The 72089-nt window shown below is 45.6% G+C and overlaps 1 protein-coding gene across 2 annotated transcripts; it reads left to right on the plus strand.

The window, feature by feature from the left end:
- The first annotated feature begins 26718 nt into the window (after nt 1–26718).
- On the plus strand, nt 26719–33245 carry IRX2 (iroquois homeobox 2). Of its 2 annotated transcripts, none has more exons than XM_063129728.1 (5): nt 26719–26991; nt 28718–29135; nt 29969–30763; nt 31951–32021; nt 32911–33245. In XM_063129728.1, the coding sequence occupies exons 1-4, from the start codon at nt 26749–26751 to the stop codon at nt 31992–31994; spliced, it is 1500 nt and encodes a 499-aa protein (XP_062985798.1). In that variant the 5' UTR covers nt 26719–26748; the 3' UTR covers nt 31995–32021; nt 32911–33245. The 2 variants fall into 2 exon arrangements, with proteins under 2 accessions (XP_062985798.1, XP_062985799.1); XM_063129729.1 differs by lacking the exon at nt 26719–26991 and adding an exon at nt 27919–28040.
- Nucleotides 33246–72089: the final 38844 nt, after the last annotated feature.

The raw sequence follows: 72089 nt of genomic DNA on the forward strand, positions 1-72089 counted from the left end.
GTGAAGTTAATTTCAGATACATCAAGTGTCACTTGTTCTTTATTCCAGTGAGTTTAACATTAAGATGTAGAACAGGTTTGTCTTAATTATGTACTGTGAAATCAGACCTGTGACCAAGGCCATGTTTGGGTGGGCATGCCCCTTTGGGGGCTGGACATGTTGGTGAGTACGCCCCTTTGGGAGCTGGACATGTTGGTGGGCATGCCACCTTGGGGCAGCCATGTTGTCCTCCTTTTTTGGTTTCCAAAATATGGTCACCCTAAGTGGGATGGCAGATGACGTTATGGTCCCTGCTAATCAAAAAATGCCAGTGCTGTGTCCCTGTGAGTGCAGGTTCCATTACACCCCTGAAGGAGACTGAAGTGGGGGAAGGTAACTACTCGATAACTTGGTGAGCTTCTTTATCCCCACACATGACAGGGAATGAAGTGAAGTAGGGGGCTGGGACATGCACAGCCTGATGACATCAGAACATTTGTTTTGTATTACTGTTTTTAATCAGAAAAGATAGAGTGAAGAAAACACTCTGAGGTTGCATAGGCTGAAGGGTATGAAGTCTCCAACTCTAGCTTGACGTTCAGCAACATGAAGAAGGCACTACTGTCTTGAAGGCAATGGTTGAAGGCCAGATGTCCAGTCAAATTCAGAGTCTTCATGCTGTCTGCCCATCCCATGGGCTGCTGTGGCACACAACCCTCTTCCCTTCTGTGAGGAATCTCAGGGATAAGCACAGTCCATGTGTAGATTACTGTGTAGGTCTCCACTGCCAACCACAAGGTTCCTGGTTCACAAACAGTGGAGTCCCCAATGTGCCCTTATAAGATTTGCACTGTTGGCTGTGCCTATTGTACATAAAAGTGCAGCTCATAGTTTCAGTCATTAAACTTTCTGAGGCATGTTGTGATTTCTGTTCTAAAGAATAAAATATGACAGATGGATTGGGGGGGAGGGAACCCATCTGAGAAAAAAGGCATTGGAGTTATGTAAATGTAACACAATTAGATGAATTGCTTCTCAAAGACCATGGGAAATCATTCTATATACTGCACTTCTTGTTCCCTTACAAGTTCTTCTGAAGAAAACTCAAAATGGATTTAGAAAGCACTATGATTTCCCAGAGGATATAATCACTGTTAATCCCATGAGTACTATTTCAACAAAATAACTCACCCCCAAGCATCCAGTGGTTTCTTGGGCTAATCTCAAGAGCAGGATAGTTATCGTATTTTATTAGTGATCAAACAGCATTCTACTTAAGCTACAGTTGGAAAGTAACTAATCTGATGCATTAATTTAATATAAAAGACAAGAATACTATATATTTGGAAACTTTCTTATTTGAACTAGCATAATTTGATTAGTATGCGCGTTAGTCAAAATAGAAAGCCTCATTTGTACTGAGTGCAAAAATGGTATGTAACATTAATGAGTCACTACTAGTGAGATACCACCACCCACCACCCCCAAATGCTGGGAATCTGTACTGAAAACTGGGCCAAGTGGTGGCTGCATGTTTCTATACTGTGGGTGGTGAGGGTGCTGTCCCTGGCTGCCTCTGCCCCCAAAGGGGTGAACAGCAGCTGAAATGAAAATTCACAAATTTGGCATTTTGGGGTGAAAAACTCACACACACATACCAACTTTGAGATTCGAACTTCAGAACTGAAAGTTGACATCAGTGTTCAACATTTGTCATGAGTGGTTGAAGTTACTAGGACATTAACAAATAAATTATAAAGGCTCATACAACCTGGAGATATTTGGGCTCCAACATTTTTTGATCTCTCCTTGGCCCATCCCAATTTAATTAATATTCAGACTAAAGAATCATTCTGGAGAATTTAAAAGCTTGCTCACTATTTTGAGATATTTTATTTGGTCCTAGTAAAAGTATTACCCTACTGTGATTTGGGGATATATATATTTTTCGTATGGACCAACATGGCCAGGACTGTTGCTAGGCAATTCAAAGATATGGGGCCCAGGCTCATAGGACACAAATCTGCATAAATTCTGCATGTGCTTATATTTATATATGCTAATTTGGAGGGGAATGGATTTATTTAAATTCTACAGGAGGCAAGGCCAGCCAATTAATTTCTCATCCATATCATCTCAAATAAAATAAATTCCTCAGTTAATTTGCACCCTGCCCTAGATCATCCGAAACCAATGGAAAAGGGATCCACACACACACTAAGCTTAATTCCCATATGGGAGAAGTTTCTGGTGACTAGAGCATGTGGGGAGGATGGGGTTAATTTGCAACACACACACCCTGGAAATTGCCTGCCCTGCATGGCAATTCAGCTGAGAAACCAAACCTTCTCTTGGCACTAAAGGACACCTAGGGCTTTGGGAACTAGATCCAGGGCCCTGTGAAACATATTTGAACCTCAGGCCTAGCAACGGCCCTGAACATGGCTATGATGGGACCAGCTTACCTGAAGGGCAGCCTTCTCCTATACAAACCTGCCCAAGTTTTGAGATTTTTGGGAGTCACCCTCTTTAGATCTTGCCAACATCTAAAGCATATTTGAAAGGGCAATGGCTATGCCTATCATTCAGAACTTCGTTCCCAGGTCTCTGTTGACCTTCCTTTGCCAAGTGAAGGTCTTCTTGCTTAGACAGGCCTGAAGCTTGCCAAAGTGATTTTATGCTGGTGTTTTCTCATTGGCTGCTGTTTTTAATCTGCTCTTGATTTGATTTATTATTATTTTGAATTTTAGTTTTATTTATTCAACTTTTATAATGCATTTGCATGTTATTCTTGTTAGCCACCTTGTGCACCCAGTGCAGAAAGGCAGGGCATAAATTTAAATAAATAAATAATCTGCCAGATACTGTCAAATATTGATTGCTGTTGCATCAGCTGTCAGATACTATCAAATGTTGACTATGTCAGTCGCTGTCAGATATTGCTGCCTACTTCATGCCAGTTTTCAGATGCTGTCAAATAATAACCATAACTGCAAAATGTTCAGATGTCAAATGCTAATGCTGAATATACTAGCAAATATTTGCCAGTGTTTGGACATATAGTGAATTTTAGCTGAACTTCACCTTCAACTTTTGCAGAGAAGACTATTTGGGGCTACACGCCCATTTCCACTCAGTTGTCTGTCCAGGCAAACACTGCGTGAATTTAGATTGCCCTGAGCAATTCGCCTTTTTACATGCTAAACTTTATAAAGCTGCATTTTGCATCTATTATGATCATACAGCTATTTAGGGTTATAGACATTACTGTTACAAAATAAGGAACAAACTTGCATCTTTCTTCTGAGATTGCTGAACATAAAGAAATTGGGTTATCTGGAAACTCTTTGTGAGCTTGAAATGTGTTCTAAATACGTGAATTAAAATACTTTTTTTGTGCAAATTGGATGATTCAGAAAACCCTTTCATCAAAGTGTATAATTAATTGGGTGACCATTAAAGAAGGCAGACTTTATCATATGAACAGTGCTTGGATTATGGGGGAAGGGGGAGTAAAGAATTTCACAGTCCCTGTCTTCCCCACCCTTCAATTTAAACCATGTCCCTGTAGCCTTCTGAAGACAATAGCTATGGGGGGTTATTAGAAAACATATGGGGGCACATGCTCCCCTGTCATTTAAACACTGTACATTAAACAACACACAATTAAGGTAATACGAGGATGGATAATATGAGAAAACATGTCACTGTTTTAAATGAATCCATATGCAAAACACATATGCTAGTATTCCCTCTATTAACAGTGCATTTCTATGCATGTCTATAGGTCCCACAGAGTTCAATAGGATATGTGTAAGATTGCAACTTAGTAAGAGCATATGGCTTGGATTAGGGGTGGGCACAGACCCCCCGATCCGCTTCTCTTCCAGATCCGCAATTTGCAGATCGGGCTGCTTTGCTCCGCCCCGCTCCGCCTATAGTCCACTCCGCTCCGCTGCGGAGCTCCGGATCCGGATCGGAACTCCGCTTTTTCCCCCCATAGCCTTGCATTGAAATCCAAAAAAGTCTACAACTTTTTTTTCTGTTACAGTTAGAAACCTCAAATTCGGCACCGTGACACCTCATGCATGTATATACATGCATGCCAAGACTCAAGCAAATCCAAGCCTCCCCTGATTTGGGGGGAATTTTTGAAAATCGGACACCCCATTTTCAGACATGGACTGTTCTCTGACATTTTGACAGATAAAAACTTGGAAGAAGGCACCCTCACAGATGCCATCTAGATCCACATTTATGCCAATTTTCAAGCACATCCCATCATCCCCTGATTTTTGGCGGGGCTTTAACCTCTAACGCATCACCCGTCACCCCAATTCACACCCCTTTTGATATCTTCGTCAATTTTCATGTTAGAAACCTCAAACTTGGCACCATGATAGCTTATCCATGTATACATATGCATGCCAAGACGAAAGCCAATCCAAGCCTCCCCTGATTTTTGGGGAATTTTTGAAAATCGGACACCCCATTTTCAAACATGGGATTTGCTCTTACATTTTGACAGATAAAAACTTTGAAGTGGGCACCCTCACAGATGCCATCTAGATCCACATTCATGGCAAGTTTCAAGCAAATCCCATTATCCTCTGATTTTTGGCGGGGCTTTAACCTTTTAACTCACCCCAAATCAAGTCCCATGCTAGAACTATGTCAATTTTCACGTTAGAAACCTCAAGTTTGGCACCATGACACCTCATGGACGTATACACAAGCATGCCAAGACTCAAGCCAATCCAAGCCTCCCCTGATTTTTGGGGAATTTTTGGAAATCGGACACCTCAGTATCTCAGGGATTTAAAGCTGCAGACAGCTCAATGGGGCCATTTCAAAGGAAATCCCAACATGCCATGAATTGGGGAGTAGATAAACCTATGAATCTTCTTTCACACTTGTAAAATTGATGTGGAACTTCAAAAAGTCTAAGTGAGCGCAGGAAGGACTTGTCCCCTGAGACAAAGCAAGACACACAAAAACCATCCCTGTGAGGCGGGCACAGAGGAGGAGGACAGGTGGGCATAGAGGCAGGTAAAGATATGCCATAGATCTATGGGGGAGTCAGTCCCGGCGTATACCCCAAAACAACAGCACACAGGCGGAGGCTGGAAGGCAGGCATGGAGCAGACATTTCTGGGGGCACAAGGAAGTGAGCCAAGGATGCCAGTAATGCAAACCATCCCTTTGAGGCGGGAGCAGCACAGAGAGATGCCTTTTCTTTTGCATCCCATAACTAGGAGGCTAGGAGGATAAGAGTAAAGCTTTGTGATCCTTGCTTCAGAGTTTATTGACTGCATTGTGATCACAGCCATTATTAAACAACAACAAAATAATAATGTTAATAATAGCAGTACTAATTAATATTAATAGCAATAATAACAACAACAACAACAACAACAACAACAACAACAACAAGGAGTTGAACCACAATGAAAGCCTGCCTGACTTCACTAAAGAGGAAACCTACATTGGCACCTACATTATATGCTTTTAGATGCCAGGTGAAGACCTTTTTATTCTCCCAACATTTTAACAATCTATAAATTTTAAATAACATGGTTTTAAATTTGTAATTTTGCATTGCTGCTGTTTTTATCTGGTTGAGCTTTTATATTGTATTTTATATTATGGTTTTATACTGTTGTTTTATACTTTGAATGGTTTTAATTTTTGTGAACCGCCCAGAGAGCTCCGGCTATTGGGCGGTATAGAAATGTAATAAATAAATAAATAAATAAATAAAAGCCAGGAGAGCTTGGGCTATGAGGTGTAAAATGGAATAAATAAATAAATAAACAAAGGAGGGGTGGAATTAAAAGCAGCAGTTCTGCTGAATAAACAACAAGAATTTTTTTTAAAAGGCTATGTCTGTCTTTTACCAGTAATAGGGAAGTGGACGTGCCCAGGGGGAGGGGGTAATTAAGAAGCTACCTGTTACTTCAACTCATAACAGGCATTAGCTTCTCCAGTCTCTCCACTGGTTACTTTTGGGAGGGCTCTGATGACCCTCCAAGGAGTGCACTGGGCACGTCCACATGCCCTAGGGGACCTCATCCCCTTGCACCACATCTATTCAGTTGTTCACCAAGGTTAGGGTGGGTAGCAGTGCTATGTTTCCTATCTGTTATTTATTTGCTTAGTATATGATTTCAGGTTGTGTTTGTGCATTTGGTGGGGATACAGTTTTAAAAAACACTGGGAAAAGTCCGTTCAGACTAAGAAAGAGAAGTTTCCCAGTGTCCCAAGTTACTAAGACGGTCCCTACCCGCAGGCTTAAAATCTTAAAAAGACACGACACACAAGGAAAAAAGAACGGGGACGGCAGAGGAAAATAGCACACGGTCTTTCAGGATGTACACCTTGCTTTCTATGTTGGGTTCTCGCTTTGAGCATTCATAATTGTTCATTCCTCTCCAGACCAGTTTACATGCAATCACTTAAATAAGACAGTCCCTACCTGCAGGCTTAAAAGACACGACACGCAAGGAAAAAAGGACCGGGATGGCAGAGGAAAATAGCACACGGTCTTTCAGGATGTACACCTCGCTCCTTATGTTGGGTTCTCGCTTTGAGCATTCATATTTGTTCATTCCTCTCCAGACCAGTTTACATGCAATTACTTAAACAGTACCCCGTTTTGCCTATCCCCTCCTCTAACTTTGGGATCATGTGATCATGAATCTGCCTCTCAGCACTTCAAAAAGGTACCTCTCCCGCTTTTTTTACCCGATTTTAAAAAAAATTCTAGCAAGCGAACCGCACCACGCAGAGTGCTGAGAGTAGGCTCAAAATGACCCCCAGCCACAACTCTCTAAGCACAAGAAATTTCAGAAAGATAGCTTTAAAAACAACACAGTTATGCCTTAATCTTTTCCGCAATGCAATCCTATGGGCGAAATGATCCAAAATGGTGGGCGGAGCGCTCCACGAAAAGAGAAGCGCTTCTCCTATGGCCGCTTCTCTTCGCCATGCTTCTAAGGGTCCGTGGTCCGCTTCTACTCCGCCTCTGGGCAAGGCGGAGCAGGCCAATTCGCTTCTGATTCTCCGATTCTAAATGGAGCGGAGCACATCCCTAGCTTGGATCCCTCAGGCTCCTTTATTTCTGGCCAGCTCACTGATTTCAGATTGCAGTTTGTGGGTTCTTCTGGAGTCATCTTTGTCACTTGAGCCTCAGGTGACCTCCATGGCACAGAGCGCATTCTACCAGCTTCAGCTGATGGCCAAGCTATGCCCCAATCTGAACAGGATAACCTCGCTTCAACCATCTATGCTCTGGTAGCCTCCAAGTTAGATTACTACAATGCACTCTACACTCTACGTAAGCTGCCTTTGAAGATGGTTCAGAAGCTCCTGCTTGTGCAAAATGCAGTGGTCAGATTGATAACAGGTACACAAGGAGGTCTGAACATATACACTGGTTCTGGCCTGCTTTTTCTGGCTCCCAGTATATTTCTGAGCCTATTTCAAAGTGCTGGTTTTGACCTATAAAAAATTACGTGCCTCAGGACCTCAATACCTGACAGAGAGCCTCTCCCAGCATGAGCCTACCCATATGCTACACTCATCATCTAAGACTGTCCTCCAGGCGCTTCCTCAGAGGGAGGCTCAGAAGGTGGCAATAAGGGAGAGGGCCTTCTCAGTGGTGGCTCCCTAATACAGAACCTACATTGTTATCTTTTTAGCATGTGTTTTTCAGTTATTTTAATGAAATTTTAGACATTTTTGTTCCGTTAATTTTTATTTTAGTTATTGCTCGAGCTACCCAGTTTTGTAACTGAAAGACAGCGTATAAATATTTTCATAATAAATAAGCAAGTAAGTTGGCTAGACAAATCTCTCTCAGAAGGGAAGGGGCCACAACAGAGAAGGTCCTGGCTCTGCTTACAAACTGCCTAGCCTTAAATGGCTTCTACATAAGACCCCAAGGGACAAGAAGGCATATATGCTATGAGGCACATAACAATGGGAGGGGTAAGAAAATATGCTTGGGTGCAAATGGGCTATGTTGAGCTACCAGACTGATGTAACAGAGAGGAACCAAGGCCATAGCTAGACCTAAGGTTTATCCCTGGATTGTCCAGGGGTCAAACCTGTTCATCTAGGTGACACACAGGGGATCCAGTGCTCAGGTAGGGGCGAACCCTGGATGATCCCAGGATAAACCTTAGGTCTAGCTGTGGCCCAAGTCTCCAGAAACCTCTCCTCCCCACCCTACGCTTGCCTCTTCACATTATTGGTCTTAATGGGTCATTTTTATTTATTCATTTTTGCACTGTCAATCCTTATTGTCTTGATTTACTTTACTAATGATCCACACTCCATTTGAGTAATTGGAGCAATGGGATAAAAATAAATGTTGCCCTACTACCACCAATGGAATTAAGCAGGGTAAACGTGGTAGCAGCAGCAGTATAGAAGTAGTAGTAATTTGTTATTGTTTATATTTATTTATTTATTAGATTGATTGATAAGTTAATTAATTAATTGGTTATTGAGGAAGGATTTAAAGGGGAAAAGAGAGGGAAGCATCATAAAAGTGTCCTGGGGTGGAGCTCCAGACTTATGGGGGTGGAAGGGCGAATAGGTTAAGTATTTTAACTTCACGGATGTAATTGAATTATAGATCCTGTGCCTGTGAAACACTTCTGATAAATGACAGAGGGAAAATGTGATGATATGATTCTCATGTTTTCCTTCCTTTGCATCCTATGGGAACACAGTAGTAGAACTCAACAGCTTTCAAGCCAAGATTATCTGCTTATTTTTGTTGGCCACCAACCCTGTGAAGGTAGTGCAAGACGTTTTAGAAGGCAGAGCTCCAGAGGAGTATAATTGTAGAAATATACAACAGGATTCAATGTGAAGATAAAATCAAGTTGACAAATCAGTAGAAGGGTATTGCAATGTGGCATAACATCAGGATGTAATGGCAGAAAGTGTGAGACATGAGGGTTGAATGGCGAAGAAATGAAGAAATGATGGCAACCATGAATGCTCTATGAAGGTGACAGCTGAGATACCATTGGCCAGGGATGGCAAGTAGCTGCCCAGGGCCTCAAGCAAATTTCCCAAAGGCCCCTGGCATAGCACCCTATCCTATCATTATTATGCATTTCAGTCTCTTTCTCTCATATGAGTTAAGGCATGGGGGAAAGGGCTCCATAACCCTGAAGTGTGGATAAAATTAGAGTCTCTCGCCTTAGCTAGACCTAAGGTTCGTCCCGGGGTCATCCCTGTTCATGTAAATGACACACAGGGGATCCCAGGAACAGGCAGGGACAACACTGGGACGATCCCAGGATAAACCTTAGGTCTAGCTAAGGCCTGAGTTACGGTTCTCCCTTTATGCACCTCAGCACCATGCTGACTTCTATGGGGAAGTCAAGACACAAGCTAATGAGAGCGAGGTGCATTTCTATAGCAGAGGCATTTTTTTCCCTTTTCTTTTTTAGAAATTGGTTTACTTCTTTGGGAGGGAGCACATTCCTGTGCTTGTTTTGATCTAATAGGGGCTCACAGCTGGGGTGCTCTCGCCCAGTCCTGGCCTTCCTCCATAAAACAGGCCTGAAATCTGGCAGTAGCGATGGCAAATCCTCCTCCCCTCCCTGCCCCCCTCACTTGCTCTCCAGTTGGATAACTGAACTACACCCCACAAATGGGAAAATAGCTTGGTTAATTCCAAGGCCAATTCTGTGCCTGATTTAGGCCCTGTCATATTCCTATGACACCACTGGAAGCATGATGGGGGATCCCCAGTCCAACTTCCAGGTTCTAGGGCAGAGGTGTTGAACTGCTTTCAGCCTATTTTGGAGACGTTCTAAGAAGCCACGTTCCAGTGGTGGAAGAGGCCTAAGTCCAAAAGTACTATTTTAGCTTAAGACTCAAGTCTCAGGAGAGGTATTTCAACTTTTCTTTTCTTTTTCTTTTTTTAGAAGAAAACTGCACTATCGAATGACTGGTGATCGGAGGAAAGGGGTGTGGCCAGGGGGAAGGGACATGGCTATCTTGAGGACCCCAGGTGGCTGGATTGGGGGTCCTGAGGTTGTGCAAGCCCCTTGCCAGGGAGAAGGATGAAAAGAGACCTTCCTCCCTTTTATTACCACTGCTATTGCTGTAGCCACAGCTGAGTGAGTGGGTGGGAATGGAAGGGGAATTCTTCTCTGGCTTAGAATAAATCCAAACCAAAGAACAACTATTTTGGGGATAGCCTGTTTCAGAATCCTGGAGCACTTGACATACACACCAAACTCACATTCCAAATATGAGCCATTAGGAAGTTTGATGTCATCAATAGATTGCTGGATGGAAACAAGTAGATACCCACTGGGAACATGGTCAATCTGGGAAGTAGGAAGACAGTGGAACTGGTGGTGGTAAAGAGGACACACCATCAGATGGGTCAGTCTGAGGACAAGTTGCTCAGACTGAGGAGCTGGGCCAGAGTCAGAAACTCATTATGACTTCATAATGGAACCCCAGTGGCCTCCTGTGTCATGTGACCTTTCCTGAGCAGGTCACTGTAATAACGCCTTCTGGCCATTGCCAATGGTGGTGCTGAAGAGCTGCAGGATGACACCAGCACTTCCCTCTTCTGGAGAGCTGTCAGAGTGGTGCAACTTCCATGGTCCCTCAGCCACCAGCCAGTAACACTGACTGAATTTGCATGATCACCACAGCCCACCCCGGCTTATTTAAGCCACAGTGAGTTGTGGCAAGTCCCAATGGCCATTTTAAATATTCACACACACATCATGGTGGTTTGCCATTGTTTGTCATGTTGTCTGAGCCCAGGCGGCAGGGAATGTTGGAGTGGGAAACAACCCTCAAATAACCCATGGCTTGTTTTAGGACTCAATAAGCCACGGTGGGCTTGCTCCCTCCCTTTGCAACTGCAAGCAAGAGAAAATAAGAAGATGCAGAGCTAGGGCAGTAGCTTTCTTGTTCTCCCTTGCAATAAACAGCTAGGTGCTGCTGCAGTGGTTGCAACAAAAGGACTCCCTTCTGCTTGGAAGGGTAGAACAATGCACTGGATGCCAGGAGCCTCTGTGGCTGCGACTGCCTGTATTGGCAATCAGTCTCAGAGGCCAACACAAGTGCAATGAGGCTTCCATATAGGTATTTCCTCATTACAAGATAATGTCAGACGTGAGCTAGAGCTGAATGATAATAATGGTGGTGATGGCGATGATCTACTATTTCTCCTTCTGAGGGATGATAGTGGGAATTGCATTCATATATATATATTCTTTGCCCCTCTTTTCCCATTACTTTGTATTCTTCAAAAAAGGGGCATGGACTTCCACAATCATTCATGTTTGTGACTTCGAACAGTAGATTATTCTGGCAAGAGTAATCAATGTCAGTTTTACTACTCCATAAGGGATAGACAGGATTCCCTGTATGACAGTACCTATATTAAAAAAAAAGAATATTTATTCATCTAAATATATTTATATACTTCCCATTTTGAAATTCCTAGAGCACTTTACAACAAATGATAAAACAGTACTTCACTACCGAAGCACACCACCATTTAACGCTTGGGAAAAGCCAGGGTGAACGAGTACGTTTTTAATAGCTGTTGAAAGCGTGTGACTATTGGCGCTTGGCATATCACTGAGGAGAAGTCAGGCCACACTGAGGGGGCTACCACAGAGAAGGCTGGTTACCATCTTGCTGCCAGATGGGACTCTGTAGGGTCTGCACACACAGTAAAGCCTCCCCTGGAGATTGAAGTGGTCTAACGGGTCTATATAGCACAGCCTTCCTCAACCTGGGGCGCTCCAGATGTGTTGGACTGCATCTCCCAGAATGCCCCAGCCAGCAGAGCGCCCCAGGTTGAGGAAGGCTGATATAGCAGGAGACAATCTTTCAGGAAACCTGCTCCTAAATTGTTTAGGTTTTCATATGTTAATAATAACTTAACCCTGGCTCTGTAGCAAACTGGCAGCCAGTGCAGGTCTTTCAGCACAGGGGTTACGTGTGCATGGCAATGCAGTCCACTCAGCTGCTATAGCGTGATACTCCTCCAGATGACCTCTTCTTGATGTATATGCAAAAATACGCAGCAAAAATCATGTTCCGGATCTTATACGGGACTACCGCAATGTGGCTTCTTTGGAAGACGCAGCTAGTGCAGAATGCAGCAGCACATTTTTCTTCAACTCATGTGCGCTAATTTCCACAACCATTCTCACCCATCCACTTCCAGTCCCCTTTCAGCAAAACTGTTAGAAAAAAGAGAGCTATTTTAGCCAAAGTGAAGCCATTTTAGAAAAGAAGTAGAATTGCAGCTATTTCACAGCAAGCGAGAAGTCACGTCTATCCATAGGTGTCAACTTGTTTCCCCCTTTATCTAACAAAAACAATTACTTCTAGCTCCAGCCTGGAAGGTCATTGTTGATGTGGAACAAAGGAACAGTGTTAGTTGTTGTAAGACGAAAGGAGTACAGAGCAAGATAACTGTTATGCTAAACTTTATGTTCTGATTGGCTAACACTGTCACTGGGCAAAGCCCAGACACTAACTATATAAGGGTACTTAACTTTCGTTTTCTTTGTCTGACCACTCGCCTTTTTTAGAGCTCAGATTTTGATTTAAATCAATAAAGTGCTTTTTGAACCCTCTGTCATTGTGAAAGTAGAGTCGTGCTTTGGGGCTAATTAGATCTCGCCCCTGGGCAAAGAACCTTTGTCTAACAATACAATTTTCACTAATAATATAGTCACTGACTATTTGGACCACAAATGCTCTTTAAGACTGAAATTTTTACCTGGGGATATGATGGCATTCACTGTGAAAGAGCCAAGCAAACTAGCTAACATAATACACATACTCACACTGTGGTCCTCACTGCTGCCACTAAGTGAACATCTTTATTTCCTGGCTGTGTCTTCTAGAACAGCCAAATCCCATGGTCAGTGATGGGAGCTGCAGTCCCACACATATTGATGGCACTGACAGAAGGCTATAAACTTTATACTGCAGAGGCCACCAGTGAGAGAGGAAACAGCAGCCAGGAACCTCTCCATCGTGCCTGGGTCCAGCTCCAGCTGAGAGCCCCCTCCCTCCTGCTACCAACTGTCTCTGCAGAGGCCACCAGTGAGGGAGGAAGCAGCAGCCAGGCACCTCTCCATCGTGCCTGGGTCCAGCTCCAGCTCAGAGCCCCCTCCCTCCTGCTACCAACTGTCTCTGCAGAGGCCACCAGTGGGGGAGGAAGCAGCAGCCAGGCACCTCTCCATCTTGCCTGGGTCCAGCTCCAGCTGAGAGCCCCCTCCCTCCTGCTACCAACTGTCTCTGCAGAGGCCACCAGTGAGGGAGGAAGCAGCAGCCAGGCACCTCTCCATCGTGCCTGGGTCCAGCTCCAGCTGAGAGCCCCCTCCCTCCTGCTGCCAACTTTCAACTGTCACTGCTCAACTTTGAAACTAAGAATGTGGTGCCTGAATTTGCTTTTCTTCCCCCCCCCCCACTCCTCCTCCCTCCCAATCCCCTTTCCTTTTGTGTCATGTCTTTTAGATTGTAAGTCTGTGGGCAGGGACTGTCAAGAAATATTTTTGTAAGCCGCCATGAGAGCCTTTTTTGGCTGAATGGTGGCATAAAAATGCTTAAATAAATAAATAAATAAATAAATAAATATACTATAGATGTGATGGGATGATTTTCCTGAGAAGTGATGTATGACCCTCCTCCCACCCTGCCTTCCAAGTTGACCCCTTCATCATCAAGCATGGATTTTTACATTGCATTGGTTAGGACAAACAGTTGAGTTGTGTACCAAGATGAGTTGCACCACAGGCAGAACCATCATTTTTATTATCTTCTAAGTGGTGGGCAGAGATCAGGTGAGGTTGTTGTCCTTTAAGGGAAGAGAATGAGAGAGGGTGGGTGGGGAAGAGAGACACACAGAAAAAACGTTGAGACAAACACAGGTATGTAACGTAAGGTAAGAAAACACACACAAGAATAAAATATATTCCAGATTGTAGATGGTGGCTCAAGATACATCCTGGGTAGATCTGAAAGAGCTGAAGAACATAACTGCCATCAAGTGTATCAAATAGAACTGCGACTATGACCATTCCTAGAATCATGGTAGAAACAGGGTGGAGTGGAGAGAAAGGGAAATAATTATCTAAACTTCATGCATTTGCCTTGTGCAGTTTACACAAGAGCCTCACCATTATTGAACTAGTGTTTTAATTGGGTTTCGCATCTTGAATGCTTTTGATAATATGATTATTTACATTGTAACTTACTTTGGACTTTAGATATATGTAATAGTTGCTCTGATTACGATGAGCAGGATGTTGTTATTGTTGTTGTTGTTGTTGTTATGCCAGAGCATGTTAGTGTGCTCTGCTAATGTGCTGCAATAAATTAATTAAAATGTTACATCTCCTGTGAGCCCAAAGTACCCACCCTCCCAAGAGGCTCCCTGATGCATTTCTGCATAATTCATAGCTTTGCCCTTCCTTCCTTCTAACCAATCTCTCCTGAGGACATGTAGTTCTGCCCTGTCTCTGCATCAAATGATGATTGGGACATTTAATGGAGATGAAGAGACATAGAAGGATGGCATGCCCTGGGAGGAGGCATGCCCAGAACAGTGACTCATGCAGGAACACAGAGGGAGGTGCTGTCCTCCTTGCTGCTCACATTTAAAAAGCCTAAATGGAAGAATGAAGGCTGTTTCTAATTGTAGTTGGGGGGGGGGGGGTTGCCTCAGCTATCAGATGTTTGGGAGACTCCCCACTGCAGGTGTTACTTAAGTATTTGTTACATTTATTAAACACCTCATAAAACAAATTCTGTAGGCATTGTATAGTACAATTAAAAACAACAATAATACAATAAAAACACAATCTATCCATTAAATTCAACACAGCATTAAAATTTGCAACATGCCGCACATACACCCCCATGTGTATGGGTCAACCCAGGAGAACTCTACATGAGTCTGATGAAGTGGACCACAGTCTACAAAAGTTTACAGCATCCTTCCCCAACGTGGTGCCTTCCAGGCGTGTTTGTCTACAATTGCCATCATCCGCCACACGGCCAAACACCAGGCTGATTTGGAGAGCGCCAGGTTGGGGAAGGCTGACTTACGGCACAATTGAACCGTTAGTCTTTCTTGTGGGCTGGTGGCCCACAAGACTCTTCGTTGTTTTCGCTGCAACAGTTACCCTCTGGAAATTGGACTAGTGTGGTTTCCATTGGGGATGAAAATACAGTCACCGTCGGAACCTTGGTGGCAGATCTATTAAAAGAACTTTCTTTAGTACGCTCCCCAAGAAGTAGAACCATCCCAAGGCTGGCTGGGCTGGGCGTGCGGTCAGGGCGATTGGCCTGCTGCTGAGGCCTCTCCTGTGGCCCTTCTTTTTAACACAACGGTGAGATGAGGGTCCCAGTGTGCTCAGGGCTTCTTCCTCTGCTTGCCTGCCAGCGAACGCCCAAAGCAGGTGATCCGGTGCGCTCTAGCGTTTATCAAAGGCACCGAGGGGAAGGCAACTGACGCACTGAGGGCCATGGCTCTGGCCTGGCCACAGTAATCTCCGGAGAGAAGCAGCCGGAGCTGACCCTGCGCCAGTGGAGGCTGGTGGCTCCGACATCAGTGGGCCTGTGAATCCACTCTGGGTTTCGAGCCAGAACCAGAGCCAGAATTAAAGGAGCTATCCAAGGTGCTGGAGCAATTTTCGGGGTTGGGTTCTGCACCGTGGATAGCTCCTTTAGAGTTCTGACTGAAACCTAGAATGGATTCACTGCCCCACTGACATGGAGCCCCCAGCCCCCACTGCCCTGCAGAAATTCCCAAGGGCCTGGAAGTACCACGGGCACCCACGGAGTTCCACCGCCAGGGGCTGAGTGTAGTCCAGGGTTGGGGGCAGGGACTGGGACAATTGGCCTCGCCCCTCCCTAAACAAACGCCCTCCCCCCTGAGCTCCTACGCCTTCCATTGGCTCCGCCCAGGCTCTATCACGTAGCTCACCTGTGTCCAACAGACACACTCTTTAAGGCTGCTTCAAACGTGACGCTCCGACGCTCTGCATTGTTCCTCCTAGAGTGCCTATGAGGTGGTTGCTGCTGGTTAAAAACGCCCCCTCTTTCTAACGCCGGATGGGGCCAAACAGGTCTCAGCCCACCCCCGGGTGTGAACCGGGGTCACATGGGAAGACCGGGGCCCACCGGAAACGTCTTTTTCGGATATTCAGGGCGAAAAGCGGTGGAAGTCAATCTACCATTACGAAAAGGTGTAAAGAAGGAGTAGCAACAGACCTAGATTTGTCTCTGCTGCGCCATTGAACATCTGGGTCCTGGGCCTTGCAGAGACAGCGGCGGGGCCCCACGATCGCATCTGCCCCCCAGAAACCCCTCTGGGCGGCCCTGGTGCCGGCCTCCTCGGTGACTACCGCTCATCGATCTGGTTAAACTTCCCCGTTCCCTTCGATTCTCTCCGGCCATTCAGTTCAGCTCCATCTCAGCCTCCCGCTGAAGGGGAGAGCTCTCATATCAAACCGGGAAGGATCCGTCTTCTCCATTCGTGGGGGGCTGAATGGCGGTGCCCAGGCCGGAGATTGCACTGGAGTGTCCATTGGATTTGGCGCAGGGCAGAAAAGAGCAGCCCGGGAAAGCGGGGGAAGGAGGAACCCCTTTGATGCTTGTATGTAAATTTAAAACGCACACACACACACACACACACACACACACACACACACACACACACAAGAAAGCAAACTTTCACACACACACACACACACACACACACACCCCAACGAACTCGAGAAGGCCCCCTCCTTATTCCTCCGCCTCTTGGATCCTGCTGGTTTTGGGTATAAGTTTCAGGCTGCAATTCTGGATACGCTTGCCAGGGAGTACTTCCCGTGGACGTCAGTGGGGCTGACTTCAGAGTAGACATGTACAGGGCAGCACTTTAAGACAGCTTACCGTTCTGTTCTTTCAGACAGCGACAAGTAAATAAAAGCAACAGTTGAGTGTTATGAGAGAGAGACAGAGAGAGAGAGATCCCTTGCTTCCTCTTCTCAACCAGGCTGTGAATCTGACGGAAGAGTGTTTCGCAGTCGGTATGCATTATTTGGGCGGTGCTATTCTGCTTGTAGAGTCGCTTCTCTCTGGCACACATCCCATTCCGCTGAAAAAAGAAGGGATCGGAGCGATTCGGCCAACAGGAAGCACTTTTTGGACCTATTGGTTTTCTGACAGCGTTAAGGAGGTGCTTAATTCTGCAACCCTCCCCATGCTGGCTAAGAAGAAGGCCCATTAAAACCAGCGGCTCCTATTTCTACGTAAGCCTGTTAGGATCGCGCTGCACATTTCTCCCAGTGAAATAAGTGGGTCTGAAACCGTTCTACCCCTCTCCCGGTGTCCCTTGCATTACTTCCAACATCGCTTCAGTCGGGTAGTAATTCGCTTTCCAGCGTGTCTGCCTTTTCACACTTAAGTCAGGGACCAGATTTGATTACCTTTTCGCCGGAAATGGTTTTGATTTTTCGCCTGGTAATCTGGAATGACTCCCTATCCGCTTTCGAAATCTTGGACCCGTCGGTTTCCCCCCACGATGGAAAGAAGGAAAGAAGAAAGGAAGATAAAGTATTTTTGACACGATTCAGCCTAGTTATGCGCGTTTCACACTACCATTGATTTCAACCAGCCTGTCCTCGAATTTTTCGCACTGAAATCAATGGGGACTAACATCTTGACGTTGGATTGGCCGACGGTTTTTATTTTAAAAACCCACCTTTTGTTAGTATTTTCTTAGTTCACTTTTCTGGTTCTACCGTTTTAGTCGGACCTTTCTAGCTTGAAACATACTTTGAGGCTGGAATTTATGTGGAGAGAGAAAAGGTTTCTGACACACGACCAAACAACGTGAAAAATAGTGTTCCCAGCCGTAACTATGGGCCACCCACAACATGTGTGTGTGTGTGAATGAAATGGGGAGAAGTGAAACTTAGCCAAGGAAAGTTTGGGGCGACTTTGTAGAATAAGGTAGATAATATGGGTGGTGGTTGAATGTGCAACAGCGTTCTTCGCTTAACAGGGAAAAGCACCTGTAGCCCCGATCCGATCTATACTCAGAAGTAAGACCCACTGAATTAGCTGGGACATTTCTCCCATGACTCGGGGGCCACCCAATGAAATTCCTGGATCATCCGTAGTCTTATGTCCACTTAGTGGAGGCTGGTGGCTCTGTTTTCGGTGGGGCTGTTGAATTCATTCTGGGTTTCAGTCAGAACTGACTAGAACTCTAAAGGAGCTGTCCAAGGTCCTGAACCACCCTCGCCTAGATTCAGCACCATGGATAGTTTCTTTAGCGTTCTTGTTGGTTCTGACTGAAACCCAGAATGAATTCACAGCCCCACCAAAATCGGAGCGTCCATTAGACAGACAAAAGGAAGTAGACTTTCCCGCAAAGCATAATCAATCTGTGTCTTTCTCTTCCACTAAATGTTGTGGCCCCTGGAAGCCTTTAAGCAAGGCATTAGGGAAATGAATGGAAGCTACTCGCCGTGCTAGCTAGATGGAACCTCCATGTTCAGCGGCAATATCTCTCTGCTGGGGACAGAGAACAGAGGCTTCCTGCCCTGCTTCTGCACTTCCGGAGAAGTTATGTTAAACTATGCCACGTTCTCTTCCCCGTGTGGAATAAAGAAGCCTGCGGTGATGTTGGCGTTTTCTTTTTCTTTTCTTGGTGATGTGGGATGAAAAGGGGGAAACCTGCTTTCTCAGAGGCTTAATAAGAGCAGCATGCCAAGTGCGGCTTGGCCCCGCGTCTGCGGCCCAAAGGCAGCCAAGCACATGCAGCCCCTGAGCCCTGCTGGCGAGTTGGAGGAAGAGAAAATCCAGAAGTGGAGGGGTTTTTGTTGTTTGTTTATTTTGCACCGCCACTTAACGTTGTTCAGGAGCAGCCAATCTGAGCTCCGGAAAGTTGGGATTCAACAACCTTCACAACAGCTCCTAATTAGCTGTATATAGAACTAGGGGTCCGCCCTGAATTTCGAAAGGATGACACCTTGCGGCACTGGGAAGCTTTCGGTTTCGAGAATTCCAAAGCCAGGATCAGGGCGCCGCTTTCCCTCCCAAGTGACCGCACTCCGGACTTCTCCCTCTGACGCTTCTCCTTTCGTCCTAACAGCCCCAGAGTGCCCCCCCCCGCGTTCCACGGGTCAGATTATCGCCCGACCAAAACTCCCACCGAGATTTCTCCAGCCGGATTCTAAACCGCTTTGAGTGGCCAGATCTACACCAAGCAGGATGTGACACTTTGAAAACGTTTTGAAAACTGCTTATGGAGTGCGTCCTGGACCTCAACAGTTGCCACTGCTGTTATAAACCGTTTTAAAGCGGTAGTGTAGATCCTGCGGTTTCAAACCGAACATTCTCTCGTAGTATCACCAAGTAAGGAGAAGAAGGGCCGGTTGGAGGGGCTTGCCGAATTTCCCTGCTGATCTGTTCCACCCAGCGTTGGACTTTTTTCCCTGCCATGAGAGCCCTGCGATTCAGCCAGATCCGCAACCCCTTCTCGGCGGAACACGAGAGTTTAATCGTGTATTTCCCCATAGAATTCCTTGGACATATGCCTAATTCGTTGCAATGGAATTTCCTTGCAAGAGAACCTCTTCAGGGCTTAGGATCACAGCCTGCAGCCACGATCCTGAGTCTACTAATACCAGTGGAGGCTGGTGGCTCCGATTTTGGTGGGGCTGTGAATCCATTCCAGGTTTTAGTCAGAACCACCCAGAACTAAAAAAAAAAGAAAAGAAAAGCTATCCAAGGTGCTGAACCTATTTTTAAGGCTAGGGTTCAGCACCTTGGGCAGCTCCTTTAGAGTTCTGGAGTTCTGACTGAAATTCAGAATGAGCCCCACCGAAATAGAAGCCATCAGCCTCCACTTCATTATATGCTTATACTAACTCTAAAATCCTGGATCCAAACGGACTTGCTGCCACTGAAGGAAAGGGATCGGCTGGTCCACACGTGCATCTTAACCACTTGATCTCTCTACACTTAATGACTGGCAAGTGACTCCCCTGAAAAGAGTTGTGTCTGATGTTATCTGGAAGTTCTCTCTTCTGGTGTAAGATCTATGGCGGCCCACCCACACGTGCAAATCGTCAAGTGATGAACACTAACATGTGTGAATGAGCAGTCAGAATTAACAGTCATAGACTGAACTTTTATATCATCAGCAGATGTCATGTCAGTTGCTCAGCACATTTGGTTGACTGCCAGCCATCAATTCTGCTGTTTTCGAGTGATGTTTGCAGCGTGCATGTGTGTGAACTGATCCTAAGATGATAATAACTCAGCCTCAATCCCAAATAAAGGTGTATAGTCCAAACACGAGATCATGTTGGCCTTAGACTTCTGCAGACTGCAATCCATCAACAATGCAGTTGAGCAGAAGAGCTCGAATCTAAACCATTTGGGCGATATTTTGGTTTCCCTTCAGTAGACCAGCAACCCTAAGGTAGAACTGACTGCATATTTCATAATATACTGACATATCTTGCAGGGTTGTTGCAAGGTTTAGTGGGCTCCTGTTTATCATGTGAAAAAAGCACTTCAAGTTGTATCCATATAGGTAGGGCAGAGAAGCAGTTGACCTCTTCCCCCTCTGTGTCAGGCCATATTCCTCAGAAGCACCTAGGAGGAGCCCTAGTTTTATTATTGAAAGGTGTTTGAAAGAAAGAAAGAAAGAAAGAAAGAAAGAAAGAAGATCAAATTATATTAAACCACACTTTATTTATTTATTATTTTTGGCAATGTAACCTTGAATATCTTCATGACAATGACTTTCAACTTTGGTAAGAGGATTGCTGAATCTCCTGACTGGAATATCTTTACAAACAGCCACCCCCTCCCCTCTGCTGAACCTGCAATTGAGTCCATAGTAATATTATTTTAAGTTACAAGAAGATCCTAAATATATTAACTCAGAAGTAAGTGTGACTGCATTTAAAGCAAAGAACTTCGAGGTAGGGCTGAAACCTTACCTAGGAGGAGTATCCCCACTGAACACAGCACGCTTACTTCTGAATAAACATGCATAGGATTGCACAGCTGGACTCTGAGCATAGTTATTCAGAAGTAAGGAGCTCTCATTTCAGTGAGCACCTAAATGTGTACAGGATTTCATTCAAGCTGATCTTATGCAGCTTATGCAGAAGTAAGCCTTACTGCAGCCTTCCCCAACCTGGTGCCCTCCAGAAGTTCTGGACTTCAATTCCCATCAGCCCCAGCCAGCATGACCTATTGCCAGGAATGCTGGAAATTGTAGTCCAAAACATCTGGAGGGTACCAGGTTGGGGAAAGCTGGCTGCCCTTCTGTATTGAGTGAACTTTTACTCCCAGGTAAGTGCAGGTAGGATTGCAGCCACAGAGACCTGACTCTGTTAACTCAGAAGTAAGTTCCACTGAGTTGGATGGGACTTACTCCCCATTAAGTGTGTTTCACACAGGATCGCGCTACTGTGATGCTAAATAATACTTTATTGTTAAGCAAGTTACTTGGGTCTGGTCTGTGTCTTGGGCGTATCCTCGATTCAGCGGGCCACTGGTTCAAAACACGGTAGAAAGGCCGAAGGATTCCCCTGCAACCAGGAGCAGAAAATCGCGCTTGGTTGCAGCGACCCGTCCTGGCTCTTCCAGAGCACCTCCCAGTTCCACTGAGGATGAGAGGCACCTTTGCAATCAAGAAGACCAGTTCCTGACCTTCCCATGACTCTTATTTTAGAATCTCACAAAGAATGAACAGTGCGATCCTATCCATGTCTACTCAGAACTAACCCCCTAACACCCACTGAGTTCAGTAGGAGTTGCTTCTAGCCAAGTGTATGCGTATATACTGTAGAATCGCAGCCTAGGAAAAAGTCACAAGAGTCATTCCAGGAAGGGCAGGATCTAGGCACCGCGGTAACCCGAACGCAACCATCTGCACTCAGAAATAAGCCACATTGATTTCTATGAGCCTGTCTTCCTAGTATGTGTGCTTGAGGTTGCATTGTTAAATCCCATTGATTCCAGTGGCAGAGAGTTCAGCCAGCTTTGCCCTGAAATCAATGGGATTGAAGGAGTTCTTAAGTTCGGCCGGATCCTACCCTCGGTTATAGACACACTCACAAACACACGCCTCGGCGGGCTATAGAAAGCCATCCATGAGAATGAATGAATTATGGTGGGGAGACGGCAGGCGACACCCCTCCACCTACCCCCAAACTTCCCCCTCCAGACCTTATCGAGAAATAATGGATTGCTCCTTCTTCGCTGCTGGTAAACCGCAGGTTGGGAAAAGTTGATATTCAGCTAAATCAGATGCGAATTCCACTTAGGGCCAAGGGGCAAAACGCTCCTCTAATAATAAGTATTTAAATAACAACAAAGATCCGCCTGGAAAGGGGAAAGCGTTCACAGAGGCGTTTTCCACCTCCCTCATTTATTATCGGTAATAAGCGCACGCAAGACAGCCCCGCTGTGTCACAAGGCGGGTTGCACGGTTTTCGAAAGGCAGGAGAACGGAGGGAGAGAGCGATAGGGCAGTGCCGAGCTGCACCAGAGGGGAAAGAGCCCGCAGCTCAGGGGAAAGATGTCCCAAAAGCACGGGGGGGGGGGGGGAGAGAGAGAGAGAGAGAGAGAGAGAGAGAGAGATGCGAGCGTGTATCGTCTCATCGCAGACATGCAGACAGACAGAAAGGAACCCAGCGGCAGCCCTGCGAAATAGACAAAATGTCCCATTTAAACAGCTAAATGCTCCAGATAGGTCTTCCGCGGAGTCAAATTAGGAGGGATCCCTTTGCCACACAGACTGTATTATGTTCGGTCTTGGAAATGCATGACAGCAATGTGGTGTTGCCTCTTTCACACACACACACACACACACACACACACCTTTCTCTTTTTTATTTTTATTTTTTGAAGCCATACAAAAATTATGCAAATCGACCCAAAAGCAAAAGGCTGGCCTTTTGAAATGGTAATGCTCTATTCATTAAGCACTTATTGGAAAACTAGCCGCTGCTTTCTCCCCCACCCCCGCCTCTCTTTTTGTGCGTATGGAGAGCAACAGTGTATATTCGCAGGGTAGGAGAAAGTATTGGGGAAAGAGAAGAAAAGTGGGACATCTAATCTATGCGATTTCATCTCGGGGTTCTTATTTTATTTTATTAATACCTACATCCGCGCCAGAGGCAATACTGACTGCGCTTAAGAGTCGCCTGCCCTGCTCTTGAGCTCAGGACCTGAACGGTGAGCGCAGCAACCCTTTGCTGCAGGCAGGCGCATTCTTGGAAAGTAAAGCCCGCAGAAATCAATGGGACTCACTTTCTACGTGATGGACTTCGGGTCGGCGTGGTTAGCGGGAGGACAAAGGCAACAGAGTGCCTTATTTGCCCCTCATCTAGGGAAGGGAGAGAAACAAATATAGGTTCTGAAGCTTTTCAAGGGAAGAACTCTCAACTTTGGCTGGAGAGGGGTGGCGGATATGTTAGGTGTTTCTAATTATAGCATTCTGTAATATGAAATGAAAAAGAAAGAAAGAAAGAAGGGCTTCCTCCTTAATTGCCGATTTCCCATTAGAAAGTTGCCTGTAAAAATAATAATAATAATAATAATAATAATAATAATAATAATAATAATAATTATTGAGCGAGAAATCAGTTCGAGCCCTTCACATGTATTTCCTCGGCTCTCCCGTGTTCGGAAGGTGCAGCTCTCCCAATTTTCAACCAGAAAAATAGAAAAAGGAATAGAGGGAAGCCACGTTTCCTGTTCATCCAATTTCGCCTGGGAGCATCAGGAATCTCGGAGGGCTTTATGACGTTCTAATTAATTTTGCAGTCCCAAATTGCCAGCTGCTTCGAGAATAAGGGGAAATATTGGAGCGGGGTGGTGGTGGCGGGGGCGTCTATGCACATCCCGCAGTCCGTAGCAAACTGGCATTTGACGCCCTAGTCCGAAAAGTTTTCATCTGCAAGTAAGTCCCCCTTGATTTCGAAGTGATTCCAAATCACTTGCAGTGGCTGCAGTTCTAGGAGGAAATAATCAGTAGTGGGCTAGATTACCCTCTGGAATCACCGCGATTCATTATTGCTGTTCCAACTTAAATTTAAATGCATGCTGTGCTAGGCTTTTACGTGCACAGTGATGCAGATTGCTGACACTATCATTCGCCCGCCGTCTCTGGTAGTCCCAAATCAGCTCTTGGCCCACAAAAAGCGTAGGTTCAGTTTACCCCAAGCTGCAACTGGCTCTGTAGAGGAGGCTTCTGGGGAGAACCTCGAATTCCACCTCTGCCTCCTACCCTTCCCCTGAAATGTGATGGATCTCCGCCCCATCAGCCAGTGGGTAGTAATATTATTGCTTTAAAACGGGTTCGGCTGCAAAATTTGATCCACTTCTTCAAGCCGTTTCCTCGAGTCCTATAATGGCTGAACTTCCACTTGCGAAAGTGCATCCATGTGGTTTATATGCACAGAGACATTCCGTCCAGATGCTCCTGTTTTTTCTACTACCCGGAATCATTAAGGGATGCGATTGGCGTTGCTCCTTGACATCCCCACTACGCCAATCCTAATTGAGAGAGGCTGGTTTTGGAACCAGAGCTCCTGCGTAAGATCAGCGTAAGCGTGGAGCAAGGCCTTAAGGCGAGGATAGGAGATTTTCCTATAGAGTCCATTTGGGTGTGGATAGCAGCGCCACAGGAAAATCGGAGCCCATGGAAAGAAGGGAAAGCAACGAATGAACGGATCGGATCCGGACCGGGCTCTGTTTCCAAAGGCGCGAAGGTGTGCCTGAAAATAATCCCACCCCACCCCAATTCTCCCAGGTCAGCTCTCTTGGAGAAATAGAAATGCACAAATGCGTTGGGGGGAGCGGTGTTAGAACAATAATTCCATGTACTATTGCAACTTGTGCTAATGGCACGAGATATATAAATTAATGGCACCGCCGTTTTCCTCTTCACTGGGAAAAAAATGGGGTCTGCTGCCTGCACATTTCTTTACTCCAACTTGTCCTTTGCCCCAGCAAAAACAAGTAAATTGGAGCCCTGCTTTCCTGTCTCAGACCGTGCTTCTGCTGCTCTTGCTTATACATTCTTCTATAAGCGCTTTTACAACCCGATCCCAAATACCCTTTGCCTTGCTTTGTAACTGGACAATCTGAATTTACGCCCGATTACTTTGAAGTCGGCCCGGTTACGCGATGTGCACGTGGGAGCATGCGATGAATTCTGGTCTGATTTCCGAATAAACACGCCTGGTTCCGGGCGGCAGGTACTTTGAGCACGGCCGCCCGCCAAGCGCTTCCCGAATGGTTCTTTTGCCCCCTGCCCTATGGGGCGTGCGTGTGTGTGTGTGGGGGGGGGAGCAAATCCCACGGAATGCTCTGGAGCTTTGGTTTGTCGCTTCTCGTGGGCACGGGAGGCTTGCAACTTTTCCACCCTCCTCTGTGACGCGGGAGTCCCAGCCAGACTTCTGAGGCGTCCACCCGGGCCTGGGTCAACGCGTCAGCCTCGTGCCAATGGGGAAGGCCTGAACCCTGGTGGCCGGCGGCCTGCTCTCCCCTTCCCGACGCCCTCTGCTCCCCGGCGGACAGCTCTGTGACTACGTGACGCTATATAACCCCCAGGGCTGGCGGCGGCGGCGGAGGAGGAGGAGGAGAGGGGGAGAGACCAGAGGGGTGGAGACCAGAGGGGTGGAGAGACGACGACAGGAACGCATTTCGCGGCTCGCCGTCCGGCCAGCTTTTTCAGTCGCAGCCGAGGCGCGACGTCGCTGGGCCTCAGCCCCCCCCCCCCCGCGCGCACGCGCTTCCCCTGTCTTCTTCAGGCGCCGAAGGGGCGGGATTTGCTTGCCTCGTCTTTGGGCTTTCCGCGAGCCCCGCCCCCGTCCTTCCTTCCTCCCTCGGCTCCCTCTGGGAAGAAGCCGGGCGGCGAGGGGCGTGTCCTCGCCCGTATGCAGATGAGCTGCCGTGACGGACAGCTCGCCTTGCCAATGTCCCTCCGAAACTCCTTTCCAGCCCAACTCCTCGCCTCGCCGACTCCTATGACTTCTCCAAAATCCAAGAGCAGTCGCAGGCGCTGTGGGGGGAAAGCTCGCCTTGCCTTACCGGCGGGCTGCGAACACGGGAGGGAGGCACGCCGGCCGGCAGGAAGAGCCGGGGCCAGCTGCGGCTGCTCGCGCGGAGCTGCAGCCTGGCCGGGGCTGGGTTTTCCTGCCGCTCGCGTGTCTTTTTCGCCTCTTCCCTGCCGGGGCTTAAGGCGACGCCTCCTCCTCCTCCTCCTCCGCCGCCGCCGCCGCCGCCTCCTCTTCTTCTTCCCGCGCGCTCCTCCTGCCCAGATGCCCACCTCCTCCTCCTCCTCCTCCTCCTCCTCCTGCTGCTGCTGCTGCTGCAGCAGTGGGTGACTTCTGCGTGGGAAAGAAGCAGAGGAGCCGCGGAGAGCGCGCGCACGCGCCCTGGAGGACCCAGCGGTTTCCCCTCCGCCTCGCGCCCAGCTCTCCTTTTGGCTCGCGCTGCTCCTGCCTATGGAGGGGACGCGGTGAGCTCCGCAGCGGCTGGAGCGCCCGGCAACAGCGGCGGCGAGAGCGGCGGCGGCGCCAGCAGCTGAAGCGCCCGCCGTCCTCCTCCTCCTCCTCCTCTCCTCCTCCTCCTCCTCCTCCTCCCAGAGCGGCTCAGCCCAGGCCCCCGCCTCCGCTCCTGCTGCCCGCTGCCCGCCAGTCGGCCGGCCGGCCAGCCATGTCCTACCCTCAGGGCTACCTCTACCAGCCCCCGGGCTCGCTGGCCCTCTACTCCTGCCCGGCGTACGGGGCGTCGGCGCTGGCGGCGCCCAGGAGCGAGGAGCTGGCCAGGTCGTCTTCGGGCTCGGCGTTCAGCCCTTACCCGGGATCCGCGGCGTTCACCGCCCAAGCGGCAGCCACCGGCTTCAGCAGCCCGCTCCAGTACTCCACCGACCCGGCCACGGGATTCCCCTCCTACATGGTGGGTAACTGACGAGAGAGAGAGGGGGGGGGAGAGGGAGAGCGATCTACCCGCCTGGGCGCCAGCCTTCAGCATCAGCCTCCTCTTCCTCTTCCATCTTCCTCCTCCTCCTCTTCCTCCTCCATCGCTTCCCCCACTCGCACCGCCGAGGCTACCTGGGGCAGGCTGGAGGGTCGTGCGGGCAGCCCGCGTTAAGCACACAAACTGAGCAGAGGATGGGGAGGGCAGCTGCCTCCTTCTCGCCATCCTCTTCCTCGCTCTTCTCTCTCATCCCTTCGTTTTCCGCACTCGGCTGCCCCGTCTTTCCCTCCTTTATGCCTCATCATTCACCTCCCTCTTTCTCCTTCCTCCCCCACTTTTCTGTCTTTTCTTCTTTCCTCTTACCTTCTTTCATTCCCCCCCCCCTCTGTTTCCCCCCTTCATTCTTTCCTTCGCTCTTCCCCGCTTTGCTTTAATTTTCTGACTTCCGTATTTTCCTTGGCCACTTTTTTCTCTCCTGATCGCTCGGTTCTCCCCCTTCTTTCACTTTTATCTCTTTCTATACCATTTGCAGTGGGGGCATTCTATTGGTGTATTTACGTCCAAGCCAAAATTGGACTAATGGTGGGGGGGGGAAGTGGGGCAGGAGGGGTGTCTGGTGGTGGTGGGGGGTTTTTAGTGTCTTAACAGCACCTTCGGACGAATTTCCACCTCTTCTCGATTCCTTCAAAGCGTGTTGCTGTTGGCGATTGTGCGTATTTTGTAGCCATTGCAAACCGATGAAGGATTAAAGATAGCAGAGCCAATTGGTTCTGGGAAAGTGGGGCAAAGGGTTCGTTTTGTTTCACTACACAAGAGATATCAGATCGAGCGTCTTTGGCTGGAGTATTCTCTCTCCCCCCCCTTTCCCTCCCCGCCCGCGCCGCCTTCTTTTCTCTCAGGCTGGTGATCTTTATTTAGGATAATGGGAACCGATCTCAAACGCTCCTCTGTTTGACTTTCTCGTAGCAGAAGAAAAACAGCCTCAAGTTGCCAAGTCTTATTGTTCGCGGGCTATTTAAGAACATTAGGTAAATTCAGAGCGCCTTGTAGCTTCGCTGCCTGGACCGGCTCTGAAAGTTATCAAGTTGCTCGACTAATTCCCCACCCAGAAACCTCCATATTATGCAGACCTTAAATCAGCGCAATTTAAACGTTTAAAGGGTGAATTAAAATGCTAATTATATCGCATTTGACCAATTCGAAACGGTGCATATCTTCTGGTTTGCAAATTGGATTTGCAATGCATTAGCGAAGGGAATTGCTAAGTGTGTGGGGGGGGGCTTTGTTGTTTCTCTCCCGCCCCTCCCTATAGCAAGAGAGGAAATATCGTTGCAACCGTGTGTGGAGGAGGAGGAGGAGAAGGAGAGGAAAAGTAGAAAGATATTAAGAAACTACCTGTAGGGCCTTGGAGGGGGAAAAAATAAACATGTCTGCATTAACTTAGAATGAACAGAAACGAGTAGATGAAAACGTCAGCATTTTTCTGTAGGGGAGAAGGAAAGATATTCTAATGCCCTCTGGGTACCTTTTTGGGAAATAATATAGAAGTGTCCGTGAAGAAATAATATAGCGCATTATTCGCTAGCATACTACTTTGTTCGTGCACCACGTCTGTGTTGTAGTGATGGGTCCTGTCCTGCCGGCTTCTGGCTCAGGACTGCCCGCGCTCCGAACTGGCTCACCTCCTGGCTTTTGTGCTTGGCAGGGCTCTCCTTACGATGCCCACACGACGGGCATGAGCGGGGCCATCAGCTACCATCCCTACGGCAGCCCAGCCTACCCCTACCAGCTGAACGACCCGGCTTATCGCAAGAACGCCACGCGAGACGCCACGGCCACGCTGAAGGCCTGGCTGCAGGAGCACCGCAAGAACCCCTACCCGACCAAGGGCGAGAAGATCATGCTGGCCATCATCACCAAGATGACCCTCACGCAGGTCTCCACCTGGTTCGCCAACGCCAGGAGGAGGCTCAAGAAGGAGAACAAGATGACCTGGGCGCCCCGGAACAAGAGCGAGGACGAGGACGAGGACTTGGAAGGGGACGGCGGCGGCATCCGGGCCAAGGAGGAGACGTCGTCGGACAAAGGGCGCGACAGCAACGAAACCTCGGCGGAGGATGAAGGTGAGAGAGGGACAGGCTGGCTCCGTGGGGCAGGGGGCTCCGTGGGCCCGGGAGCAGCCGTGCAGCCCGGCAGCCCTATGCCTGCTCGCCTCAGAGTCCAGTGGGGCTCTGTCTCAGGTAAGGGCGTGGGGCAGCTTGCAGCCTGATGAGGCTGGGCTTTCCGGGCGGAATTGCACCGCAGGCTCCTATAGTAAGGCATCGCCGTGATCCATCCCCGGGGACTCTGCAGCCTCCCTGCGATCTCGTTAAAGCGCAGCGGAAGAACGCGCTCCCGTGCGCCACGGAGTTGCGCGCAATTTTCTCCCGTGTGAGGCCTTGGTCACCGGAAGGGCCAAGGGGACCTCTGGATAGTTCTCCGCTTATTTCAAATAAACAGAAATAATAACGAATCACAATAACGTTGGTGCTCTTCAGGCGTTCAAAACGCTTCAGAAATTGTTTAGGACAGGGCTGGAAAGGAGGCCAGGCTTGTTCTTCAAAGCCTGCAGTGGGAAGGCCACTGCCCGAGTTTGCGCCGGGGGCGAGATCTGAATGTTGGGATCCGTCTCTCATTAAAGTTCGAGGCAGGCAGAAGCCCGGTGGAATCGACCAGAGCTCGATTGCCGGCTGCCAAGGGAGGGAATCCCCGCAGGCCTGCAGAGTGGGGCTTGGGTGGGGTGCAGAGGGGCGCGCGTGGGAGCGCGCGCGCGCGTCGGAATGTTAATCGGAGAGCAAAGGCCTGCGGATCCCCGCGCGTTTCCTTCTGGGGAGGGGGCGGCTTTGCAGCTGGCGGGGGGGGGGCTGCTCTCCCGCTGCCGGGTTTCCTTGACGGTTCCCCTGGTTTTCCGCTGCAGGGATCAGCTTGCAGGTGGACTCCCTCACTGACCACTCGTGCTCGGCCGAGTCGGACGGCGAAAAGGCCCCGTGCCGGGCCGGGCAGCCGCTCTGCGAGTCAGGCTCGGAATGCAAGGACAAGTACCAGGAGATCGACGACGAGGAGGAGGACGACGACGTGGAAGAGGAGGAGGAGGACGACGAAGACGACGACCGAGGTCTCCCCGCGAAGCCCGTCACCTCCTCCCCTCTCACCGGGGTGGAAGCCCCTCTCCTGGGCCACCCCCACGGGGAGGACTCCGCCAGGAACGCCAGCAAAGCCGCTTTGGACGCCCGGATCCCGCCGTCGGCGTCGGCGCAGACCACCCCGGCCAACAAGCCCAAGCTCTGGTCGCTGGCAGAAATCGCCACCTCGGACCTTAAGCACCCCCATCACCACCACCCCCCCCATCATCCCCACCCCCACAGCCTGGGCTCGAGCTGCCCGCCGTCATCAGCGGCCCCGCCGTCCTCCGCCCCGCACAACGCCGCTGCCTACTCGCCCTCTTCGCTCCTGGGGAGGCATATTTATTACACGTCGCCTTTTTATAGCAATTACACAAACTATGGGAACTTCAACGCCCTCCAGGGCCAGGGCATCCTGAGGTACAACTCGGCCGCGGTGGCCTCGACAGAAGGACTAAACCAGACTGTCATCAGTAGCGGCGGCGGCAGCGGCGTCTCAGCGCACAAGCAGAGCTCGGAGACCTCTTTGAAAACCATCGCGAGCCACTTAGAACAACATTACAAGCCCTCCAGCTCAGACTCCAAGAAAGGTAAGTGGGGCTGCCCCGCTGGTTTGTCTTCCGAGGGAAGAATTGAGCTACCCATGTGTGTGAGAGAGGAGAGGAACAGGAAAGCAGCCGACCCAAGAGTCATCCCATAATATAGTCGTGGACAGTGAGAGTGGAAGGAAGGGGCTACAGCCCTGCAATTTGGTGCTGCAAAACCGTTCTTCCGTTTTACTTTATTTTTATCGAAACTGCAAACCAGTATACAGTTCAGCTGCTTGATATCCCTTAGACCTCAACGTTTTGCTTTATTTGCATGTTTTTTAAGAGCAGCCCCTGTGCCTGCAGGATTGAAGCCTAGGGCTGTGATCTTAACTAGGCCTCTGTTACACACACACACAAAAAGAAAGAGAGATGTTGATGAAAACAATGGGACGAACCTTCCAAAAATTGTGGTTAGGAAGGGAATGTAAATAAATACTTCCATCATGTATTTTAATTGCATGATATAATTTAAAATGTGTGTAAAAAAACAACAACAAGCAAAATATCCCAGCATCTAAGTCATTAAAACTTTAGGTAAAAAGGCATACTGAAACTATTTTTTTAAAGTATTTAATTATTCTTTTTATTGTTGTTGGGAGAGATATAGATTCAGTGTGTGATTTTGCTATTTATGTACATAATATTCCCAAAGAAGTGCAGTTTCAGTTTGTGGAGGAAAAAATACAAAAATACACACACACACACACACACACACACACAGTGAAGCAAACAGTCCATAAAGCTTTTTTTCTAAGTAAATTTAATTAGAAGTAAATCTCAGTGGGATAATTGGGACTTTGACCACGTGCATGTATACTAAGATGTAACCCCACTGAGTTCAATGGGACATACTCTCAAGAAAGTGTTCTGGGACCATGTCATTTTAAAATAAGTGTGGTTAAGATTGCAACTTCCGTTCAATTGCCTCACCTAAATGTTTATTCTTGTTCTAAGAAATTATTACAACCCAACCTATTTTTTAAGAAACAAAAATAATTAAAATGCTGGTCCAAAAATGAGCTGCCCCTCAAATCCCCAGTCAGCTGAGAAATACTAAACTCAGGGACAGGCCTTCCAAGGATTGGGCTCCGGGTTTTGTGTGCAAGAGGGAGCTAGGCCATGCCCAGAGTGTATAATCTAGTTAGCCAGCTGTGTCCTGTGACTAACTGACGCTTCTATTTTGACAGACCCCACTGAAGTGTGCACAGTAGGAGTACAACCATACCTATAGAAGTGCAATCACACAGCAGCCAGGCAAGTAAGTGAGACCAGTTTCTTTCTTCTTCTTTTTCCTTTTATTCTGTGTTACACTGCTTAGGAGGATCATTTGGCATTAGCTCCTGAGACATATTGCCCAGCCTGTAAATTTGCTTAATGTTAATTTCTTGCTCCATTACCAAAGAGCATGATTACAAAGAAAAGCCTATTGCATTTCCATCTTCTTCCTTTTTGAGAAATCAGTTCAGTTGTTTCACACACCACTTGGATTGACTTTTAAAAATCCTATGTTTTAAATGAATATTTAAATTTTAATACTCATCCATGTTTTCCAAGTTATTATTTGAAAATCAAGGACACAATCCAGTAGGAAGTTCTCCTGCACAAGACCCTAATGAAATGGTGAGGGACTCATGTTCTCTTTGGAATCCAGCCAGAATTCATCTCATTGTCATTCTCTACCATTTGAAATGTATATAAGCATATCAAATAAAAGGTGTGAGAGAACATAGTTGATCTCATTCATTTCAGTGGAGGCATGCAGAAGAACATCCTGCTTGCTTGCACCTTAATGTAGCTATACAAACCTGATATTGTAAGAATTGTGCATTAAAAATAAGAACTTAATTTATCTGCTATGCTCATATACATTTCAAACGGCAGAGAGGGACAATGAGACAAATCCTGGCTGGGTTCCAGAGACTGTCTGCATGAATTATGTCTGTTTCCCCATGTATTTCCAGATAGCTGGAATAAAGAAAATCTTTGACCAAGTATTTCTTACTCTCTCTCAAAAATAATAACATCAAAACCCAAACCTAATCCTTCTATGCCAAAGGAGAATAAGCATTTTAGCTTGCCGTCAGTTTTTAACACTCCCTGTGTAACTGAAAGATTGTGGATGATCTGGTGTTTTCCTTGGTCCACAGGTAGGTGTCACAATTGCTTTGAGAAAAGTCAACAAGCCATCATCTCCCCAAGCTAATCTATCTATATCTATATCTCTAACAAAACTCTAAATCCGGATCACATCTTGTGCCACTGTATAAAAGAAGACCACAGAGCACTATTAAATCTACAGACTCTAATTATTAAAGCAGAATTTTGTTGGACATTATGTGAGTTTGCTGATATAGTCTAGTTTCCCCCAATGTATGTGTGACTAAAAAAGAAATGGAAAAAAAAGAAGCAAATCTGTTTTTTCTCAGGATATCTGGAATTGATCACTTCATTGCCACGGTATATATATCTATATCTATAGATATAGATATAGATATAGATATTCTGTAGGTGTGATAAGATTTATTGTACAAGCCCTTTGTAAAAGATGCAAAACAGTAGGGATTAATTAAAGAAACCATGACTGAAGAACTTGAGTACTTACAAAGTGGAAACAAATTTGATATTTATTTTTGTAATGATATAAGAGCTTCTAGTAATTTATGCAAGTTGTATTGCAATGGAATCCCAACTCTTTTGTAAATAAATTATGCCTGGTTTTTATTTGAGACATTGATGGTTATACAATCCCTCGTTGTTTAACGAGAATTCTTTACTAATTTATATCTTTAATTGTAAATAAAAACAGATTAGTCTACAACAAGGTGGTGGCTTTTTTATTCATTTTCATATATAAAATCACTGTGATATTAGCTAAAGATAATTTATTCAGGCTGCAATGAGAACATTCAGAGTTAAATCTATTGCATTGGACTATATACACAACTTAAATGTTTACACTATTATTGAACATGCTGTTGTGTAAGCACTAACATTCTTTATTCAACTTGTCCTTTTAACTCACAGTTTAAGAAAGCATTTACATTTTATTTTATCAAAAGGTAAGAAAAAATAGCTTAAAAGTACAAAAAATGCAAAATATCCCTTCCTCATTTAAAATACTTTCCATTCATATCTATAATATGGTAATTGCCTAAGAGATCAACTTTGGGCTAAAAAAAAAAAGCTCAACCATCACTTCATTCTCCCCTCCCACCAATAAATAACGAGAATTCCCATATAATATAATTTCAATAAAGAGACAAACAACCATTTATTTTCTCCCCCAAAGATAAATTGAGTGAATATAACTTACGGTTATGAAACAAGAATAATAGCTTCTTAGATTGCCCTTTAATCAATCATACACTTATTTTTCAAGAGGCTCATCTATTTTATTCCATGATTAATAATGTTCCAGCGTGAGAGTATTATTAGATCCCAGCAGGGGAGATCCTGGATGCTTTTAGCTGCTTTAGAATGGTCAGTTGGGGTTCATTACGGGCTGATATTGAACAATTTATAAAATCTTGTCTAAACATCTGCCAGCTCAGATAGGCCGATGTGTCTGAAGATGGGAAATTGCTGGACCAGTTGATATTGACAAACGGGGCTCTCTCCAGTGGCTTTTTGTTCACTGAAAATTAGTGGCCTCTTGCTCAGGGGCTTGTTAGAAAGGGCATTTGAAAGTGATCTCAGATACTTCAGCCTTCAGCCTAGGGAATGTTAACTGGATAAAGAGTGGTGTGTGTGTGTGTGTGTGTGTGTGTGTGTGTGTGTGTGTGTGTGTATGAGTGTGGGTGTGTTATATGTGCATATGTTGTAATTACAGGAAGGTTAGATACACTTGATATCATTACATAATGTATGCATGTTGCTGTTCCCTTGGTACGCAGAGTATTATTATTTCTTGTTTGTTTTTACCAAAAGACAGATCTGAGCTTGGACAAATTGGCAAACTCTCTGAGAGTAAACCAACTTGCTTTTCCAGTAATAAAGGATTCCTTCTCTAAGGCTGCTATCCTAAGCTACTTAATTTGAAGTTCCCGCTGATACAAATAGAACTAATTTTAAGGTTTATGACAATAGGTATGTTGGGGTTTTAGTCGATCTATAATCAGGTCCATTCATTTGAGCTATTCAGGCCTATATTATTATTATTATTATTTGGGGTGGGGGCAGTTTCCTAGCATTCCAACCTACTGATCAAATGTACGTTCTTTACCACCATATATACATGTAAACGATCAATAGGAAAAGCTGCAGCCTATGTTGATAGATTCAGAAGAAGGAATGGGAACTGTTCCAGTGCAGGGTGTGGTGCTTAAGAGTTTGTATTCCTGAGCATCTCCTGATCATTTTGATGGGGCCTGCGCAAGAGACATTACCAGTAAATGAATGACCCTGGATTTTGTGGGGTGTGTGTGCAATGATAATAAAAGAGATTTTTATTTTTTCTAATTGCAATGTGTGGGTGGAAGATAATTTCATTTTTAAATGTGATATATATAGATATAGATATAGATATAGATATTCGAGGCTAAAGCTCCTTGAGGGAATGTTGTGCCTTCAGGCAGATGGGCGATATAGATGCATATACTATTCCATCCTATCTAGTCAGATTATTCTAGTGGGGGAAACTGTGAGAGAGAGAAGGGTCCCCCACCCCTTTCTCCATGGCTACCTCTGAATAGGAGCGTCCCCTCCCTATTGCTTGGATAATTCTCCCTCCCCTTTTCTCTCTCCTTCCCCCTTCCTTGTTATATCCCAGGTCCTCCACCGGGGTAACGTGTACATTTCAGTTGGTTTTATTTTATTTTATTTTAAATCCATTCTGTGGCAGAGATTAGGAAAGCTAACGACTCTCCTTTGATGTTTATACGCCCGAAGAATTATCTAAGATTTCCATAATTTACTCACCCTTTGCTAGAATTTAGACCTGGGATTTCTTTTTCTGGAAGGAAAAGTCGAAAGACTTTGGGCAGCTGGCTTTGAAACTGTTCCCTCTTTGCCTGTCACATCCAACGGGTTTGCTATAATCTCCGACAGAGGGAGAGAGAATATGAATTGCTACCGGTCTGCAGTGGGCACTCTCCCCACCCCGCCTCGCACAAAGATTTGGCAAAGGAGCCGGTTTCAGAAATAATCATTAAGGAAGGTGAATCCACCGGGAAGCGCTCCTGCGCAAGCCCCCATTGACATGAACGGAAACCATTTCTTCTGTAGTAAGGGCATAATTCAGCTCGAAGTCCCCCGCGCCAAACCTCCATTGACTAAAGCATAATCTTGCTCATGTCCCATTCATTTCAATAGCGGTTTGGCGGAGTGAAGTTCTCCCTATCCGTTTTAAATGGGAAATTACGCAGGAGAACCACTCGCAGGTCCTAAAATAATGAGAGACTTTACGCTGAAGGTTAAATCGTTGCTGCTGCTGTAATAATACATTAAATGGTGATGGTGATGATTTATTTATTTATTTATTTATTTATTACATATTTATACTGCCCAACAGCCTAAGATCCCTGGGCAGTTTACAATTAAATCATGATGATGATAATGATGATGATGATGATACGTCACCATCAAAGCAGTGTAATGAAAGCGAGAAAGTGCTGGAATGGTCAGTAGGAATGGCTCATTTGCATGGAGATACGTTTTAATTCTTTGGGGGCTTTGTTCAGTTTTTAAACGAAGGGGCGACTGTTATTGCTTAGTTAATCATCATAACCCATCGCCCTACAGCACAGGCCGAACTCTTCGCCTCCGGAGTCTCTCGCCCGCTTCCCAACTTGCCCTGGTTCTCAGTTGGTGCTGGTACATGGAACTGGCCCAAGCGGCAGCCCTCCCCGGGGGGGGGGGGCAGTTTTAGCATCGACTTAGCGCAATGCAAGGCTGAGTGTCAGGTGGCGCGTCGTTCTCTTACTCTCCCACCCCCCATCCCGCCCCACACACTCCTCAGCTAGGAGAAAGAGACAATATGGGGACAAGGGGATTTTTCTCCTCCACCCCCCCCTCTCCCGCGCTCCCCCCCCCCTTCTCTCCTGCCTTCAAATATTAACATTTGCTCGCCGTAAGAGCGCGATTGTTTCTGGGAAGCTGCCGAAGGCCCTCGGCGCTCCACCTTTGTTAGCTTGCCTTTGGAGGCGGGCAAAGGGAACAGCACAGCCGGGGCCGCTGCCTCCTGCACCGGCCTTTCTCTTCCCCTGACAAACGATTTGGGTTTTTTTTTAAAAGCGGGGGAAGGGAAGACTGGGAGCGACTCGCTCGGCGGACAAGTTCACGGTTCCAGGGGGCAGGGTTCACCTCGCTGTTTGTCGTCGGCACCGGCGGGAGGTCTGTTGCCATTGGGACGGCGTGGAAGCCGCTGGCGTGCGAGGGAGCCCTCTGGCGCATCTGGGGCTCCTCGCACGGAAATGGAAACCGAAGGCGCTTCTCCCCCGCCCCCAAACCTCTTTGCTCCGCAGGAGAACGTGGGTACGATCCCATCACGAGCAACCGGGCTCACAAGCGTGGTCCTGGGAGTTTGCCAGGATGCAATCCGACACACACACACACACACGGGAGAAAGCTACTACCTTGAACTCACCGAGACTTCCTTGCTAGTAGACATGGGGTAGGGTCAGGCTGCACAGGAGCTGAACTTTGGTGGGATCGTGCCCATTCTTTGAGGTTGGGGGCGGGGGCTGTCAGTATTAGCTGGACTCCTACGGTGGAAATCTGGAAAAATGGATGAGTAAAATCTATGTAAGTCCTACTTAGAGCAGACTCCTTAAAACGAATGGGAACATGCATTTCAGTGGGTCTACTCTATGTAGGACTTACGTTGGATTTTGCCGAATATTAGCTTTAAAATCTCACGGAGCTCACCACTGGGGATTTTAAAAGATGTATTTTATTATCGAGCAAGACGACAAACAGCAGGAAGTTAAATAGGTGTCGATTTTTCGCTTGTCAGCCACGCCTAAAACTCTGGTAGAGCAGACAACCAGAGCTTTCTCCTCTATTAAAGAAAGGGGAATTCCTAAACTTGGGGGAGGGGGGGGGTTCGTTCCAATTCGACCGCCCTGCGCCAAGCACAAAAGGGGACGGGTCCTTAACAAATTTATCCTGAACGTCACAGCTAATAACAGGACGTCAGAAAAAGTGAAGCCGAAATCCAATTAACAGCTCAAGGCTTTATTGCTTATTAACGCTGGCAAAAAGGATTAAGGCTGGAATCTTACGTACAATTTACCCGACATTAAGTCCATTGCATTCATGGGACACCTTCCGATATCTCCACATCTGACAGAACTCGTTGAATGAACAAAATACATGCAAAACTTTCACAGGCGCGCGCGCGCACACCCACACGCAGTCCCACACTTCGAAAATAAAACAAAATCAAAACATTAAAATGTTGACGCTTGCAAAGGCTGGGCCTTCCTTGGTTTCCAAGTCTAGCTTTGTGGGCGTTCTATTGTTTTACGTTATTCTATGAGATTTCTGTGCCAGTGCAGAGAGAAAACGGCTTTCGAAAGGGGAACCGTGCTAATAGCAACCTATTATTGTTGTTGTTGTTGTTGTACTCGGAGGGATGTAGTAACGGAAAACCGTTTCTACACCCTCCGCCCCTCTCTCTCCCTCTAATGCTTTGCATTCTATCATTGGCTTCCATGCAAGTATGCTCCATTCAACTCTATGGGAGATTTGCCACGGGTAAGAATTACGCCAATTCGGCTTTAATGGCGTTATGAACAAGATAGGAGAGGTTTTGTACCTGCTTTTTCTAATAGGACCAGTAACTAGCTTCCCCAGAGTGTCCAGCTGACCCATTATAAACCTCCACCCCTTCTCCCCGTGAAAGAATTGGGAGGGGGCCTGTTTATAAAATTTAAAACAACAACAACAACTAGGGTCTCTCCTAATTTAAAGAAGTTGCCTGTGAAACGCGGTAGTTCCCCTCCTTTAATAAATGAGTAAAAGATCTTCAGGATTGAACCTGACCTCTGGGTCTCGATCTTCCTGTTAAATAAGGCGCCGGTATAATCACAAGTCGTGGCTAAAATATAATAGCAAAACCGGAATCAAATGTGCCAGTTTATCTCTTAGGCAGCGCCCAGGTGGAATATTCCACTAGTCAGACGGCGAGAGCCTTGTTTGAAGAAAGAACGGGGCCGTTACTTTCAATTACGGGGGATATTTCCAAGTCAAATGTTTAGGATCCGGTTGACAAGGGATTTTTCCTCCCTTAAAAGAAATAGCCATATGTGCATTCAAAGGAGATTAAACTGACATTTCATTGTGTAGAACATCCGATCAATTATTAATCGTTAGCGTCAACAATGGGGTTATAATTACTTTCGGTTACTTAAAGGCATATTTATTTATTTTTCCTCTCCGTCTCTCTGATCTGGTAATTAGCTAATCCTCTTGTGTAATGGATTCCGAGTTGATTTCATTACGATGTCATCGCTGTCCTCCGTTCCCTCCCTTCTCCGGGCAGACTTGGGGAGGTGGAGGTGGAGCTCCGTTGCTTGTGATGGGATCGTACCCTAACCCCATCGTCCTTCGTGGGAGTCTTCCTTTCTCCCTTCTTAGAGGAGTTCGTTTTGAGAAACGGCGGCTGAAACGGATCGCAGCTGGAAGCGGGGCAGCCCCGCTGCGTATAGAGGGGAACAGCGCCCGTTGGCTCCTTCTAGTCCTTCCCCGGTGAGGGAGGACAGGATTATTTTAAATTCTCAACCTCCCTTTTGCGGAATCCGGATTCGAAAGGACCTTTAGCCGCAACGGTTCGCGAAGCAACAGGGTCGTAAAAATCAGCTTTAGGAAGGGGCAGTGCTGAAGGGGCTTTATCATAAGACGCGCAGCCCGATCCTGTTCGTGCACGCTTCCTCGGAAGTCAAGACCTGCGAGTTCACGTGAGCTCACTCTTTAAGTGAGTGTGCATAGGACACGGACACACACATATCCTCGCGCAAGCAGTAGTGCTGCGACTGAACTGCCGACTTAACATTTTAAGCATTTTGATCTCTGGGGGTAAATGGCTAAATGCTTTCAGACTTGCCTCCCCCCCCCTCCCCTCCTTGGAGGGCAAAAGAATTGGAGAGCGGAGGTTAAAAAGCGAACATTTCTTGCGCATCTGTGGTGGGGTTTGGGGAGGGGGTTGAGTTTTTGTTTGCTTAATTCAGTCACCCCCCCCCCCCCAATACTACGACTTGCCTTCCTTGGAATTACAACCCGGCAAAAACCTGAGACGCTCTCCCTGTCCCTCCCTTCGCGGGACTTTTGACGAACTGTTGAGATTCCCTCAGGCCTCAGCTGTGAACGAATGAGAGGTTAACCACCGGGTGGGAGTGGGTGGGATCTCTTCTAAGAACAAACATACCTTTGGTAGGTGGAATTCCTTCAGTTCGGATCAATTCACCACTTTGTCCTTTTAACCCATTTACACCGAAGTGCGATTTTGAGAGGGCGTCATTTCAGAGTTCGGAGATTGATGGGGGGGGGGGGGGGGAGAGAGAGAAATTACAGCAGAAAAGGTACTGAAACACGAAAAGGTTCCCAGCAAGGCTTAAAATGGGGACGGGGGAGGAGCCGGGGTGTGTGTGTTTTATACTTCTGGGTGTGTTTTTTTAAATACTTCATAATTATAGCGAGAATATGGCTGAGAATTTAAACTGCGGTTTAAACGAACAAGTGAGTGGATTCGAACGGAGTGGTTCTTTCAAGCCCTAGTACCAAAAATCTCTGCATTTGTATCGATTGGATGCCAGCACTCCGTTTTAAACTCAAGGGATTTGTGCCTTTGGACCCTTTCCTCCCTGGGGAGATGGGAGAAATGCAGGTGAAGGAAAACCACATGGTTTGAAATCGGGAGGGGACGGTCTCCCACCGCCCCCTATAATTTGCACCTCGGTCCTAAAAGCTTTAGTGGAAATGCCTCCTGTTCGGATTAAGGGGACCTACCTTCCGTTACTTCTACAACGGATGTGTATTACGTTCCAGGAGGTACTAGTCTCGTTGGTGGATTTATAACGGGCTGCTATCATCGAATTGCAGTGGACTGGACTGAGCCTAGGGCACTCTTATGCAAGCTTCTTCTCTCATTCACACATTACACAACCCAGAATCCGGGTTTACCAAGAAACCTACAAGCAACTGTGGCCACAGCTAGACCTCAGGTTTATCCTGGGATCATCCAAGGTTCGACCCTGCCTGAGCACTGGATCCCCTGTGTGTCACCTAGATGAACAGGTTTGACCCCTGGACGATCCAGGGATAAACCTTAGGTCTAGCTATGGCCTGGGAGCCGCAAACCCTTGCACTTCGCATTTTTAGGCATCCACGTGTTCAACACCCCTGGCTTTTCTGGTGGTGAGCTCCATTGAATTTACTCCTGGGTAAACGTGTTTGGATGATGGAGCCTGACCTAACTCACTGGGTTGTTGGGAGAAATGAGGGGAAACCCAGACCATTGGAACCTGGAAGAAGAGCTAAGATTTATAATTAATGAATTGGACAAATCTATATAAACTGAGTTAACGGCATCAAAATACCCTGGGATTGGGGGAGGGGGGAACAGAGAACAGACATCTTACTGTCGCTGGAGTACTCCCCCCTCCCTCTCGAAATCGCAGGGGCAGCAGAATCGCAGAGGGTTTTGCTTTGCAGGGCAAAATGCAAGTTTCCCCCATTAATTCAGCCTGACAGCTCTGCCCCCCCCTCCTCGTGCCCCCTTCCCCTGCCTCTCCCTCCACCAATGAATACCGCTTTTCAGAAGGGTATGCTTTAATTTGTCACATCAAGGCAATAAAAGGCGGCGATATATACTTAACCAGTTAACATCGTAATAACAGGTTTAAAAGGAGCAATTAAATGGTCGGGAGCCGCGCGTCTGACTTCTGCCCGGCCGCCATAGGCAGCTACCACACCGACCAACTTCGCCCCATTGTCTCACTTCGCGAAGCTCCAACCCGGGGAGTTTTATGGCGAACGGCCCCTTTGTCGAGGAATCGATATTTTTACGCAAGCTGCGAGAAAGAGGTCTGCGCTTTATCTACAGAGCTCGTAGAAGATCGCGGGAGAGCGCAAGCCTCTCTATCTTCCCGGTCCACGGTTTTCTAAATAATAATAACAATAATAATAATAATAATAATAATAATAATAATAATAATGTAAGCCGTCTAATCCCTCGTTCTTAGATCAATAAAAAAATTAAGTTGAACAAATTCAACCTGTCCAGCGACACATAACCTAAAACACAAATCAAGCCATATAAATATTATAAAACATCAAGCTAAAAACAGAATAGTGTAAAACAGACACACTACAAAAGCACCTTTAAAGCTGCAAATGCTTTAAAGCACTTTATAATTGGAGTGACAACTGTTGGGCTCCAGGACACACTCCACATACAGTTTTCAAACCGTTTTCAAAGTGTCCTATCCTGGCCCTGAGCATAACTCAACGAGGTTTAATTTAGGCACGTTTAGGATTGCATTGCACAGAGGTGCCTGGCATCTGCCTCTCTATAGTCGTGTGGATGTCATTTATAATCAATATCGAATCGACTCATTTCTAAAATCTGGGTGACATCAAAGAGCAGGTTGGTTGACCAAGAGCCTGGTTGTTCCTGGACCTTTCCCGAGAAACCTGGAAAGGGGTTTTCTTGCGCTCTTCCTCTGCAAGGTGAAGGGTTAATGGAGGCCACAGCTAGACCTAAGTTTTATCCCTGGATCGTCCAGGGGTCAAACCTGTTCATCCAGGTAACACACAGGGGATCCAGTGCTCAGGCAGGGACGAACCCTGGATGATGCCAAGACAAACCTTAGGTCTAGCTGTGGCCGGACTTTGCGTGTGGGGGGGGGGGGGGAGGAGTTCGCGCCGGCAGTTCGCGCCGCCAGCCTCGAACTGCAAAATCATCCAGCGAGTTCTCTTGGGATACACAGGGCTTCCTCGCTGCCTGGTCCCTCGCTGTTGCTTTGCCAACGTGGAGCGCTCTTCAATCCAACGGAGCGCAGCAACCGGGATGAATGGAGCAATCTTATCGGTCTACTCAGAAATAAACCTCACCCGGTTCAATGGGGCTTACTGCCAGAGCAATGTGTACATGGCAACCAAAGGGGCAAGCAGACCAGTGAGATCCGGGATCGTGCACACAGTCTTCCCCTCACCTCACCTTTCAAGGGGCCCAAACGCCTCAGTCCTACATAGAGCAGCCTCCGGTCTCAGGGCAGGATGGTTTTCGCCCCAGCTAACAAATGCGGGAGGAGAGAGCGGGGCCTCATCTACACCAAGCAGGATATTGCACTATGAAGGCGGTATATAAAAGGTAGGAGCCACACTACTGCTTTATAGCAGTATTGAAGCACACTGACAACTGTTGGGGCCCATTGACACATCCCATATACCACTTCCATACCGCTATATCCTGCTTGGTGTGGCTCCTGCCTTTTATATACCACTTTCATAGTGCAATATCCTGCATGGTGTAGATGAGGCCCGGGAGATCTACTGACTTCAGGGGGTGAGATTTGAAGGCCAGCCTGACTGGTCACCCGTTGTGTGATCCCGCGGGTGGCACGTTTACTCAGAAGGAAGCCCCACTGCGTTCAGAGCGCAGCCTTCCAAAGCCGCGCAAATGAAGCGGGCGTTTCTTCCTCTGAGGAGAAAGGACGGGGTGCCGCGCTGAGGAATCTGCCCCCATTCAATGCAATGGACGCCAGAGCCAGGCTGACTCAACCCACCGGTAAGGGACTCGCGCAGGTAAGGATGCCTCGACATGCAGCCGGGCCCTGGCCCGGGCCTCCCCACTTGACCTCATCTCGCAGCTAGAGATGAGGTCATTAAACTCCGCGGGTTGGACGCTTGCCTCCAAGCCTGCCCAGGATGGAGCCGCCGGGTGGCTGCTTCTCCTTTGGGGCATTTTGTGATCGCCAGAATGATAAACTAGGGGAAAAAAAGTACTTCCCCGCTGGGGGGAGCGGGTGCGGTCAGCTGAGAAGGAGGCTGTAGGGATCTAAGGCCATAGCTAGACCTAAGGTTTATCCTGGGATCATCCAGGGTTCGCCCCTGCCTGAGCACTGTGTGTCTCCTAGATGAACAGGTTTGACCCCTGGACGATCCAGGGATAAACCTTATGTCTAGCTATGGCCTAAAATGAAAGGACGCCCCCCCCCCCCGCCCACCATCGTTGTGAAGCAGAGCCGGATTTTCTCCTGGTGGTGTTTGTCAAGGAGAGCGGAAGCCCAGGAGAGAGGGTCCCTTGAAACAAGGCTGTTTAGTTCCAAAGTCAATATAGCGTATCGCTTTTATTAGGCCAACTCAACGACCACAAAACGGTGTGCAAGCTTTCAAGGTCTCCAGAGCTGTTCATCAGGCAAGATGTTACCTCCCCCACCCCAAAAAGTGTGTGTGTGTGTGTGTGTGTGTGTGTTTGGGTGGGGGGATAGAAGGAGAGAGAACGATTCTCCCCACTCATCCCGCCCACCTGCTTTTTTGGTAACATCTCGCCCGATGAAGAGCTCTGTGGATCTCGAAAGCTGGCACATTTTTGGTGAACGTTGAATTAGCCTAATAAAGGTATTACACTGTACGGATTTTGGGGATGGTGGTGTGCGTGTGTGTGTGTCCTAATCACCACCGCTGCCTTGTGCGTTTGTTGTTCTTGGATAGCCTGTTTCGTGTCTATAAACAGAAAGGAGGGCGCTGCTTTGGTGAAGCGGGGGACAGCCTCTCCTTAGGCCACACAATGCCTCCCGGTTAGACAGGCCTAGGGGGTCGGCCTGCGACTCCAGCTTTGCAGACCTTCGCTCTGTCCTCTCCCCCTCCCCTCCCCTCCCTCTCCCCCTCCCCTCTTTCCTGCATGCACATTACATTTCAGTCATGCTTTGCAGCAGGAACACGATATCCCCCAAAGAACCTAAAGAAGAAGAGGCACAGAGAGAAAGAGAGAGAGAGAGAAAGAGAGAGAGAGAGAGAGAGACCCTGACAGCAGCCATTAGTTAAGAAAAACCCTCGCACAAGAGTATCAGCACTAATTAAGATTCTGTTTAGCAGCCCTGGCTGGAATGTTAATGTAAGCGGGGAAGAAGCGCGAAGGGGGTAGGGTGGGGAGGGGTGGAGGGCGAGACCAAAATAACGCGCCCGCACGAAACACCTACCCCTGCTCCTGAGGAGGAATGCTGGGCTCGGGCGATAACATCGCTTGCTTGTGTCCAAGGTCTGCCCAAGCCTGTTAGAAAGTCATTATCTCAAATTACTCCTGTACTTCATTTTCTCTTCGTCTCTCTCTCTCCCTCCCTCCAGGGTTTGGGGCTGAGCTCCGCTCCCTTGGCGTTGCAGCCCTGCCTGGAGCCTGGCAAAAGCCAATACTCTCGGAGGGGGATGGCGACTGACTCGAGCTGCCCCCCCCCTCCACCCTCTACCCTCTTTGACTTGGAACGCGCGGCCTGTCTCAGCTCCTTGGACAAATATAGCCCCGGATTGCAGTAGCTCGATTAGGATCTTCCTGCTGGCGTCTCCGCACAAAATTCCATCTCGCTCCCCCTCCGGGCTTTGGTGACCCTTTTGAAGTTCTTTCCCCTCTTGCTTACACAGAAGTTTACATGATTAAGTCGGGGTTTTACAAGGCGAGGTTAGTCAGCTCCCAACACTCAACAGGGGTGGGGGTGGGGGTGGGGGTGGCGTGGAGAGGGGGGGATACCCCAGACTGATGTGCTGTGACTGGAACTCAAGGAAAGCCCATCTTGGGCCTGCTCTCAGGAAATTGGTCAAACTGTGTCTGGCCCCATAAAGGACGGCACCATATAAAGCAATTCTCTGCAGTCAGAAAGCTAGCATTTCAAGGTGAAGGGTTTTTCGCCTTGAATTCTCTGCAGCCAGCGTGCTACTTTTTTTTTGGGGGGGGGGATGAATTTCTTTTTTGCATGGTGCAGCATTCAAAGGTATGAGCTCCTGACTGCAGTCTGAACTGAAGTGGTACAGCTCAGGCACGGGGTTACCATTTCCATGAGAACTTGGCCAGGAACCAAAAGGCACGATCTAATTAAAGGAAAGGCACAATCCTATGCATGTTTAGACTGAAAAAAAGTCCTACATCTCCCAGCATTTCCCAGCTAGCATGGCTAAAGGAGTAGTAGGACTTATTTCTTTCTAAATATGCATCAGCTCATGCCCTAAAGCACTTTTAATCCCCACTTTCAATTGAGGTGGATGAGTACATGCTTAACTCTCCTATTGAAATCAAGGGGTTGAATTTTTAAAAAAACTTTCTTATTTTTCCTTTGACTGGCTTGTCCTGAAGTTCTCCAGATAGCTAGAAAATATAGGGCTCCCTCTCCAGCTTAAAAGAAGTATTTTCATAGTTCTGGGCAATGTTCTTGATTGCTCCTTCCAATCAAGTTTGCAATATAATAAGAAGTAGTCTACGCAGCCTGGCATGTTGACTGGAAAGACAGCGATAAAACCACATGAAATAGTGTTAACAGGGACGATAAAAGTAGATGCTCAGTGCAAATGGCTGTTGACTTCAGTCATGTCAGATGTTACTAGAAAGTTTCTTGAATGCCTCTGAGGATCAGATCAAGCACCCAGCCAGTATGCACTGAGAAAAATATATACGTAAGGTCGCAGCCTGGGTGCCAAAAACTCAGGTTCAAATCTAATCCAAGCTCTTAGGTAGCCTTAGTCAAGCTTTTCTCTCTGAGGCCTTAGGTAGGCCTAAGGTTTATCCCGGGGTCATCCCTGTTTATGTAAATGACACACAGGATATCCCAGGAGCAGGCAGGGATGATCCCGGGATAAACCTTAGGTCTAGGTAAGGCCTATGTGTCTTTCAATATCCCTTTCCATATTGTCATTAAGACGGTGATTACAGACCATGCAAAGCACCTGGAACTTTTAGAGCCCTTTCTCTTGGATTCTAAATCAGCAGCAACAGCCACACATTTTACTTTGCAAAACCTACATTATTTTCACAGAGCAACTCTAGAGTAAGACATTTATGGCTTCTCCTTCGCACAGAACTTCAGTGCAAAATACTCTTTCAGGCAATTTTATAACAAACAAAAACTATAGACAGGAGATTGCTACATCAAACGGACTCCTATAATTCCCCCCACCCCCAGTTGAAAACCGACGCTTGCTCTGATGTTGCTGTCAACTTATAAAGAGAGACTGGGTGGGCATCAAGTCTTCCTAGAAACCAAACACTCTAACATTGAATAGTTGGCCCCCTAAGCCCAGATCTCAGGGATGGGGCAGAGTTATACAGCATTAACTGTTCTTTGTTGTAAGAGTGCTAATGTGAACTCTCTCAAGTACTATATTAATAACTTTAAACATGATCATTTATGACATTTTGTGGTGTCTGTTGAGGGGAGGGGAAAAGGAAATTGGAAGGCAGGGGAAAACAGAAAGTTGGCCTGCTCAGGCCCCTAAGAACTTATATTGACTATTCTGGAAGGGGGAATTGAGGGGGGGGGGGAATGAATGCCCTTGTATTATGTTCGACATATATCCACTGGAAGAAAAGAATAAAGGGCACCACCTTTCCTCTTTCATGCTCACCTGAGAACCTATTCCTATTACATAGCAATAAAATATTCATTTTGGGGACTAGTACTGGGTTGAAATATGTGGCCCATCATCATCATCATCATCGGCACTTTCAGGGGACAGGGAAAACTCTCTCTTAAGATGGATTGGTCCCCTGGTGGGCAAGGTGTCACACCATTTTCTCCACACCCACGGGGAATGTACATATGTTTTGATGATTTGGCTGAAAATAGGTTTCTTCTCTCTCTGTTTTGCTTAAAAAAGAAATGAACGAAAGAAACGAAATGACCTTACAAATACTTCAAATGGGGGCTTTGCTGGACACAGACATCTGCTGGCATTCCTGGGGACAGGATGTAGCATAGTTCCCAAAGGCATTCTTGGGGGGGGGGAAAGGAGGAGAGAGATTGTCTGCTCCCCCTGAAAGTCACCAACATTCCCCCTCCCAATGGTTGTAGGGAATGAATAGCCCCATTGAGGGGTGTGTGTATAGGATTCTGATCATTTCTACTTGGGACTGGCAGCCATCCCCAAACCTGAGCCCTCTAGTGCTATATAGCACAGTTGGGGAATACCATGATGGTGGGGAAGAGAAAAAGGGTTTCTCTTTCCTCCCCCCTCCCCAACTACTTTCCTCCCCTGAGGTCAGAACAGCAGTAATAGGATCTTGTTCCAGACTAGTTCAGCCCAGACTCCTGAACAAGAGGGCTCCTGGCAGTGGGGAAACATTGAAACATTTTGCTGCAGGCTCCACCTATGACAGAGATCCATTGTATCGTTTAACAAGAGCAACTCAAAATACAAAACCAGCAGGCAGCCCAGAAAGCTACAGATGCTCTTGTGTAATATCATATGTAGTCGGAAGCCCCAGGTTCACACACTCAGAATGGCACATTTAAATAAGCAAGTCATAACAGTTTCATAAGAACATTGGGAAACTGCCTAATACGGAGTCAGAGTCTTGGTCCATCTAGCTCAGTATTGACAACACTGACTGGCAGTGGCTCTCCAGGGTTCCAGGTGGAGATGATGGGAACTGAATCTGGGACCTTCTGCATGCAAAACAAGCATTCTACCACTGAGCTGTGACCCCTCCCATTAATATAATAGAACATGGAATAGAAGCTTTAATCTCACAATGGATCTGGCTGTATGCAATGATTCACTACCATTTACTATCTGGATACTGGGAGGGTTGGAAGAGAAGCAGCACACTGGCATTTTGTGTCCATATGTATAAGCAGCACACTGGCATTTTGTGTCTATAGGTATGTACTTGTATATAAATGCATACACACGAGCATTGATGCATCACCTCTCCCATTCCCACACACATACAAACACTCCTTTACAGAGATATTTAACTTCTAAAGACATGGCGGATGCACATATAACCTGAAGAACTGTAGTGCAGGTGTAGGCATAGTAAGAACATTCATCACCTTAGTTCTTATCTGGTGGAGCTTTTCAACTGGCCGAATGGAGGAGACTATTTCTATCCATTCCCCTTCTCCCTGCCACCCCCTATATCCCCCCAAAATCTGCTTTGGAGGGCTGGGAGACCCTCTGGAACAGCAAGGGAGGTGGCACTGGGAGTTGCAGATGGAGGTGTGCATTGGCAAATATCGCCTGCTCCTCTTCCCACCAATGGGAATGTTCTGAACAGAACTCCCCTCAGGGATACTTCTGCCAGCAGAATAAACTCTGGATCCAGCTCAATAAATGTATTTATATATCACTTTCCCTAAGAGCTCACTCAAGTCACTTCACTTCTCTGTTATTTATTTATTACATTTATAACCCACCTTTTTTCTTCCAAGGAACCCAAGATGGCATACATAATCCTCCTCCTCCTCCTCTTCCTCTCCATTTTATCCTCACAACAACAACCCTGTGAGGTAGGCTGGGCTGATAGTCTGTGACTGGCCCAAAGTCACCCAGTGGGTTTCCATGGCCAAGTGGGGACTAGAACCTGGAACTCCCAACTCCCAGACCAACACCTTTAGCTACTACACCACATTGGAGTAGAGACCTTTAGTGCTGCTGAGGCATTGCTTTCTTCCCAATTTTCTGAGAGTGGAATGAAAACAGTGGTTTCACATGCCACTTAGTTTTATATTGTATCTTATCCATGGACAGGATCCTTCTATTATTATTATTATATTTATTAAGTCCTGCTCAGCAATTTCTCCTTGCCATTGTCACTTTAATCATTTGCATCTTCACTTCCCTTTAAGGTGACTAATTAGTTACTTCCTGTTCCATGGCCATGGCCATCTTGAATTCCAAAAATTCAAGACCCTAAGAAGGCCCTGTTCTACATCAGAACAAAGGCATATCTATTCTAGCAACGTGTTTTCCACAGTGGCCATCAGTTGCCTCTGGGAAGCCCACAAGCATGACACAAAGGCAATATCCTTGTCCTGTTCTTGTTCCTAAACTGCTACTCAGTGGCATGCTGCTTCTGAAGCTGGAGGCAGAACATAGCCATCATAAATAGCAATCTTCATGGCTAATTGCCCTTAATTAGTTAATTCCTGTTTCATGCCAGGTAGGTGGACTTGAGTTATTGGTTACCTCTTGCAGACAGAATTTAAAAATAAAATATTGTGTGTATATGTGATCACAATTGTAACATTTCTAAAAACTAAAAGTTAAAGCTCTCACTGCAAAGAGGAAACCAATAATTAAGATCCACCTTATCCTCCCTGGAAATGAAATGGCTAATGAACGGCAGCTCAAGAATCCTGCAGCAATGATGAGTGAACAGGAAGCAAATAAGTAACTTTAAAAAAAAAGTGGGGCATAGGAAGCTGCCAATTAAAATGACAGTAGCCCTGAAATCCTTACTTGTTCTTTGCCAATCCATCTGAACCAAATCATCATTATAAATCAGGTCTGGAAAAAAGATGAGCATGGAAATCACTGGAATACAGGCTAGCAAATACATCATCGGGATTCCCCATAAAACTTGAGTGAACAAAGGATTACTATTCCAGACAAATGGAAATAACCACAATCTCAGTGAGTGAGGCAGATAATATTATATTACAGATGAGACCGGGTTGCTTCGGGCCATCAAGTTAATTGATTTAATAGCTGAGATGTGATTTGACCTGTGGATGTCCCAGTTTATGGCTTATTTTCTTACCAACTCCTACACTATGCTTAGTAGGGTTGTGGAGAAGAGATCTGGAAGGGTTTTGCATCCCACCAAAACAAGTTGACTTGCTCATAACCTAACCCTTACCCTGCAATCCAGATTACAGTGTGCTAGACGTTGAGCGTCATGAACAACACTGAAATATCTCTGTAGAGCAAAGTAGCCTTAGGAGACTCAAGTAACCAAGCCCAACTAAAACTGAAAGAGGAGGAAGTCAGGGCTGAGAGGCAAATACAAAAAATGGACTGGAATGAACAGCAACCCCAACTTCTCTAATTATGCCCATCCTCTGTCTTCTCCCCCAATGTATTTCCATTTCCTTAGAATTAGAAATTAATGAATGAATGAATTTAAATATTTATATCCTGCAATTTCAGTCTCAACAAGGGGATCAATAAAACAGCTAAACAGATTGGTAGCTAAAATACATACTATTTATTTATTTATTTATTTATTTATTATTCTATTTATATCCCACCTACATACAAAATACTCTAGGTGTCATACAGAGTCAAAACGATTTAAACAAGATAAAACATCAATAAAATAATATGCCATAAACAATATCTAACAGTCAGCACTAAGATTCTAAAAAGGGAAGGCCTGCCGGAATGACAGAGCCTTTAATGCCTGCTTAAAGACATTCAAAGAACTCAGCAGGCGGATTTCAAGTGCCAGGATAGCATACACAGGATAGCATATGTATAAATGGCTCACTTAATAATAATAATAATAATAACCACAGGCACAATTTTATTTTTATAGGTTTCATGTTCCATGTTCCTTTGCATATTTCTTCCAACACCATTCTTAGTATATTAACTGATGGATGGGGACGTTTGTGGCATTACACCCCACAAGTCAGTTCCCAAAGGTATGTCTGCAGTGTGTAAGTCTGCAGTTTTTAGAATGTTGGCCTGAGTGGGCGGAGTTAGAATGTCTTGGGAGGGGGAGGAGTGATATATAAGGGAATGACTGAGGGGATGGAGAAAACTTTCGGGGGGACTTGTTAGGTACTCTTAGAGCCTTTAGTGCTCTCTGTGTTTATGGTACTGAAGTTCTGGGAAATTTGAGGGTCAATGTAGTGAGTGGTGTCTTTAGAGTGTGGTGTGCACGTAGTGGATGTATATTAAGCAATACTGAGAATAAGGAAAGTTCAAGAGTGATTGTGTGAGAAAAAGGAAAGCGCGTATGTGAGTGAGTGACAGGATTGTATGAAAGGTTTCAAAAAGGTTTTTAAATGTTGTTATTTGAAACAAAGCTTGTGAACTTTTAAAAATAAATTTTGATTGTTTTGTTTTTAAACTACCACAAAAATCCCACGTGTCTGTTTGGCATTTATCATCTTAAGTTTACACATTCAGCACCCACTCTGACAATCATTCACCTAAGCAGATATAACTCACAGCACATTATTATATATATTAAAATCCTTCTCCATTTTAAACCCCTTTCTCCACATAGTTTGGAGGAAGGTGGGTTTTATCCCTTGCCTCAGGCGTATCAAGCGGTGGTGCTTGGCTTGAGCAGGGAGTAGCCTCGGCCGGGTCTGGTGTTCAGAGCCTGTGTCGTGGCAACGTTCCCACAGATTATGTGAAATGGTAAATTGCAAAATATTTGCTGAATCTTTGAAAATACTGTACATTACTTGTTACTGTGCCTCTTGTTTTCTAGATTCCAAGATGAGTTACCAAAAAAAATGGTTCCACAATTTGGAAAGATATGCATATTGTGTGCTATTGTTTCCCTCCAGCACTGCATTGCTGTTAATTTATAAATAAGCAAAGCCTCCCAGGCCTTGCCAAGCCGTTACTTCCATTACGGGGAATCTGCATTGACTTCCATTTCTTCACCACTGTCTACCTTTCTGTAGAGATTGAGTTGCCATCTAGTTCCATGTTGTTCAGGAGGGCATAATCCTTTAAGAATCCTAGAAGTCATAATGAAAGTGTTCTGGGAAGATAATTATAACCTAACGCTGTGAAATAGCTTCTACAAGCCCTCTCCAAAAATGAAAAGAAACAAACCCACACATTCTCACTAAATGAAGAGCATATAAGCAATTACATCAATAACAACAATCAGTAGCATTTCATACGTACTCCTAAGATAGGGATACATGTATTTATTTATTTTTCTCCCATGGGGGGAAAAGCAGCTCGGGAAAGGCTTTTACCAGAAAAAGTACTGGAGGGAGAAGAGTTAAGGAAACCTTGCCTCCACCCTGCTCCAGTCTTTTGCTGCAAATTGGGGCCTCTGAGACTGCATTTCATACAAAAAGAAAACGTCAGAGGAAAACTGCACACAATGGAGCATTCCAAGTAATTTGGCTCTAATTGTCACTGATGTATAGTTCTGCCTGTATAGAATTTCATAGATATTTTTTTCCAGTCAATCTTACAAAAGATAGGATATTTTGGTTGTCAGGTGGAAATAGGGTCTCTTCCCACTCCTGTAAAAATTGTATGTTGAATTTGGCTTTCCTCTTTGGTTTATCCTTTTGCTCTATGTGGTTAACCTCATTATCATTTGATACAGCTCAAATATAAGATTCTCTTACCATTTCACATCCAAAATAATCCTCTCAAAATGTGTCTTCTGACATTATAATGTAATATGATATAATATAATTAATATACTACAATTCTCCTGCAATAGTTCAAGCAGGAAACTTTTGATCTGATACTTCTGAAAGCAGAGGAGGGGCCCCTCCTGTATTAAGCATAGCGTTGCACTTTTCATAGGAGATTACATTTACATTTTTAATAAAAATCTTCCACTTCTCCCATGTATGCTTTTTTTATAAATAAAATGGTTCCCAGCAATACAACCAGCCTGCAACTCATAAAGCTTTAAGAGAGGAGTGACAAGTCATACAGGTAGATTCAAAAACTCTATTTGTTTGCCCCACAACTTCAGCACAGCAACCACATTACTAACTGTGCCTGGATGTAGCCCTTTTCCTTAATCAGAACTGAGCTTGTAATCTTGTCTTACAATATATCTGTGCTGTCTGAAATGACACCTTATCTCCACTCCCCAATTGCCGGTAGCTGTTGATTACATTCATCCCCTCGATCATTCAGCTGTGTTGAGAAAGCCCTCTTTGCCCAGGATGGGTCAGGCGCAGCTGTGATGATGTGAGAGCCCCATACATTCTGCACTCCACCAGGACTGTTGAAAGTTGGCCTTGGCAATGATGTAGATCCAGGTGCAATGGTGTGAACAAGGCTTAGCTTTCTGCTACCATTACATCCTTCCCACTCCTTAAATATTTATACTGGCTGGCTCCCTGTCATGCTTCACATCAACTGTAAGCATCAAGCTGTTAGTCTTAAACTTCTCTGCCTCTGTATGCCTTACTATGCCTTATCTGGTGTCTCCTTTTAAACTTATTCTTGTGCCTCCTGTTTTGTACATGCTCATCTACTCCAAGCTGCTCCCTTTGTTTCATGGCTTCTTTAGATTAAGGGGAAATTGTGTTTCCTTACTGGACTTTGCTTCCTGCTTCTCTTGCACAATTGTAATGGGCTTTATTACATGGGTGGGGTAACCACATGGTCTATAATGGAAAACTTCCCCTCTTCTTGCTGCTCATAAACCTGAATGGGAAAGCACCCTCTAGTGGGTGATTTGTAGCACAATGTCCTCTGTACACAGTAGGAAATCCCAAGATATTTCAACAGAACCAAGATATCATAGGGTGTTTTTTTTTTAATTGGGTTACCAAGGGAAGGCACGGAAGACATGCAGAAGGTTGCCAACGTCATCAAAAAGACCCACAAACTTCTGTGAGTGGCCAGACATCAGCATGCCTTATTTTGCTGGTGTGAAGAAGCCCTCAGTCTCCCATTCCCATCACCCTAAATTCCACCATCCTGATTCGTCTTCCTGTAGCAGCTCCTTTTTTTCTTCTACTTTTCCAGATCTATTTTTAAAATGCAGCTTCTGCCAAACCACCTCATCCTCTCTATGTCTGCTTTTGCACTGCCACCTGCTCTTCCCCATTACTTGGTCACAATATCTGATCCCTCTGAGCCTCCATCTTTGTCCTGCCTATTTATTTATTTGATTCGTACCACCTTTCCACCAAAGAAACGGTGTTTCAAGGTGGCTAACAAATAACATGCAACAAAATGTAAATAAAAATAAAAAACTTGGTTTAAAAGAATCCTAAAACAAATCAATTAAAAACACAATAAAAAGAATAAAAGAAGCGCCAAACCCAACAGCTCAGCTTGGATGCCAAAAGGCTTTCTTGAATAAAAACGTCTTAGCCTGCTGGTGGAAGCACAGAAGAGCGAGAGCCAACCTCGCCACTTATGAGGGAGTTCCAAGGCCTAGAAGCAGCCACTGAGAAGGCCCTCTCTCATGTCCCCACCAAACACACCTCTGATCATAGGGGTGTGCAAGGGATGTGCCAGGTGTGCCCAGCCACACCCTAATTTCTCAAACAATAAGCACCGAATTGGGGACCGTTGAGTAGGGATCCGGAAGGGGATCCACCTGTAGCAGGAATGGTCTTCCAGCTGCACTCTGGCTGCTCCGCTGCCCCCAACAGCACACTGTTGTTTCAGGCAGCAGGAGCAAAAAGGAATCGCTCTTCCGGGCGTCTCTCTGCCAGAAGCCATGCTTCAAAGAGGCCAGGAGGAAAGACCTCGAAGGCTAACATCACCTCAAAAGCCCTCCTCCAGCCAGTGTCAACACTAGGGTGACCATATGAAAAGGAGGACAGGGCTCCTGTATCTTTAACAGTTGCACAGAAAAGGGAATTTCAGCAGGTGTCATTTGTATATATAGAGAACCTGGTGAAATTCCATCTTCATTACAACAGTTAAAGTGCAGGAGCTATACTAGAGTGACCAGAGTTAAAAGAGGGCAGGGTGCCTGCAGCCTTAACTGTTGTGATGAAGAGAAAATTTCACCAGGTTCCCCATATATACAAATAACACCTGCAGAAATTCCCTTTTCAAAACAACCATTAAAGATACAGGAGCCCTGTCCTCCTTTTCATATGGTCACCCTAGTCAACACAAAGCCCCACCAATGCTGAGGCTTGAGGAGCGTCTCCTCATTCTCCCCCCTCACCTGTAATGGCCCTCTTGAGGTCAGGCAAGCCAAATGTGGAGTAAAGCATCAGTGTCTACCATATTTAATAAATGAATGAATAAAAATAATGCCCTTTAAAAGTGTTCACATTTTTTAAAAAAATTCCCTGGGTGAGCACCCTAATGAAATGTGCTGTGCACTCCTATGCCTCTGATGGCAGCAGTACCAAGAGATGGGCCTCCGGCAGAGATCTTAAAACCCAGGCAGGCTCATATAGGATAACATGTTCTTTCAGGTAGCCTGGTCTTAGGTCATATATGGCTTTATAGGTCATAACCAGCCTTTGAATTGTGCCCAGAACCAAGTGAAGCTTTTGTAACAAGGGAGTCACATAATTCTTGCAACTGGCCCTGGTCAACAGTCTGGCCACAACATTCTGGGCCAGCTGAATTTTCTGAACAGTTTTCAGTGGCAGCCCTATGTAGAGTGTGTTACAGTAGTCCATCTGATATATTCGATAATCCTATCTGATATACTGATTGTAAACTTTCTGGGTAGGATTTGTTTCAGTTCTATAGTTCATTCGAAGCTAGGCTTGCCTGCCAAAGTTATCCATGCTCTGGTAACTACCAAGTTGGATTACTGCAATGTGTTGTTTGGATACTTCAGTTGGAGCAGAATACAACAGTTGTTAATTGGGAACAGCCAAACCAAATATATTACTGCCAGTGTTAAAGTTCTCCACTGCCTTCCAATTTGTTCCCAGGCAGAATTCAAAGTGCTGGTTCTGATATAGTTCTGAGCTATGAAGCCTTTAATGGCATCAGACCAGGGAATTCAAAGGATGAAAGGGAATTCAATGGAACCTGCCTACATTTTAAGGCCTTCTCAGACCTTTCTCTGGGTGTCCTCACCGTCAGAGGTTAAGTGGGCAGAAAGGGTCTTTTCTGTGGTGGCACCCCATTTGTGGAATATTCACCCTAGACAAGTTTGCCTGACACTTTCAGTTTTCAGGCACCAGGTCAAAACAATTCTATTTGCACTTCAGGAATAATTTTGTTTCATTACTTGGTCTGTATCAAGCCATCTTTTAAAGATTTTATCTTAATGATGCTTATTTTGTTTTTGTTGTGATCTATTGTTGTAAACTGCCTTGGGAGTAAAATGCTGAAAGGCAGAGCACAAATGCTCTTTTAAAAAGAAGAGAAAGGTAAGTACCCAGCATGCTTTTGCTGCTAAATAAATGCTGCTGATGCTACTATTAGTACTACTACAAGTGGTAGCAATAGTTGTAGTAGTAACAGCAGCTTTAGCCACAATAATGATGGTATCCTTCTCCTCAAGTATAACAAAGGCTAATGCCGTGATCCTACGTACACTTCTTTGGGACTGAGTCCCATTACCTCCTATTGGACTCAGGCCACAGCTAGACCTAAGGTTTATCCTGGGATCATCCAGGGTTCGCCCCTGCCTGAGCACTGGATCCCCTGTGAGTCACCTAGATGAACAGGTTTGACCCCTGGACGATCCAGGGATAAACCTGAGGTCTAGCTATGGCCTCAGAGTATACAGTTCCCTATGCAATCTGTATGTATATGCACCTCCCGCACATGAAAACTTAATTCCACATGTGTATTGTTCTATCTGGATTGGTCCATGAAGCTAGATGTTGGTCTTAACAGAAAGAGTCAACTGGGATTGTTGCCTAAATAATTACAGTACCTCAGTACTCAAGTGTGGATGGAACTGAGAGGAAGGTACAGCGGTTCTTACAATAAACACATTATGGTAAATACTACAGGAAAAATTAGAAGTAGAATCATGTTCATCTTCCTTATGTGACTCATATAGCCACAGTGAGGGATGCTCACATGAGGAATCAGCAGGATTTGAGCAGATGGAGTGCTTAGAAGAGAGATGGATCAATAAAATAAATGGTGATAGAAGAGTTTCATTGTCAAGCAATCCCGAATGGGTACTAACAAAGCATTCCCTCACAGAATACTCTCATCTACTTGATAAATAATCTGTTTCAAACAAGGAAATTTGACACTGGCTGCAATCTTAAACTTCTTTCCTAGATAGTCAGTCCCATTTAGAGTTGAAATTAGCATTTATTAGTACTTAAAATTCACAAAAATCTTAAATTTCAAATTAGGAATTTGAACCTTGATTATGGAATTTAAATTCAGTTTTCAGGTACTTTGGGCTACTTGTCATCTCTCAATTGCTTTGATTGCTTGGGAGAGTAAAATAAGAAAACTCATAAGCTCTTAGCTGTCAGAAAACTGTCCAGATCAAATGCTGTTGATAATAAATATCACTGCAAGTCAGCTTTTAAATGCAGTTAGTACTAAATATCATTGCACATCAATGTTTGTTAGTACTAAATATCATTGCACATCATTGTCAAAAATTTGAATATCTAGTTGATATCCAACATCAAAAGTCACAGGAGAATTTGGGGAGGGGGTGAATTCATTTTGGCAGCAGTTCCACTGAACTCAATGAATGGTCCCTTCAAATAAACATGTTTATGGTTAGATTGCCTTGCTGGATCTGAGCATTTTGCCAAATGCAACCAAAGTACCTAGGTTGGGTGAAGGCTGAGGGCCAGGTTTTGTTCAGTGCTGGAGATGTGATGCACTGGAGGCCACTTTGAGCCATATGAATTGGGCCTGGGATCCCTAATTATTGAAAGTGCAGAAGGTCAACTTGGTGGAGGACACGAGCCGTGTGGTTTTCACTTGCACCCAACACTCTGGAATGAAGAGACAAGACTCATATCTTTGGGATTTTAAGTACAACTGCATTATTGAACTTTCAATGGATCTGCAGTAGGTTATTGTTTAACACAATTAACTCTCTCCAGTACAGGTAACCTTTCAGAAGGAAAGAGGGAGTTTTCCTTCTCCTTCAGTCTTTTTCAGGTGAGCTCTCCTGCACCAGAGCCTATAACTAATGTTTCTCCTGACCTAGGCTTCCCATGGACCTCACACAGATGTGCTGAGGAAGCTATACCAGCAACAACATCCCTGGGCCTCACAGCTTTGCATGGCTGAAACTGGAAATCCCCAAGTGGAAGACCAAGGCTGAATCTCTACACTACCGCTTTATAACAGTTTATAACAGTATTGACAATTGTTGGGGCCCAGGACACATTCCATATACTGTTTTCAAACTGTCTTCAAAGTGTTGTATCCTGCTTGGTGTAAATCTGGCCAAAGACCTACCCCTTCTAGCCCCATGAAAGGCTGGTCTGCACCTTAACAGATTCCTCAGGGTGTTCAGCATTTTGCTGTTTTCAGTTTTCTTTCCCTTGAACCCACACTGCACCTGCCACAAGAGAGGACTAGCCTCTCCACCAATTAATGATACCATCTCTCACTCTCCATTGAGATCCACCAATAAGACATCTTCATCTGAAAATTGCACTACTCCATCATCCCTAATTGTTGTATCAGGGAGTGTACAATCCTGGGAAGCATTGTGACACTCCCCACTTCCAGCAGCAACGTTCTCTTCATATGTTGATTTTCTCTTGGATACATCCATCTGTTTTGGGTTCCCGAACCTCCAATCTCTGACAGTATAAACCCAACCCCACCTTAACTAGCCTTAATGAGTGTGAACTCTTCCTGGACCTGAATGCAAATGGGCTTGGCCACTGCTCTCTCCCTTTTTGTTACACAATAGTGGGTCACATGTTCAACTGGAGTGGGCCAACTCTCTCCCCAAACCTCCTTCTCTCTGAAAGCCCCAAATCCCACTGAGGCCCTACAGTTGTTAGACCTAGTGCTGGCAGCCAGAGATGCCTCTACGGCTCCCTCTGCCTCAATCACCCTAAGACGCCATAGTTCTCCACATAGCCTCTGGCTTAGTCCTCAGCCCTGAAACTAGTAATTGGAAACATTTGATCTGGAAATCAGACAAGGCATTGGCAATCTCATTGTTTAACCCAGGTAGAGGATGTGCTGTGAACAAAATATCACTGTGCAAGCATGGAAATATGAGTACCCTGACAGCTCTTATGGCCCTGGGTGATTTGGAAGAAAGAGCATTGATCACATAGACTAAGGCCATTGCTAGACCAGGGTTTAGCTCAGTGTGAGCCTCGGCCTGGCCCCTGTGCATCCAGATGACGCACAGGGGATCCCAGGGTCAGGCAGGGGTCAATCCTCCCTTGGCCCAGGATAACCGTCACCGGTTGTGGCCAGGTATTTCCCGTGGTCTCGGGCTGAGCCCAAGACTGTGGGCGTGTAGCCCATTCCGCCTCTTTTCCTGGATACCGCATTTACTCGGGGGCAGGGGGGGAGTAGGGAACCCTTTTTTTTAAAAAAAACCCCACAAAAACCCTACCTTTATCATTGGTGCGCTCCTGTGCACATGGCCCCTTTAAGATATAAAACAAAATGGCCGAGATGCTGGGGCTTCCCTTTACCCCGTCACGTCGACGTGTGGATAGGAGCGACAGCCCGTGCTACTTCTAGCGTGGTATAGCCCCGCCACATGCCCGGATTTTAAGGTAGGTCTAGCAAGGCCCCAAGAGTGTCGAACCTCTTTCATCCTGAGGGTCAAATTCAGAGATGTTCTTGGAAGGCACATTCCAGTGGTGGGTGGGGTCAAAGGCAAAAAGAGCAAGGACAAAATACAAAGAATAAAAATAAAATGCCAGCACAGTTTAGCTTCAAGCTCCTACTCCAGGGAGGCATTTTGACCATTCAGAATGGGAAGAAACTCACAAAAGCTGGGGAACCAGACAACAATTGGTGGTTGGGGAAAAGGGGGTGGGGCCAGGGGAAGGGGGCGTGGCCATCTGAAGAACACCAGATAACTGGATTTGGAAGCCCAGGTGGGCCGGAGGTTCAACACTTGGGACATAGACTGTGGCCTGGTTATTGCACCAGAACCACCAAATTGTGTTGGCTGGTTAGTACCTCTGCTGAAATGTGAATAGCCATCAGAAATAGAGTGTGGGGGATGTGTTATGATGTGTTGGGTGGAAAGGACACACTCCAATTCACCTGGCTTGCTGGGTTTTCCTCAACTCTTCTCCTCAGGGGCCCAGCCCACCAGTGAAACAGGGCTTGTTGTTAAGAACTGGTATAATCCATTTGGCTAGTTGTTTTGGGTTCCTCTAAACTACCATAAGACCTGGATTTCCTAGGTCTTACAGATGATGAAACAGCTGACATTATGGATCTGAAAGGTGAAAAATCCAGGGGATTGGGTCAAGCAGATCTACAATGACAGGTGAAAACAAGAAATTAAAACTTTAATTTTTAGCTTTTTAAAAGAAATTTAGCAAACAACATTTTACATAAATGCATGATATATATAAATTGTATTCTGAAACTTCAAATCCGTTAGGGGAAAGTGTTCCACTTCCCATTTTACAGCTGCAACAATGAAACCAAAGGGCAGGTAAAGTTAAATAAAAGTGCCCCCCCCGCTTTCCCACTGATATTTAAGTAATTGTTTAAATCTCTCCCATGAAAATAAATGGGACATCAATATGCTTAACTTTACCTGGATCATACTCAAGATTTCTGAATATTATCGATAGCCAATTCCCATACAGAAAATTCCCTGCTCCATGCAGGGAGCTGAAAATGATAAACTGGGTAGAAACCAACCACAAATGTTTATAAGTTTGCCCAGATCTTTGCTCACTGATTTAGAAGAATGTTGTACAATTCCTGTTCTTACCCTTTCCTACTGATTGTAGCTTGGCCAGTGACAATAGAGATCTGATTTATAATGCCTCCTAATTAGCTGATCTGCCACTGGCCAGTTAGCTGCCCATGTCTCACACGGGATCCCTTGCAACAGTTGTTATGTCCAGTGGAAACACATTCATTAAAACTGTTCTCCAATTTGCACATGGTGATTAAGTATACTAAGTGCCGTCATTTTGAAAATGCTAGCAAAAATGTTATTAATGCTGTGAATTTTGAAAGGTGATTAAATGATTTAAATCTGAAATGTACTCCTTAAGAAATTCCTCAGAAACCATGGTAATCAGGTATGCTGAGCAGATACTTGTAAAATTCACTTATAATTAATGCTAAACCGGAAAAGCGGCCCCTTGTCCGTCGCTGTTTGTTGCTGGCATTCCCACCTGCTGGCTGTTCCCCTCTTCTGTCAATTAAAAATACCCCTGTTAAGCTGAAATTATCTTCCTCTCCTGTTGCTATGATTAGGACACCCTCCTTTGCTTAACTTTCCACACTGGCCCCATGCTGCTTTCTACATCCACTTTCTACATCTTTACCTTCAACAGTCTTTACTTCTCTGTGTCTGACTATGGCTAGTCAACATTTGGCATTATATGTTCGTTGGCCGCTTCCTCTAGCTCGCTTTCCACCTCCTCACTCACCAGTGTTGACATCACATGACAGTTACACATCTCCATATCTCATGGGGTTCCTCACCAGCCCTGGACATACAACATCAAGGATCTTCCAAATTTTCAGACCTAGGAATGGCCAGTACCCTACAAGATACCACATCTTACCTCTTTTGATGGCCAATTCTTTAATTATGGGGCAATGCTGTCATGTGGCTCCATCCTACACTACTTTAATAGGCAGGTAAATGGGTTAAGTAGCTGGGTTCAAATTATTAGCCATGAAACTCACTTGATGTTCTTAGGCAAGTCACCATCCCTCAGACAAAAAAAGCTGATATTTCAGAGAATAAAATTAGATTACCCCATATATGTTGCCCTGAGCTGTTTGAACAATGAGCAGAGTACTTTTTCAATTAATTAATTAATTAAATTTTTGAAGCTGTCATGAAGGCTTTTGCCCCTTGACTAAGGATGAGAGAATCTGTCAGCTTTGTTTTCTCCCTCATTCAGTTATCTCAAGTTATTTTTGTCCCGAATATAAAGAACTTTCTGAATTATGGTAAATTCTTATCAAAATGAACTGCAACAAAATTTGTGCTCATCTGCACCAGCCAAATTCAATATGCACAGCTATTCCCAGGAGACCCTAATATACTCGCCTGCTGCAGCAAGGTATAAGTTGTTAAAGGTGAGGAGCCTGTCAGAAAAAAAGAGGTGGCCACCCTAATACAGCACCACAAACATGGCTGAATACACAGGGATTCCAACCGAGACTTTTAAGAGCAAAACATTCAAAGCCCTGGGCCTCAATGGAGAAATCTGTGCATTTTGGTTTCTCCTATGTTCATTTTTTTTAAAAAAAATAAAAATCTCAAGTTCTTTCTGCCCTGAATAAGGAGAATTTTGTGAATTTTGGTAAACCCTTATCAAAATTATCACCTGTTCTTACTCCTAGCAAAGTGGTGCCCAGCTCCTGATTCTGACTCATTCTCATCTAGGCACCTCTACATCAAGAACATTAACGTACATTATGATGGCAATTATTATTAACACATGGCAATATTGGGAGAGAATCCTCTCAGTAGGGCACCCTTGAGCCCTCACCTCCTTCCCTGCTGGGCATGATGCAATATGGCTAGTCATTATGGTGAATGAAAAGTGACATATGCCTCCTACACAGGGCTCCAGCACAGAGGATGCTTTCTCACGGAGCATGAGTAGACTGCCTGCTGGCCCGGGGTCTCTCTGTGTGGGATGGGCATACAGAAATGGCTTGGTGTACTGGGCCAGCTCAAGACATTTTCCTGCCTGAGTTGAAGGAAAAGATGGCACCTCTCTATTCCATTTACAAAAAACCAAACTGGACTGAGAGTTGAATCTTTCTTTGATTTTAGTGTGGGGCATCCTCTTCCACCATACCAGAAGGCAACAAACTTAGGGGGTGCAGGGCAGCTAGCATGGGTCCACAGCTCTCTCCTACAACACCTGGCTGCTACTTCCCAGCACCTGCTGCCTGAAGCAACTACTTCCCTCTTCCTAATGGTAGAACAGCCCCCACACTGGACCCTGCACAATTATTGGCTGCCTGAGAGCTGTTACTGGAGAGGAACATGGGCTCAAGTGTGCTTTATATATAAGGTGAAAGTGGGAAAGACCACAATTGTAAACATTTTGTCCCCCGATCCAACTTGAGCCTTGTCTTCGTTACTGTGTGCCCCCATCAGCAACAAGAGCATTCATGTCAATTGAGGAGTGTCTGAATGTGATCTAAAACTGGATTCACATCTATATCAGCTGCCCATGGATTTCCCCTTATTTTGACCAGAGCATTCTTATGCAACAAACATAGAATTGTTCATGAAACCGTTAGAGAAAGGACCAAGAAAGCAACCTTTATAGTAGTCAATTCTGAAATATAGATGCAAAACATGTAGTAAATGTGCCTGAAATAATGGGTGCTTCTTCCTTCTCATTTTATAATGCCGTGTTATGAGAAAGAAGATGTAAGCATTGAAATATTTGGATGACAGTGGCTTGGAAATAACTCTTTGGCAACCAGATGCTGGCTTGAAGCTTTTTTTTCCCCTTTGGAAGACTTCATATCACATCACATGGTGCTTCCCTGGAGTGTCTCTTGAGGCTTTGGAAGTCATTTCATTAGAATGCTGGAGAAGGTTTTTGACAGGAAACTCAATTCATATAGACACAAGTTCATTTTTGTACAGGTTTTCAAGGCCAGGAGCAGCATTTATACTGCAGTCGGGGTGTGTGTTTTAAAAAGGTTTAAATAACTGCAATGATTTAAACCAAAGCCTATCCTTATACACTCTTACATCCATCCCAAAACATTTATTGCTCAATCCACAGATCATTGCAACACATACAAACTTGAAGTTATACTATACTATTGTACAATACTACTACATATAGTTAAAACGACAGAGCTATCAGATACATAACATCCATTACTAAAATGGTGGTAAAATGGGAGAACAGCAAACATACAGATACCTTTAATTACTTCTCAATCACAATTCATTTATATCTCTGAATCTTTATTTTTGTATTTGTGTTTTTAACCTGTTGGTTGTTTTATTACGGTTTTAATTTTTGTGAACCGCCCAGAGAGCTTTGGCTATTGGGTGGTATAAAAATGTAATAAATAATTAAATAAATAAATAACAGCTCACACCAATATTGTCCAAAAACTTTACTCTACATCTGTTAGCTCTTGCTGCAAATAAGGCAACCGTCTGTATCACATATGGGTCAGTTGAATATAATAAATAACTCAATTTCTCCTTAGCACCCCTATGTTTCACTTTCTTTAAAGAAGGCTCCAAATAACTTTTTCTTATGTCTGTATATAAGGGACAGTCAAATACATAATGCGTTATGTCCTCTAGAGCTGGGTCTCCACAAACACACAGCCTGTCTTCTACGTGAGAGCAGGTCCAATTGAACTCAGTGTGGCTTACTTCTGAGTAGGCTGGCATGGGAGTGCACTGTAAAGGTGTGATCTTATGCACACTTACATGGGAATAAACTCCATTAAATACAGTGGGACATACTTCTGAGTAAACATTCATAGGATTGCTCTGTGACTTGGCATGCATACACTCTGCATTTTGGAATATGTTGACTCCCCCAGGTAAGACATGCGATTCTCTCTGAGCCATGCCTGCCTTTCAGGGCAGTTGTCTTTCAGCAAATCCACACAGGAATATTAGTCTTTTTGCATTTAATCACCAAACACTAACAATGAACTATTCACTTCATTAAAGGCATTCAGAAATTCTGGCCAGCTGTTGCATGCCACTTGGCTGAGGACAAGGTGGAGAAAGACGAGCAATTCAATCCTCCGTTGCTCTCAGTTGCATTCGGCTTGTAATTCTGCTGCATAATTAGATTTTCATCATTTGATTGCTAAACTGGAATCAGAATCAACGTACATGTTTTTAATGCTCTCACATTTTCAGGGATTTTAGAGATCACTTCAAATCAGTTATTTATTATCATAATCATCCTGCTTCCATCTTAGGCAGGTTCTACACTACTGCTTTAAAAATGGTTTATAACAGCACTGACAACTGTTGGGGCGCAGGATACACTCTGTATACAGTTCTCAAAACATTTTCAAAGTTTCATATGCTGCTTGGTGTAGATCTGGCCTTAGAATCATTTAAAAAGTATTTCCCTCCACACTACAGGGGAGAGCAATTTGTTGGACTGCAACTCCCATCAGCTCCAGCCAGCATAGGCAATGGTGAAGGAGAATGGAAGCTGACAAAACTGCTAGCTTTTACCTAAACATTAAAAACAGTGACTATTTATTGGAGCCATATATGTGGTTGATGGCTGATGGACAGCGTAGCTGTTGTAGTCCATAGCTGAACTATGGCCCAGAACTGTATCCACATTTATGGTAATAATAGGGTGACCCTATGAAAAGGAGGACAGGGCTCCTGTATCTTTAACAGTTGCATTGAAAAGGGAATTTCTGCAGGTGTTATTTATATGGGGAACCTGGTGAAATTTCCACTTCATCACAACAGTTAAAGTTGCCCTCTTTTAAATCTGGTCACTCTAGTATAGCTCCTGCACCTTTAACTATTGTGATGAAGAGGGAATTTCACAGGTTCTCCATATATACAAATGACACCTGCTGAAATTCCCTTTTCTATGCAACTGTTAAAAATACAGGAGCCCTGTCTTCCTTTTCATATGGTCACCCTAGGTAATAATGTTGCATTCCTACACACATGCCTGGGAGTAAATTGCATTGAATTCAGTGGAATTTACTTCTGAGTAGACATGTATAGGATTGCACTGTAAAATATCATAGGCTGCAACCCTATGCACACTTCCCTCATTAAATACAGTGGGGCTTACGATATGCATAGTGCAATCCTATTACATGTCTACTCAGCAGAAAGTCCCATTGATTGCAATGAGCCTTACTCATTCTTAATTGTATTGGCATATGTAGTTGCCACCGACTTTCAAGGTAAAAATTAAAATTTACTTACTTGCAGCATTTTTTCATGACTATGTGAACTCTTTAGCTTATGGCCTTTGGTGAAATTTCTACAAAATGCATATTCAATAATTTATTTTATGTGTTTCTGTTTTAAAAAGTTGTGCTAAGTCTTTCTAATGAACAATACTAAAGGTAGTTTACAAGTTGTCAAATCTTAAATAAATAACTACTTGTGCGGTTGAAGCCAATTAGTAAAATCTTAAGAATCATATCAATGATGTGTGTGTGTGTGTGTATGTGTATACACACATGCATGCACACACACACACACACATCCATACATATAAAACTTGGCTAGCTCAGTAAAGCCATAACTAACCACTTAAAACAAGACAAACAAGAATGTTGGTGAAATGGAAAAAAACAGTTGCACAGGTTTCCAGTGCATTTCAGTTAGAGCTCTTATCAAGGGAAAGGTTTTGTGCTACTTAATTTGAATGAAAACTCCTTGGGTCACCTGCTTGTGTTTACTGAAAAATATCATTTTGTTCCACACAGTTTTTATCAAGAAGCATAAACCCTTTTTCCTTTCCCAGCAGTTCTCTGCAAAATGTATTTGATCATAGGATGGCCATTTTACAGAGGACTGTCCTGTATTTGAAGGTCTGTCCAGTCCAAGTCTGGTAGAATGATAAAGAACCATCAGAACTCTTGCACATCACCAGATAGCAACTGGACAGCAGATTGAACGGCCTGGCATACCAGTCACATGGCCGCAGTTTTCTATGAGATACACTACATTTCTTTTTAAATAATAACTATTATAAATTTTCATCTATGGACATAAACAGGCATAAACAAACTTTATACCAATGTGTATACACTTTTGTCCTCTTTTTTGGGGATTCATAAGCAGCCACCCTAGTTTGGAACCACAAGAGCCTGTACAGATGTCTTTTTTAAATAATAATAATAATAATAATAATAATAATAATAATAATAATAATGTCTTTTTCTATGGCTCTAACCACCCCTCTTTAAAAAAAAGAAGAAGTCAGAATTGGAATTAAAGAAGGCATACCTTAAAAAAAAAAAAACCTGGTAGGGTGACCATAGGAAAAAGAGGACAGGGCTCCTGTATCTTTAACAGTTGTATTGAGAAGGGAATTTCAGCAGGTGTCATTTGTATATATGGGGAACCTGGGGAAATTTCTTCTTCATCACAACAGTCAAAGCTGCACATGCCCTGCCCTCTTTTAAATCTGGTCACTCTAGTATAGCTCCTGCAGCTTTAACTGTTGTGATGAAGAGGGGATTTCACCAGGTTCTCCATATATACAAATGACACCTGCTGAAATTCCCTTCTCTATGCAACTGTTAAAGATACAGGAACCCTGTTCTCCTTTTCATATGGTCACTCTACCTAAGGTGGATCTCCATGGGCAAACAGTTCTAAAGATCTGGATGTATGAAGGAGAGCGCTGAGTCACAGCAGAGGAGGCCACTTTTGGACAGGGAAAACAAAGTTGAATGGAAAAGTCTCACATGGGAAAAGGTAGTCGTGGAAATTATGCTACGGGGTTGTCGTCGTATGTCAGGGGTCAGATTCTGAATGGTATTAAATTAATGCTGAATCAGCAAACCTGACTTGACTATTAATTGGCTGCTACCTTTTTGTTGCCATCCTGTTTAAGGCTGTTTCACACCTGGTGCTCACACCTCAAATAAAGGAGCAAGACACCTGCCTTGCCTTGCCTTACCTAGGGGCACAGCTTTACTAATATGCAACAGAGGAGATATGCAACAAATATGCTGAGTTCGGATGACACGCTGATCAACTGGGGGTGGGGGGAGTAATAGGAACAGAATGGGAAGCAATAGTTGATTAGCTTGTCATCCAAACTCAGCCCGCCTTCCCCATCCTGATACCTTACAGATGTATTGGTTTGTAACTCCCATCATTCCCAGCATGTCCATTGGTTATGATGAAGCTAGGTAATTTTAGACCCTGGACATCATGGTCTTAAATGAGGCATTTTCCCTTTTGTTTTATTATTGTTAAAAGTACTTTTAACAACAACAATAACCTCTCGTTTGGATTACTGCATTGCGTTATATGTGGGGCTGCCTTTGAAAATGGTCCGGAAACTTCAGCTGGTACAAAACACGGCAGCCTGCCTACTAACAGGGACTGGCCGACGAGACCACATCACGCCAGTCCTTCTACAACTTCATTGGCTGCCAGTCCAGGTCCGGGCCTGATTCAAAGTGCTGGTACTAACATTCAAAGCCCTAAACTTTGAATGAAAACTTTGGAAGGACCGAAGGGACAGGAGCAGGCTGAAGAAACATCGGGGCCTGCTCCTGTTGGACTCTTCCCCCACCCCCATAGGGCAAACTGCCATCTTGGCCCTGTGAGGAAGAAGAAGGACTGAGGGGACAGGAGCAGGCCGAAGAAACATCGGGGCCTGCTCCTGTTGGACTCTTCCCCCACCCCCATAGGGCAAACTGCCATCTTGGCCCTGTGAGGAAGAAGAAGGACCGAGGGGACAGGAGCAGGCCGAGGAAACATCGGGGCCTGCTCCTGTTGGACTCTTCCCCCAACCCCATAGGGCAAACTGCCATCTTGGCCCTGTGAGGAAGAAGAAGGACCGAGGGGACAGGAGCAGGCCGAAGAAACATCGGGGCCTGCTCCAGTTGGACTCTTCCCCCACCCCCACAGGGCAAACTGCCATCTTGGTCCTGTGGGGAAGAAGAAAGACCGAGGGGACAGGAGCAGGCCGAAGAAACATCGGGGCCTGCTCCTGTTGGACTCTTCCCCCACCCCCACATGGCAAACTGCCATCTTGGCCCTGTGGGGAAGAAGAAGGACCGAGGGGACAGGAGCAGGCCGAGGAAACATCGGGGCCTGCTCCTGTTGGACTCTTCCCCCACCCCCACAGGGCAAACTGCCATCTTGGCCCTGTGGGGAAGAAGAAGGACCGAGGGGACAGGAGCAGGCCGAGGAAACATCGGGGCCTGCTCCTGTTGGACTCTTCCCCCACCCCCACAGGGCAAACTGCCACCTTGGTCCTGTGGGGAAGAAGAAGGACCGAGGGGACAGGAGCAGGCCGAGGAAACATCGGGGCCTGCTCCAGTTGGACTCCCCTCCTTCGGGAGCAGGACAATCCCATCAGCCCTTTCCCCAGTCCACTTAATTTCTCTCTCTCTTTACCTCTTCCCTCCTGAACTCCTTTTCCTTGTGTGTCATGTCTTTATTAGACTGTAAGCCTGAGGGCAGGGACTGTCTTTTTTGCTAAGTGTAAGCCGCTCCGAGAGCCTTTTTTGGCTGAGGAGCGGGGTATAAATATGATAAATAAATAAATAAATAAAATAAATAAAATAAACGGCTTGGGGCCAAGTTATTTGAAGGAACACCTCCTCCCATATGTACCTGCCCAGACCTTAAGATCATCCACAGGGGTCCTTCTCCGTGAGCCTCTACCAAAGGAAGTGAGGCAGGTGGCTACTAGGTGGAGGGCTTTCTCCGTTGTGGCACCTCGGCTGTGGAATGAGCTCCCCAGAAAGGTTCGCCTGGCACCTACACTGTAATCCTTTCATCGCCAGCTGAAGACCTTTTTATTCTCTCAGCATTTTTTTAACACTTAATTTAACTTAAATTTAAACTTTGTTGTTTTAATTCTATATTTTAACCTATATCAATTTTTGCTGTGTGGTTTTAACCCTGGTTGTGCTTTTTATATTGTATTTTGTATTCATGTTTTTAAATTGTTGGTTGTTTTTATGTTTTTCATGGTTTTAATTTTTGTGAACTGCCCAGAGAGCTTCGGCTATTGGTCGGTATAGAAATGTAATAGATAAATAAACAAACAACCCCCCACTCAGCTTTCAGGCACTGTGCAGGCAGTAGCACAGAGAAGCCCCAAGGGAGGAAGTCCTTCATGGCCAGGGAGGGATCTATACAACTGCTTTTAAAGCACTTTAAAGCTCTTTGAAAACATTTTGAAACTGTGTATGCAGTGTGTCCTGGGTTGTCAAAACAGTTGTCAAAACTGTTATAAAGTGCTTTAAAGCGCTTTAAAGCAGTAGTGTAGATCCAGCCCTGCTTAAATCTTCTTGAGGGGTTGATGTGATTACCGAAAGGCAAGACCTGAAGCCCTGCACACTGAGGTCACAGCTAGACCTAAGGTGTATCCTGGGATCATCCGGGGTTCGCCCCTGCCTGAGCACTGGATCCCCTGTGTGTCACCTAGATGAACAAGTTTGACCTCTGGACAATCCAGTGATAAACCTCAGGTCTAGCTATGGCCTGAGTTATTTCTCCAAAATTCTCACCCTCTCTTGCAGTCTTAGGGTGAAATTTCTTATCTGCCCTTCGTCCAACAAATGGTCACAAATAAATGGGTTAAAGCATTCTGCACAATGCTAACTCAGACCAATGGTCCATCTAGCCCAGTACTGTTGACACAGACTGACAGCAACTCTCCAAGTTTTCAGGAAGGAATTTTTCCTGCCCTACCTGGAGAGGCCAGGGATTGAACCTGCGACCTGCTGCATACAAAGTACCTGCTCTACCACTGATCTATGGCTTCCTTGTGCCTCTCCTCCCACCAAGGTCATCAGAAGCAACCCCATCCCCACTCATTACTCCCCTTCAGAGTTAGGGGCAAGAGCATACTTATGCAGCAGTGATGTGGGTTTGCCATTGTGCCCACACTTGACATAGAGCCAGAGCCAGTGCTATTGTCAGTCTCGTTGTTTTTAAGAGAGAGAAAAAATGGGTGATATCCAAAGTGTCTCCCCAACAAATGGGGTAATTTAAAGCACAGTATGGGTTGGCATTCCCCCAACAGCCTAAAGGGAAAGTGTTCATCAACACCCCCCAGTGCCTCTGCTTCAATCAACCAAGCAACCCCCCAGCCAACTTAATCTCCCTTAAAAAATGAGAGAGAGAGAGAGAGAGAGAATAAAAATGGGTGGGGAGAGGAACCCATGTGTAGTTTAAACCTCAAGGTTGTTGAACAGTATTTTAAAACTTTGCACTAAAAGAAGCCTGATCTGAGCCCTTTCTGTTGATGTCTAGTTCAGCTCAGAGTACCCACCACGTGCAAAAAACACACCCCTTCCTCAGGTCACTGCAAATATCAATCGAGTTCATTTGTCCCCTCAAAACCACTCCCAGCCAAATCCAGAGCTCAATTGCACGCATTGCCTTGCATGCAGATAGGCTGCCTTTCAATTGCTTAAAACTGGAACCGTTTACAAACTCAAAAAAATGTGTTTTCTACACAGATTAAAATTGGTGCCATTGGCAGAATTGGCATTATGTGCAAACCCGATTGCCTGGATTGGAGGAACTGAAATATGGCAACACTAAATGAGTATTTGGAATCTGCAGCATGTCTTATCACCCCACAACCTCGAAAGGTTGAGCATGAGATTTTCCAAATGTGTTAATAAGGCAAATGATAGAAGCTTCGTCTACGGGCTTACAATACTCCTAACTTTGCACTGAGAGAGGTTTCCCCTTTCTACTGTTGCTTGTAGGCCCCTTTGCACATCACAGATTCCCCAAACATGTTCTCTTACATCTCTGCTTTATTTATTTCTTATTACATTCACATCCTGCCTTTTTTTGTTCTTCCTTAAGGAACCCATTTTGTCCTCACAACATCAACCCTGTGAGGTAGGTTGGGCTGAGAGTCCATGACTGGCCCAAAGTCACCACTCAGCTTCATGGCCAAGC

This window comes from Elgaria multicarinata, chromosome 7 (assembly GCF_023053635.1).
Source record: "Elgaria multicarinata webbii isolate HBS135686 ecotype San Diego chromosome 7, rElgMul1.1.pri, whole genome shotgun sequence".
Classification (NCBI taxonomy): domain Eukaryota; kingdom Metazoa; phylum Chordata; class Lepidosauria; order Squamata; family Anguidae; genus Elgaria; species Elgaria multicarinata.

Excerpts from the sequence above, each read along its gene's own strand:
- IRX2 (XM_063129728.1), top strand. The coding sequence starts at position 26,749 with ATGTCCTACCCTCAGGGCTACCTCTACCAGCCCCCGGGCTCGCTGGCC. Across the intron at positions 26,992-28,717 it reads CGGGATTCCCCTCCTACATG|GGCTCTCCTTACGATGCCCA; the intron begins GTGGGTAACTGA and ends TGTGCTTGGCAG. Across the intron at positions 30,764-31,950 it reads CAGCTCAGACTCCAAGAAAG|ACCCCACTGAAGTGTGCACA; the intron begins GTAAGTGGGGCT and ends CTATTTTGACAG.